This window comes from Lycium barbarum, chromosome 4, assembly GCF_019175385.1.
Source record: "Lycium barbarum isolate Lr01 chromosome 4, ASM1917538v2, whole genome shotgun sequence".
Taxonomy (NCBI): Eukaryota; Viridiplantae; Streptophyta; class Magnoliopsida; order Solanales; family Solanaceae; genus Lycium; species Lycium barbarum.
The window spans coordinates 1,962,099-2,034,187 of NC_083340.1; the positions used below are offsets into that span (position 1 = coordinate 1,962,099).

The window sequence follows — 72,089 nt, forward strand, 5'->3', positions numbered from 1 at the left end:
TAGTACTTCTTCATTGCAAATAATATGCATGTCCAAACGCCCCTACTTAATCTTTAAACATTATCTTCTCTCATAATTAACATAAATATAAAGAAGACTTAACTTGGTAACAAACCATTTTTCTACGGATCACTGAGCATTGTTGTGGGATCGACCTTTCACCCTTGATCTAGGTTTCAGGCTAGAGCCTAAAGAATGGAGTGCTCCCTTTAATGGGTCTTTACACGAACCAAATCCGAATTAGACAAGACACAAAACAACTACGAATACCAAGACGTATCTGGAAACATCTTGCTAAGTGTTCAATCTGTCATTCACCCACACATCATGTGACAAACAGTTGATAGAAAAATCACTTACTGATTATTTTGTCTCATGACATTATTTTCTCCTATAAATTATGACAGCTCTTTCAAAGAGATGTGATGAGTGAACATGACCTAAGGGGTGATCTACACCTTTCAACACTGCTTATTGAGACTAATCTCTATCATAAGTAACATGTGATCCTCCACGTCTTTCATTAATGAATACAACCCATGTGAAAATGCATTTATGTGTCACTGTAAGCTCAATAATTGCTATTAACTCAACCTATATGTAGTTATAGAATTTTAATTCTGTACTCTATATTTTAATTTTAAATCTTGAATTCGCCTCTTGAATATTACATACTCGTACACTTACGATATGGTTCTGCTCTGTGCACAAACTAAAGGAAAAAAGAAAAAGAAGAGGCGTAGCACAAAACTAGATTGTCCAATCCAAGAATCATTAAGAATGTAGGCCCATATTAAAATCTAGTGATGTTTCAATTGCCTTGTATTCAACATGCATGACCCAGTGATGGTTTAATATCCAGCTGTCCAAAAGCCTAAGAGCATAGGCCCAGGCCCATATTAGATTTTCTTACATTCTATTATACCAATGTTTTGACTCTATAGGCCCATAAAAGCAAGCATCTTGAGTTAGAAGGGAAAAGGCAAAAAGAGATCCAAGCTAAAGGGTGTTTCTCATCAAGCCCAAGTATAGTTAATGTAACCAAAAAATGGGACTTCCCTCTTTCAAAGATAACGGAAGAGTCCGAGGGGACAACCCGACTGCAAGATGTCACAACTTGAATCATAATGTCACGACTTGTGGCTACTACTGTGCAATTAAGTCATTTCTATTATCTACTTACCGAGTGGAAGAAAAAAAAGGTTGATGAAACAAAAGCATTCCAGGGACACACTATCAAGATTAATCTTTCCAGCCTTCCTTACTAGACCGTCGTGAGGAGATGCTTTTAGAAGAGAGGGACGGAGTGACTGGCATAGATGGTGCTTTGGGTGCCTCCTCGTCATCCCAATTGTCATCCCAGTTATTGTCCCATCCATCAGTTGAGAGCGTCTCTATCTTTCCGCCACTGGAAACTGGTAACCCCGTGTCAAGTTTTTGATACTTGTGGTCACCACTGCTTACTAGAAGCCTCCGCTTGATGTAGATCAAGACTGTAACCACGAATGCAATTGCAACCAAACACATTATTCCAAAGGACGGAAAAGCATAATTGAACCGAGATGTTTTATCAGCATTGTCAATTAGACCCCTGAAATCAAGAGAACATTGTCCGTCCCCAGCCTTAAGAATGATGAAGAAGTCATATCCTGAATTCCTTATAGAAACCTTCATCTGCATCAGGAGCAAGCATCACAGCAACAGGTTAAAAAATAGTAAAACACTTGCAAAATTAAGCCCTTAAATATTTAATCTTTGCCAGAATACTTCAAAAATCACCATTCCGTTTCCTTAAGACTATTTCAATAAATAATAAACCCAGTAATATCACTTGACCTGAAGGAAACAAGACAAAATGCTGCAGAAATTTAGCAGCATTCAAAGTTCAAACAATTCCCTTTTTAGTGGTCAATTCTCCTTATGGGATACGTACATACATTTAAATGCCTAACCTATTATCAGGCATCAAAGAATGGTGGTTTATTTGCACCGAAACAGGATATATCCATGTGACATGGCTAGTGACCAATATACACGAACTGTCTAGAATGCTCCCTTTTTTCGACAACTTTGAAAGTAATGCAAAACAGAAGTAACTTGTCAGGAAATGTTTCATCTCATAATAATTAAGGAGATTCAGCCAATTATCTCTTACTTATATAACTCATGTATAAGAAAGCAAAAACGAAAAGGATGTCTTGAACTTTGGCTTATGATTCACTATCTTTTTTCCTCCTCCACTGATTGTTATCTTCCTATAATTCAATTTTTGGCTATATGCATCAATTATTCCCTTTTTTTTTTTTTGATGACATGGGAACCCGCAGCTGCTACCCTTCAGGTGCGCACAGGGTAAACTCAGCTCCTGTGTAATAGCTCGCAAACCACACAGGAGAGGTATGTAACTCGCACTAGGCAAGCCTATTAACAAGGTGCTGCTCCAGTTTTCCTCCTGCGGATAAATAATACACTCATATAGACACTCTTCTCCTTTGTTCAGATCAGCGGATCAGCCTTCATAGTTTTTGCCCTTTTAGAACAACTGACATCATACCACATCATTGTTCATCAGCAATGTTGCCGCAGAAGTCAACAAGTTTGCCAATAAAACAGCTCATTAACCTCTTAATCACTCCTTAGAGTGAAACAAGAAGCCGTTACCACTCCTGGACTTCTCTATCATATCAAAATGTGATATACCCGAGAAATAATGACTGAAAAAAATGTATTTGTTATGGCTTACAGCTGTAAATTATATATCTGTCTTCAACGAGATCCCTCCATGCAAACCACGCAAAGATTAACCACAGCAAGTACGTTAAAGAGCAGTGCACCAAACTCGTAAGCTGTAGCTACCATAGGCTAAAACTTAGATAAACCGTCAAAGGTCTCTAACATATCCCAGACATACTTCCAACTTAAAATTGCTAACAGACTACCAATATATGATCATATTGACAAATTCTGAACCATCATCAAATTCATATTGGTTATACATAATTAACATCATAACATAGTTGAATTGACCGATCTGCTCAATTTCCAAATCGGGCCGGGGGGTGTCCCTCCACAGTAGCTGTAGTTAACTCCGCCATCTTTTTCTACTTAAACGAAAGACAGCACTTGATGGAAGTGGTAAGCCATAGCTAGAATTACTGCCACTACTATTTTGAGAGGAAAGGGGCAAATAAGCAAGCATATTATTTTCCTTATGACAAATTGACAACTCATGATTATACTATGGGCAAATCATCTTGAGGACATCAACACTGTAGAAAGAAATATTTCCTGAAATCTCTCTGCTTTTGGGGCATTTAAGCTTAATGGGGTTTTAAGAAGGGAAAGTTTACATTCAAGAGAGCCACCTATACATCAGAGATAACCATTTAAAGAGACTGGTAATTCTTTTCCATTTATAGAGATAGCTAGAACCTCCATTTCCTCACTTAGGTCTACGTTCCTTCCACAAGTGGGTGCTAGAAAAAGTAAGGAATTGATTAAAGTTCTAAAATGAGATAAGACAAATCATGATTATACTATGAGAAAATCCATATTGAGAACATTAACACTGAGGAAAGAGATATTTCGTAAAACTTCTCCGCTTTTGGGGTATTTAAGCTCAATGGGATTTTAAGAAGGGAAGGTTAACTTTCGAGGTGGCCACCAGTTTGTCAGATTTAATTTGAGCATGTTAGCTCTAAGATACTGCTAGTAAAATATTGTTACCTTCTTGTTTTCCTTTCCTTGGAGTTCAATCTGGTTTTGCTCCAGTTTTACAAACTTGGGAGCCATAATAGAAATCCTGGCAGTGTCTTTTCCCTTGTTCTGAACCAAAAGTGAAAGATCTGGAGCATCTGCAAGGGAAACCAACAGGTTATACTTCAGTCTCCAACTGGAATGGCTTAACATAAGGAGAAAAGGAGAAAAATGAATGATCCATCTGATTACAAGATAAACACTTCCACCTGGAGAATATCCTACTTATGGTCCTGTGTTTCCCCTATAATGCAATATACTGACAGGAATACTTTGATCCATTCGCTAAAGACATGTATCACGAGCACACATCTTACAGATGAAGCAGCACCTATTTTATTTTGGAGGGGCCTAGTTAAATGTTAATGTCATACATGAGTTAATGCAATGATTTCCACAGCATGAATAAATGTCAATGCATGAAAGTCCACTTAACTCTACCTATGTTGACAGAGGATTCCCATGGCCAACCCCAGCTTTTTTGGAATTGAAGCAAGGAGGAGTAATGGATGTAGGTAGGATGGAGACTAGTCAATATTCTAACTATTCTTTTGAGATGGCGGAAGAAAGCAGCGCCTAGGGTGACCTTGTCCGTTGAGGCAAAGTTGACAAACTGATTAAACTCCACTTAGTTTTTTATTTCTGTAATAACTCCTGCACATCTCAGAAGGTTCTCAAGCTAGACATGAAGCTGTAATTCAGAGAAGGGTAATGTTCCATTGCCCTCTCCAAAACTGCTAACGGCCATGGAAGTGGTCTATCATTACAATCTCTAAATGTAGATACTGAAACAAGACTTCTACAATAACTGATCATACTGACTAACAGCAGCAAAACAATCTTTTGGATAGGAAGGTACATGGAGAAAATAATATTTATAGTTTCCATTTGAAGATTATTGCACAAAAGTGAGTTTTAAAGACACATATATGCAGGCAGCAAAAAAATAAGAAAGAAATTTCAAAATACACTTGAAGGTGTAAATAAAATGTACAATGCCAGCTCAACAAAAGAACTTAAAGGCTACCTCCAGCATATGAGCACTTTCTCATTTTGAGTCATTTATGGAGCATTTCTAAGAACAGTTCTTTTTAAGTTAATACGAAGATTCAAATTCATGTTTAATGACATATAAAAGGATAAATTTGAATCAATCAATCTGATATGGGAAAACACGGCAAAAGTACTTATTGCCAAATATTACAGACAATTTGCAACTTTGTTGATAAAAATAGAGTTAATGGTCAAAAACAAACCTGAACGTCACTTTTTTCGCGAGTATCACGCTCCAACTATCAGTTGTTCCCTTTTCCTACCTAAACTATCACCATCTACTCACCTAGGTGTGTTTTAATACATAGATGGTGATACTTCAGGTAGGAAAAGGAAACAACTGATAGTTGGAGCGTGATACTCGCGAAAAAAGTGACGTTGTTCAGGTTTGTTTTTGACCATTATCTCATAAAAATATGAAAGGAAGCAACTATATTTATAAATGCAAAATGTGAAGAATTACGCATACATACCATTGCCGGGAACTCTTAGACATGCAACCACTGCTTTTTCCTCTATCGTGCAACTATAAGACGAATCACATTCTTCACCATGAAAATTCTCCTTTCTTGTAGACAACACCTCCTCTCTAGACTGAATTTCGTCAGGCAAAATCTTTTCCTTCTCCCCTTGCTTCTCGGTACTACTATTGTTTGCTTTCTCTTGTTTTTCACCTTCTTTTACATCCTCTTTCCCGTCATCTTTCTCGGAACCTTTCCCTTTTTTCTCGCCACCCTTTTTCGCACTGCTATCGTCTAGCTTGTTCTGATCCCCAACATTTGCTAACTCACCGGTACTTTCACTATTATTATTATTATTCATTGTCCTTCTATCCCTAGCTTTCACCAACTTCATTTGATTACTCGAACTATCATTATCCAAATGAACATCTTTTTTTCTATTCATAATTACCGGATCTAATTTCTCAGTCACACTGCTATTATTACTACTCAAAATCACTGCATCTGTACCTGCATTTTCAGCTCCATTGATCTAACATCCAAAATAACAATCAATAAGACACTTAAATCAATAGTATATCACATTCACTCACAGTTAAATAGCATCAATTTGAAACTTAAAAAGAAAGAAAGAAAGAAAACAAAAGGAACACCAGATTTTCAGCGAAATTTTCAAAAATATACAGCTTTTGAAATTATTTACTCCACGTAGGCCAATATACAATATTGTATACAACATTATACCGGGGGGAAAGCATTATACATAATGTGTCAATCTTGTATAATAGTGTATACAAGGTGTTTACACACGAAGTATGGGCTACCTTGCGTAAATATTTTCAAAAATAGACAGAGAGCGTAATTTTCCCTTTTTTTCTATTCTTAATTATCGGATCTAATTTCTCAATCACACTGCTATTATTACTACTCAAAATCACTGCTATTTCTCAAGCACACTGCCATATAATACACTTAAACTAATAGTATATCTCATTAATTCACAGTTAAGTAACATCAATTTGTTCTTAAACTTAAAACATAAAAAAAAAAAAACAAGTAAATCTCTAGCTATTAATTACCTCTAAATCAGTAGCAGCCACGTAAGCAATGAGTAAAGCTATAATCACTCCACGAGTATAAGTTATATGCATCTTTTTACCCTACAAAAAAAAAAAAAGGTTAAATGTACTGGACAAATATCAACAGATTTATATATTTAAAACTTGGAAAAAAGGTTAAGCAGAATCGAAAGCACTTACTTTTATGATTAGAAATCTAGGGTTTTAATTTCAACATTTTTCAAGGGACTAAGGAGCAGGTACCCTTGGGTTGAAATTTTGAATTGTTTGCACTTATACTATTTTTTGACTTTTTAATGTTTTAACAAAAGTTTGGTTTATTTGGGGGAAAAGTCTAATTTATTGGGTCAAAAACAGGTCAATTGATTATGGGGCTCAAATTTTAGAAGTTCATTTGAAAGGAAAATAAGGAAAGAATAGGTAAAAACATATCCTCACCAGGTGTTTACGTCAAAACCAATGGATGCATGTTCGTGAATATACAGTAGTTATTCACTTCATTAGATAACTTAACTATGATAAATTGTATTGATTTAATGTAAATACTCAGTGTAGGTAAGTTTTTACCGAAAGAATGAGAGTTTAGGGGGGGGGGGGGGGGGGGGGGAATTTTAAACTACATAAGATAGGAGAAGAATTAACAAATTCTACAACTAACATGTATATTCTTATTTTACATTCTATTTCGTGTAAATATGTAGCTAACCGCATAAATTTATGCGGATATTATTTAATATTGCCAGCCAAATGCTATATTAATTAGGTATAAATTATTATGTTTTCTTTTACGGCCAACCACATATTGCATTGGTTATGTGTCGATTATTTCTTATTATTATCCAATACTGTATAATTTCATGCGAAATTTTATGTTAAAATCAATTATGCTAAATTGCTAATACGATCATAAAATGACCCATAGAGAGCCGATCATGTGCAACACAAAAAAGCCATCAAGATCTTGGAGCATTGTTTTGACTTGAACAAAAAGCTTAGAATATGCTTAGCTTCCTAAATAGGCCTGCGGAACACCCAAACTACATACATACGACACGAGTCTAATAACTTACCTAAATAACTATAGTTTTTAAACTTCTAATAAATCGTAGCTACTGTTTTTGTAAATACAATTTGTAGCTATGTTTACCTATTTCGCGTGTATTCGGGTGGATTCAAATACACAATTCCAAAATACAGTCAGCCAAACATATAGATCAGTCAAATAATAAATACATCAAATATTCTACTTTGCCAAAATACAGTTAGCCAAATACATATATATATATATATATATATATATATAGATCAGTATACAGTCAAATGCATCTAATTTACCCGAAAATACAGTCAACCAAATACATATACCTTTGTAGCTACAAGCTGTAAATACAAATATCTTATAGCTACGGTTGTAATAAAAGTTAAGTATAGCTATCATACTTAAATAATTTTATATTTTAGTTACACCATGTAAAAATTCCATTTAAATTCTCGCAAAAGTTACACCATTAGCATAAAAAAATTCAGCCAAAATTGCACAGTTTGTGGAAAAAATCATTTTTCGCTGTTCTAAATTTTCTAGGGCAATTTGCACGATTGTCCTTCGTTGGGGGTGGTCTTTAATTTTTGCCCCTCAAATTGTTGGTCTTTAATTGTTGCCTTTCGCCTAAAATACCTCGAGGTTTTGGGTTCGAACCCCAGCTTCGTCATAAAAATAAATAAAAAATTCGCAAGGCAAGCCTTTGCAAAAAGTCTACCTTATGCGACAGACTTTGCCTTAAGGCATAACTAAAAGTGTGTCGGATATGACAGGCTTTGCCTTATAAGGCAAACTTTTAGTTATGCCTAAGGCGGACTTTTTGCAAAGCCTTGTCTTGCGATTTTTCTTTTTTTTACTAAGTGGGGGTTCGAACCCAGAATTTCAGGTATTTTAGCCACCTTTTTAAGCGAGGGGAAAAAAATTAAAGACCAGCAATTTGAGGGGAAAAAATTAAAGACCACCCCAAAACAAGGACAATTGGCAACAAAAATAAAAAATAAAAATTCTAATGTATATATTTGTGGATTGTGGTTGAATATTTGCAGCAATTTGCACGACTACCCTTCGTTGGGGGTGGTCTTTAATTTTTGGCCCTCAAATAGCCGGTCTTTAATTTTTGCTCTTCACTTAAAATACTCCGAGATTCTGGGATCAAACCCCAGCTTAGTCATAAGAATAAATAAAAAATTCGCAAGGCAATACTTTGCCTTAAAATATAACTAAAGACTTTGCCTCAAGACTTTACTTGGGCTCAATAAAGGATGAGATCAACTTGGGCTCTTTCCTTATTGAAAGACTTGAGGCCCGTTTTGGCATGACTCAAAATTTGCAAACTGAAGCCTCTGCAAATACAAGTTTAGGGCTTGTTTGTTCATAAATATAAAAAAAAAAATCACTTTTTTTGGAATTTTGGAATGGGAGGTGTGTTTAGTCATAGTTTTTGAAATTGTAGTTTTTGTTGAAATGAAGTTGTAAAAAAGTGAAAAAAGTGATTTTTTTTTAAAAGCAAGTATTTTTTTTTTGTTTTTGGAATTCCGAAATACAACTTCAAGTTGTATTCGGAATTCCAATGGCCAAATGCTGAAAAGTAAAAAGGGGGAATAAATTTTCGGAATAAAGTGAATAATTCTTATGGCCAAACGCCCACTTAACAATTGGCCTTGTCCACAACTCCTATTATTTATGGCATGAACGAACTCATAGTATGAGTCTAGCTATGAGTATCTACATGAAATAAATTGCATTTTATTAAGCTAACATCATATTTTAGACCGCATGTTATGTTTCTCATACGAGTCTTGCATAGTTTTGGAATTCTCACAAAAATTACACACTAGTGAAATTTTCCAGACAGAGAAGAGAAAAGAAACTTTTTTACTTCTCTAAATTTTCTAATACATATGTTTAACGATTGTACCTTGAACATTTGAACTCACTATTTGCACAACCAAGAGTCACTGGGCTCTTGCTATGTGCAAAAGGCCTATGCATGAAGCCCAGTTATATTGTTTCAACAAGGACGCACTTCAAATGGGCTGGTCTTTAAGTTTTGCGTTTCAGAATCAAATTTATGCCTAGCGGGGCATAAGTTCAGTTATATTGTCTTAACAAGGACGCATGAGATCAAATTGCACGGTTCGTCCTTCAAATGGACTGGTCTTTAATTTTTGACCTTCAAATGGGCTGGTCTTTAAGTTTTGCGTTTCAAAATCAAATTTATGCCTAGCGGGGCATAAGTTCAGTTATATTGTCTCAACAAGGACGCATGAGATCAAATTGCACGGTTCGTCCTTCAAATGGACTGGTCTTTAATTTTTGACCTTCAAATGGGCTGGTCTTTAAGTTTTGCGTTTCAACATCAAATTTATGCTTAGTGGGCATAAGTTCTTTAACGGCGCTCGATTTTAAAGGGCAAAAATTAAAGACCAGCACAAAACAGGGACAGGGTGAAAATGACCCATTGGAAAACTTGAGGCCTGTTTTGGCACGGCTTAGTATGTGCAAACGTATAGCCATTGCAAATACAAGTTTGACAAGTTGGGCATGAAACATCTCCTAGTAATCAGTATGGCTCTAGCTATGAGTATCTGCAAATGTTGAACATCAAGTAAAATATCTAAATACTAACTTCCTCTCATGTTAAATGGAAATTAAAGGATATCTAAATGTAAATGCGTGACAAATTGGTCTTTTGTTAAACCCCAATTAGAATTAGAATTGGAACGGGTGTTTTATTGACCCTCTTCCTAATCGGCCTAAGGAAAATTCAGAACCCAATTACCACATGATATTTTTGATTTTCTACTTTACTATCAGTACTCATTTTTACCTAATTAATCTGGATTCATGCCGGAGAGTTTCATCATTTTAGAGGTAAAGCCAACATGATATTCAAATTAGCTAAACACTTGTTCTATTGTTTTCGTTTTTCTTTTCCATCAAGTTCACGGGGCATTAGGAGAGATACAACTATATTACAGTAGATAAGATGTTACTGAAAATTTGAATTTGTGATACTGTGATTTAAATTGTAGCCAATAAACAAAGCCAAATAGTCACTTCTTGACAGATAAAAATTAGTTGAACTCTTAATAATTTTTTGCCAATTCTAATAAAGTATATTGATATTAGTAGGTTAGGCGTCAAAACATACCAAATTTTAATTATTTTTCTATTTTGAATTCAATAATCAATTCTTACGTTAGACTAAAAAGACAATATTTTCAATAATCAGCACAAAAAGAGATTGAAATTTGTTGTTCGTTTTCTATTGGACTGTTCTATACTAATTGCCCCTTCTAACCTAAAATTTTTGTAGATATCATGTCGCATTCTCCATTTTTAGGACTTAATTAGTTCAGTATATAAAGTTGAATTCAGCTTACCCTAGTCTTAGGGTTCATATTTCACAGAATGTGGTTAGGCTTTAATACTGCTAACGGATAATGACCTCGACTCTTTGATTTTGATTGTGCCTATCACAACATATTTATTAGATACAAATAAATCAAGTACTTTTTAGTACTATAAGGTCTAACATTGTAATTCCCAACTCTCAAGGGTTGAAGTTCGACGCTGAGCTTTTTAATTGGTTGTCAAGTTATAACAGGATTGAGCAATATTCAACAATTTTGTCCTTCTGATTCGCACTAAAATAGCTTGATTAGTAATCATTGATTTGTTTGTTCATTTCTCGGTTTGAGCTTTCGGGGACAAAAGGCGGAACGATCCCTCAATGTACTTACTATATAGCTCAGGAATGAAAACGTCATCTAGATGTTCCCTGTTGCTCTGATCTCCCCTATGCCTAGGATGTTGTTTGGGCCAATAGTCGTAAATTAGTTATTGTTTTCATTTGATTGTTAATCTTCCTTGTTGCTACTGATACCGACAAGACCCAGTCAGATAACAATTGTATTGAAAGGACTCTTAGATAGTATCAACATATCCAATTCTTTAAGTTCTAGATACAACTCAATAAAATGAATTGGGCCTCGTCTGTTTACGCAAAATTTTAAAAATGATTTGTTTTTTTTTTAAACGAATATTGGACCACTTAGGTATTTACCCTGAGCAATTTTTTTGTAATAATAAAAGAACCTCAAAAAAAGAATAAGTACAAGTAAGGGGAGCTAGGTCTTACCTTACATAAAAAACTTCCTCCCAAATTTTTCTCCATCTATTTTTCTCCTCTATCGCCATGGCAAAACTTTTCTCAGAATAGTTTTGCCATACCGACAATCACAGCTTGATCTTCCTCCCAAATTCTCATATCTTCGTCAGATCCATAAGCCCAAGCGTACACAATGAAGTAGAAGAAATTTCCAACACTCAACAAACAAACAACCCAATAAATAGGTGCAGGAGTCAAAGGGAAGATTTAATTGTGGAATAAATGATGGTCGGTGGCCAGTCCACAATGGAGGCTGGCCAACCCTCACTAACTACGACTGTTCCAAAAATCAATCCTAATCCATTACAATATTCAGATCTGTTCAAACCAAAAACCTTGAATGATTCATTACATAGTCAGATCCAATCACTGCCCCAAATTCCAATGAAACCAGTAACTTTCGTACACGGGGTACCATACATTAAATACACTGAAGCAGAAGTTGATCAGATGAATATCATTGAAAATCTTTAGTATGTTGTGGTAGGAAAGTTCTCATATGGCCAACCAGATATTGAACAACTTCGTTTGATAATCCCTGCACAATGTGGAATAAAAGGTGAATGTAGAACAAGTTTTCTAAGAAACCGCCATGTGCTTATCAGATTAAGTCTTTTTGAAGACTTTGTGAATTTCACATCAAAGCCTGTATACTACATTCAAGATAGAGAGGGATACTCGTACCAAATGAGACCACTGATCTATGATTCGAACTTCAAGGTTGATGAAGAAACATCAAAGACAATGGCATGGATTTCCTTCCCAAAGTTATTGCCTACATACTTTGTGAAGGAAACTCTTTTTTCAATTGCATCTACAGTGGGTATTCCTATACAATTGGATATGGCTACGATCAACAAGACTAGAACTATTTGTGCTAGGGTCAAGGTTTTAGTAGATTTGTTAGCGGATTTACCCAAAACAGTGAGGATGGATATTGAAAATGAAAAAATAGGAGCAATAAGGACTGTTAATGTTCAGATTCATTATGGTTACCTTCCTAAGGATTGCAAGGAATGTAAATTACAGGGACATGATGAGTATGATTGTAGAATTATAAATCCATAGCTTGCTCAGTATGACAATGAAAGGGAGGAAATGCCAAAGGAGAATGGCAAGACAAAACCTCAGAAAAGCTCTGATGAAGTGCACAATAGTAAGGAAAGCAATAAAGATCTCCAAGAGGATAAAGAAACTGAAGCAAAAAAGGCCAAGAGATTACAAGTAGAGGAGCGACATAATAAAAAGCAGGATAATGACAAAGGCAAACAAAAGCAAGAGGATGGAAACCAACAAGGATATGAAGGGAAATACAATTATGGGAAATACAATTATAGAGGATACAATAATTTGTACAATTATTCTGCTAGAGTGTTGGCAGGAGGAAGAGTGTTAGGAAATTCGGGAAATTGGAATCCCATCAAAGACAACAGAAACTTCAATGCTGAGAAGGGAAGTGCAAATCATAGCAAACAGAAAGAGACAACAGTCACTGCTACATGCAACAAATTTAACACTTTGGTGGACTTGGAGGAGGAACAAGAAAATCAAAATGAAACACAAGAAGGAAGCACACATAGTAGCAATCCTGTTAAAGAGACAGCTAGGCCATGGGTGGATGCTGCCTTTGGGAAACAAACAGAAAATAACAAAGCTATGAAGGAGCAGGGAAAGATAGATAGCAGACAAGAGCAAGATAATAAGAAGGAGAAAGGGGTAGGGGATAATCAGTCAGAGGAGATAGCCATACAATATCCAGAAAGAACAATTATAGATATCGTGGAAAATGATAACAAAAAAGAAGATGATAACAAACAGATTCCTGAAGGCCAAGACGTACTTCAACCCATAGAAGTACATGACAGTGTTAATTCAAGCTCATATCAGCAAGTGGAATCAGCTAGACAACAAGTGGATCAAATGAAGGACTTACCTGAAGAGCCACCTGATGCAAACAATATGGGTGAAGGAGATACAACATCATCTGCAAATAAGGAACAAAATAATAAAGCCAGGACACAAAATAATGAAAGGGAAACACGAGCAAGGGATCAGAGAGATCAAAATAGCAAAGATACAGACATAGAAAAGCAGGCAATTTCAGGAAATCATAAGTCTCAACTGGTAGCCAAAGATCATGAAAACACAGCACAAGAAGAAGTGAATCAGAATAAAATAGATATTGGAGATGAGGAAGCAGGTGAAACTATTAGTTCTGATTTAATGGAGGGCAACAATAAAGGAGATATTTCCCCTAAACACTTGACAAAAACTAAAAAGGGTCACAAGGCAAGAGATAAAAGTGTTCCTCCCAAGACAGTGGGAGGAGTACAAACAAGGATGGCCTATTCTAAAGGAGTTTCTCAATGAATAGCTCATTAATATGGAATATAAGGTCTGTAAACACTCAACAGGCCTTTGAGAGGGTAGTACTATTGCATAGACAGAAACATTTTAATTATGTTGCCTTACTGGAGCCTTTCCAGCATGTTAGACATATTGACATGTACAAATTGTGGTTAAATATGGGGACATCATGGCATAATGTGAATGGGAAGAATTGGATTTTTGTGGATGCAGAAATTCAAGTAGAAATAATGAGAGATACAGAACACTGTTATCTTGTAGCTTTACTCATTTGGGTGATGGGCAAGAGTTGGTGCTTACAGTTGTTTATGTGAGTACTGATAGAAGTGGGAGAATAGCTCTATGGGAGGATCTATATGACATGTCTTCACACATCACCATCCCATGGCTTGTGGGTGGGGATTTTAATGTCATTACAGATGACATTGAGAAATTTGGGGGTCTTCCTGTACAGTTTGCAGAAACAGAGGACTTTAGACAATGTATAGACATTTGCCAACTGATGGATCTTGGTTTTACTGGAAGTATGTTCACATGGTGGAATGGGAGATCTGATGAGGCTTGTATATTTAAAAGATTGGACAGATGTTTGGGAAATCAGGCTCTGCAGAATTGTTTTCCTAATTTTGAGGGAGAGCATCTCATTAAACAAGGTTCTGACCACTTCCCTTAGCTGGTAAATATGAGAGCAGACAGTAGACCAATTAGGAAATATTTCAGGTTTCTTAATTTTTGGGTGGAGCATGAATCTTTTCTAGATGTAATCAAAGAAAATTGAGTGGAATCTTATGGCTCAGACCCCTTCTTTAACTTTCATAATAAGTTAAAAAAGGTGGGAAGAGCTCTCTCTAAGTGGAGTAAGGACACTTATGGTGATATCTTCAAGAAAATTGCAACTCTGGAGGAAGTGGTGCAGGTGCATGAGCAGGAATTTGAACAGAATCCTACAGGGCTTAACAGGGAAAGGCTACAAAGGGTACAAGCTGATCTGATCAGGTTTTATGCTATTGAAGAAAAAATTTGGAGACAAAAAGCAGGGATGCAGTGGTTTCAGGATGGAGATAGGAACACAAAATTCTTTCATGCTCATGTCAATGGAAAGAGAAGAAAGCTGCAGTTACAGAGAATTCAAGATCATACAGGTATATGGCTGGACACTGAAGAAGAGATTGCGCAGGAAGCAATCAGATTTTTCTCAGACCAATTCAAAGAGGAAAATATCCCTACAGATTTCTCTATGCTTGATAAGATTCCTAAAATGGTTACAGAAGAACAAAATCAACAGCTCTATGAAATGTCAGATGAAGCAGAGGTGAAAAGAGCAGTTTTTGGTTTAAATGGAGACAGTGCAGGGGGTCTGATGGTTTCACAGGAAGATTTTTCCAAGCTTGTTGGGAAATTATTGCAAATGACTTGGTGAACATGGTGAGATCTTTCTTCTGTGGGCATGAACTCCCAAGGTATGTAACTTGTACCAATTTGGTTTTGATACCAAAGAAGAAAGAAATTAATACATTTTCTGATATGAAGCCAATCAGCTTGAGTAACATCACTAGCAAAGTTATCTCAAGAATCATTCATGAAAGGTTGATATATCTGCTGCCTGAGATCATTTCACCTCAGCAATCAGGATTTGTTAAAGGCAGGAGTATTGTAGAAAACATTCTGTTGGCTCAGGAAATTGTACATGATATTAGGATTAGAGAAAAGCCTGCAAATGTTGTCATTAAGCTTGACATGGCAAAGGCTTATGATAGGGTATCATGGTTATTTCTAACTAAAATCCTGAGGAGAATGGGGTTTGGTGAATTTACTATTGATCTGGTGTTTAGAGTTATCTCAAATAATTGGTATTCCATTCTGATTAATGGGCAACCTCATGGATTTTTCAAATCATCTAGAGGAGTAAAGCAAGGAGATCCACTGTCTCCTACTTTATTCATTTTGGCTGCAGAATGTTTGTCTAGGGCTCTCAATGCAATGCATACTGAGGCTGATTACAAGCAATATGGGATGCCAAAATGGAGTCTATATGTCAATCATTTGTCATATGCAGATGATACTATCATTTTCACCTCTGCTAATGAACAGTCTGTGAGATTAGTGATGAAGACTTTGAGTAATTATGAGAAGGTGAGTGGTCAGAAGATCAACAAACAGAAAAATGTTGTTTATATGCATCATTTGACATCTCATAACATTAAGGAGTTGGTATTTTCTGTCACTCAGATTCCTGAAAAGGATTTTCCATTCACATATTTGGGTGTACCAATTTACTATGGGAGAAGAATGAACATTCACTACAATGAGATAATAGAAAAGATTCATAATAGACTGAGCTCATGGACTGGTAAGTTGTTATCTATTGGAGGAAGGACAACACTGATTAAACATGTTTTACATAGCATGCCTATACACCTACTATCCGCTTGTGACCCTCCTAGTGGTATACTTGCTCAGATTCATAGATTGTTTGCTAAGTTCTTTTGGAGCAACTCTGTGGGAAACTCAAGTAAGCACTGGGCAACTTGGACAACCTTATGTCATCCACAAGAAGAAGGTGGCATGGGGTTCAGAAGCCTACAAAATATATCTAAAGCCCTCTTTGCTAAACTGTGGTGGAACATGAGAACCAAACAATCCTTATGGAGAACTTTCATGAGTAATAAGTACTTAAAGAAGTTTCATGCTGTGATAGCCCCTAGCGGATCAGGTACTTATGTGTGGAAGAAGATGATTAAACACCGAGATGAGATGGAACATGAGATATGGTGGAAGCTTCAACAAGGTAATTCTTATTTTTGGTTTGATAATTGGACAGGACTGGGAGCCCTATACCATATTACTCCACCAGATTTTGAGTGTGATCCCACAATCATCCTTGTAAAAGAAACTGCAGAAGTGGGGCAATGGGATGAACAGTTGCTAAGAAGAATCCTTCCTGAGGATCTAGCAGACCATATTGTGCAGCACATTAATCCACCAAATGAAAATGGCCAAGCAGATAAGGCTTTCTGGAAGTTAGATTCGAGGGGGAAATTCACAGTTGGGTCTGCATTTCAATTGCTCAGACAAAGAAAAGACCCCAGTAATATGTATAAGCAGATGTGGATTAAAGGACTACCAATAAATATATCTTTTTTTATTTGGAGATTTTGGAAGTTCAAGCTACCACTGGATGATAAGTTGAAGAAATGGGGACACCAATTCCCTTCCAGATGCTATTGTTGTCAACATCCAGAAGTGGAAGATACCTCTCATGTCTTTTTACACTCACCAACAGCTCAAGCCATCTGGAAGTATTTTTGTGGACCAGTGGGAATAAATATTGAGAATTTGCAAGTTACCCAAATAATTAACAGATGGTGGGATATGCCTAGTAGACTACATGTCAAATGCATCAACCAAGCTGTCCTTTCTATTATTATTTGGGAACTCTGGAAGAGGAGAAACACTATGAGACATGAAGGGAAGGTGTCAATCACAAAACTCATTTACCAGGTGATGCATACTTTGATTCAATTCATGAAGGTGAGGAGGAAATTTTTTAGATATGCACCATATAATTGGAGTGTGATTGTTGAGTCATTACAGAGATATTCTCCAAAGATAAGAGTAACACCAGTGACTTGGAGAACTCCAGATATTAGATGGATAAAAGTCAATACTGATGGAGCCTCAAGAGGAAACCCGGGTAGGAGTTCATGGGCCTTTTGTGTAAGGGACGAAAGGGGAGATATGATACAAGCACATGCCAGAGAAATAGAGGATCTTCAAAGCACCAACACCGAGGCAGAGGCCCTGGCCATTTTACAGGCTCTCATGTATCTAAAAGACAATCAGTGGGATCAAATAATGGTAGAGAAAGATTCACTTTTGCTGAAGAACATTATTCAAAGGACATGGGAAATTCCTTGGCAAATCATTACTATGGTGGAAGAAATTTGGAGAATAATTGAGGAAAAAGTGGTGGTGATAGAGCATATTTATAGGGAAGGAAACAAATTAGCAGATCACTTGACCAATTTAGCTTTGGACACAGGGGACATACAATTCAATTCCTTTCATGACATGAAGAGCCACTGTAAAAGAATTGTGAACAGTGACAAATTACAGCTGCCCTATCTAAGAATCAGATCATGTCAAGGAGACTGAATATAAGGGAAAGATGGGAGAAAAGGAGGTCTTCACACTCAAATCCTTTAGGAGGAGAATGTGAAGGATTTGGTTTACACTAATTGTTTGCTAATGGTTGCAGGTACACAAACTAACATAAATAGAGGATTTTTAATTCAACGGGTACCACAGAACAACCACACCGAAGGAATACCAACAAGCAGCGAAACACAGTGTAATCAGGGTACAGGAGAAAAAAAAAAGAATACAGATGCATAGCAAATATGATCAAGATCCAACTCAGGAAAGCCTCAAAGGGGATTTTAATTAATATAAGGTTGATCGATGTTCAATTCGTGGTATTAGCACCAAGTTGTGCTCAATCGAATGGACAAAAGTCAATTCTATATGGTTTAAATCACAAAGAGGAAGATACATATTTGATCAACCAAGCTTTTCAATCGAAACATAGGGAAGACAGAACAATGGAGATTACAAAACAAGCAAGAATCAAATGCAGAGATACAGAGAAGGTAAATATAGCAAAGAGAGAGGAAGGGACATACCAGATCGAATAGGAGAAAGGCAACAACAAGCTCAGTGTTCATACAGCAATCTCAGCATCACAAACGAGCTGGAATCGAAACAACAACTTCAGGAGCTGTGGTGCAGATGAATTGACCGAGGTGGAACTCAAACAACAACAAAAATCGAAAATAAGCAAGAGCAATTATGAGCAGCTTAACAGTCATACAAGAAGAAGAAAGGACTAAGGAGGAGCAGAAGATTACCGATCTAGAGGAATAAGAGATTGGAGCCGGAGAGCAGTCATGGACAATGGTGGAACTTTTGGGACAATGCAGTATTATAGAGAAAGAACTCTGAGTTACCACAAGAAGCAGTGAAGTTCTGCTTTTCTTCCACTAAAAAGTGAGTGACAAAAAGGAAAAAAGAGAGCAATGTCATAGACTCACAATGTTTTTCTCCCCTGGGCACTGGGGAAATATACTATAGTAATAAAAGATTGAAGAGGAATATATTGTGCAGGATGGGGTTGAGACATAAGACAACAATGATGAATGTGGCACTGCTTTTGGAGTATATTTGTGTCAAAATTATGATGTCCCAATTGAAGAGACATATAATACTTATGGCAAATCCCAGAAGGGTTGTGATGCATCCATATTATTGGATAAGAGTAGTGCATTCAAAAGTGAGAAGGATGCTGGACCAAACAAGAATTCTTTGAGGGGAATTAGAAAGCTAATCAAGATTTCTCATAGGAAAAAAAAAAAGAAAAAAAAAGAGGCAATTTCTATTTTTGTTTGCTTTCTTTTTCTGTTTTTTGTTTTTTCAGTTGGATTGGGTCTGTTTTGGGCCTGTCCGATTTTATTTGTTTGGACTTTGATTTTATTAAATAAAAAGCCCACACGGGCAAAGCAAATTTAATTAAAAAAAAAAAAGGTCTTACCTTACAAATAATAAAAATGACTTGTTCGTTAAGTTGTTCTTTACAAATATCAAAACGCTGAATAGTTAACACACGTTGAACCAATGATAAAGTCAAGATTTTGCAGAGGGTATTCAAGGTTTAATATAAATATATAAGAAATAATATTTAACCTAGACATTTTGGAACACTTAGAAAAGTTCAAAAGAACTACGATTGTTAAAAGCGTTTTCTTCTGCACTAAATAACTTTTCATCCAAAACACTTCTCCCATAATAAATTCTGAAATATTGCCCCAATATCTCCTTGGTAACTGCCTTGATTACATATCTTAACAAAACATGTGTCCCATGCATTCATAATGACTGAAGGGAGAATAATTAGTTCAAACAATTAATACAAAGTGAGTAAGCACTAAAATAGTTATTAAAATAGTATTAATTATTGAATGAGGTTCAATAATAATTTTGGTAGGCAGAAAAAGTCTAAAAACTGATAAGAGATCAAACTAAACAAGGTCGGTATCTATCTAAACGTCTATATAGAAACTGATAAAATTTTGTCAAACCGACTATCATGGCCTTGCTCCAAATTATGTCTTTTTAACATATATTTCAAAATGGACAACTCATCTTCTACATGAAATTAGTGACCCCCTTGATTAGACATTATATTCACCCATTTTCTTACTTCAATCCAAAGATCCACACATTATTGCCTTTATATTCCAACTTCTAATGAATCAAAATTAGGACTATCAAAATTAAGGATACAATTAAAACAATTTCCATGCTACTCCTATAACGTAGCTAGGCCTTATGTCTTTTTAACATATATTCCAAAATGGACAACTCATCTTCTACATGAAATTAATGACCCCCTTGATTAGACATTATATTCACCCATTTTCTTACTTCAATCCAAAGACCCACACATTATTGCCTTTATATTCCAACTTCTAATGAATCAAAATTAGGACTATCAAAATTAAGGATACAATTAAAACAATTTCCATGCTACTCCTATAACGTAGCTAGGCCAAACCCTAATCAGATATATGCGTTACTACTTACTAGGCATATCTAACAAAAGAGAAATCTCTACCCTGACCATGTTTAGTTATATTTCATGCTCTACATGGACTCTAATTTTTTTTTATTCAAGTGTTACTTAACAATGATTGAAGTTTGAAGTAAATAATGGCACAATTTACTAATTTTTCGATTCCCAAAGGTCAAATATATCACCATAGATTTTAGATTCTAGGACACGATAACTTATTGGGTTTAGAATAGATTATTGAAACTTAATTAATCAAATCTTTTACCACAAATATAAATTTTGAGCCAAAATTATTGAATTCTCCCGAACACGTAACTAATAATGTAGATCCGCCCCTGACCGTCCATAACTTTCCGCAAAAAGATAAACTAGAACGTTCTTATTATCCAATATATTTATAAATAAATAAAAAGGCAAGAGTAGAAAGAAATATTGCATGAGATTCTCCTTTGAAGTTTATAAGATAATCTTCGAAGAATTAGGGTGTGAATTGTGATTGTCTCTGCTGCCCTGATTATAGAAATAGTAATATTTGTCCTCCTATGACGTTTATACTAACCAAAATGAATGTAAACTTTTACCACTTAATTGTGATTAAACGAAATGTGTTCTTAGATTTATTTGTATGTTTTGTAATTTTAAGTTAATTAGTGTAACATACATATCGAATACGAGTAATTAGTAATCTTCACAGCGGCGAAGCTACTATGAAGCTTATGGGTTCGGTAGAATTTAATATGTTTGGCTCAAAACTTGTATTATGCTTAAATCTTTATCTTTTCTAGAATCTATATAACACATAAACTCAAAATCCTATCTTGATTCTTCATATACATATTATAACAACTTGCCAGGCCAATGCAATGTGACCTTATAGGATTTGATGTTCTTTTTCAGGAAAATATAATACTCCATTAAGCAAGAAAAACATATGGGAGACCAGGTCATGACAGCTGTTGCATGCCCATATGCATCATACTGAAAAAACAACCTCTAAGATTTCGATAAGAGGGGACCATATCTTGATAAAATTATGAACCCCTCGTCTTTTATTCTTTTATATATATCTTGTTCCAAGTCTTGATAATCAATACATTATTTGAAATATATTAATTTATGATTAAGTGGACTTTTTCTAACAATTCTTTAAAAAGGAATTAAATAATGCAAAAGACAAGTGAATTCTCTAGGAGTCAAGCTCCCTCTTCCAATTGTAACAAGTATAGCTAGGACACGTTAGCTAAAAATTAATTACTACGTAACAAATATTACTGAATTATTGCTTCAATCATTGAAGATTCCACTATAGTTTCAATTTACAGGTGTCCCTTGTTTCATTAAAAAAAATAAAAATTCAATGCAGCAATAGTCGGTAACAAGGTGTGTTGTGTTATTAAAACATGTTGGTGTGTAGATGGAATTAAATATAAATTATTCTCTGGATGCAAATTTCAATCAATTTATTTCTTTTATCAAGAATCATGAGTATATTCTCTTTGTGAAAAATGACTAAATGGGCATTGAAATAATCTTTAGCATGTTTAGATTAATATCACTAACCAATATACAGCTCTTAACTTTATTACATAAAAGTTTGAAATGTAAAATAGCAATTGGAATTACTAACTTTATACTCTCTCCGTTTTAATTTATGTGAACTCATTTGACTAAACACGGAGTTTAAGAAAGAAGAGAAGACTTTTAAACTTGTGATCCTAAATGAGTCATATACATTTTGTGTGATTATAAATCATTGCATAAAGGTAAAATATTTTCAAATATAAAAAATGATCATTCTTTTTTACACGAACTAATAAAAAAAATAAAAAATTACATACCGTTTAAATAATTCAGTTTTCCATATAGACACGAACATCTCCTATGAAATAATCAGGGAGTCAGAATAGCGTCTTTCAAACATATGATAAGATCATGAAAAGTAAATCTTCTTTCTCTTTGTTAAAATATTTTCTTGGTGGTTCAAACCATACACTAATCGACACGTATTGATATTTTTCAGATAAGCATACATTGTGATGACGTGTCTGTCAAATAGGTGGGGTCGACAATTCTTGTGGGACCTACAGTCGTCACAGTCGGTGTCAACACAGTAATTAATTAGATGAGTTGCTTAGGTACGACTCAGTCTACCCATATGCTGCCAAAAAATAACTTTTTGCAAATGTCAGGCATATTTAATTAAGTTGAACCCAGAAGTCAAATTCATTTTTATTTCTTATCATAAAATTATACTACTTGTAATAGTCACTACTTTATTGAAAATAATTTCAATTACACTTGACGAATCAGTAATTTAGGACGAGTGGATGTGCTAAATCCTTTTTAGTTGATAATATGACTTTTACGGCTGGCCACAACTCGAAATAGGAAGATGAGAGAAAGATAATCAGGGGGAGATATACCTCTCTGGAAACGAATTCACTTAAATCTATTATTTTTAATGCGGAGTTATAAATATTTATGAAAACTCGTTAAAACTTCAACAGAGTTAGATCTAGACTCGTAAATTTGAAAAAAAAAAATATAAATTTAATGTTGAGAACCTTAAAGGAATATAACCAATACTTATTCTACAAAAGACTTACACCAGTACCATTAGATATTAAGCATGAAGGGTTTTACCGCCATTGTTGAAATATATGTGTTTGCATGATTGCTTTTTTCATTTTAGCCATATATTCAATTTGTTTTATTTTTCTCTCTATTTTTTTGGACCAAGCAACCTAGGGAGTCAATTTCAGTCATTATTAGTACCATTAATCTCTAATTTGGATAACAGTTATTGCTTTCAATGAATCGAAATAAAGAAAATGAAAGACAAATCCCGAGTCAAATTCTCTGATGAAAAAGGTTGGACTATATAGACAACTTGCCAGAAATAGTAGAGTCGTGTGTTTTATAAACTTCTAAAGCGAACAAATTAGAAAGATTGAGAGAGAGTTGTAAACTAATCAAAGTACTCCATAAGTTTCTAACATATTGGTATTTATTTCATTCGAATTTGTTATTAAGAAAGTAGCAATATAGAGTATGCAAGCAGTAATTTTAAATTCAGAGGTTAATCGTATTCTGATAACTTTATATAAGACAAAGTTTAGTTTATTAGCCAAACAATAGCCATGCTCAATCAAAAAAGACAACACAAGAATATGTAGAAGGAATAAGGAAAATTAAAGAATTCCAACATAATAACGAACACACACACACACACAAAAAAAAAATGTTTGGTTGGAGTTTGGAGAAAACTGATTTATGCATAACTAGCACAATGTTTGATTGATTACAAGAGAGAGAAAAAAGAATCATTGAGGATAATATTTGGTTGCCGATATTAAATATTGCACAGATTAAAACATACTAGAATATAAACATTATGTATGTGGATAAAAAAATAAAAAATGTATGTGGATAGACTGTAATATTAATATCACCATCAAGCGTTATAGATCCCTCACTCCATCGTTCATTTTTTTGTGCGGAGTGCCTTTCAAATGCACTGATCTTTAATATTTACCCCTCAAATTGTTGGTCTTTAATTTTTGTCCTTCGCCTAAAATTTCTAGGTTCCTGGTTCGAACCCCCACTCGATCAAAATTAAAAAAATCGCCAAATAGAACTTGGATTAAGGCAGAATTCTGCCTGAAGGTAAAATTTTACCTTAAGGTGGAGTTTAAAACTCTGCCTGAATTATGCCTGCAGGCCGAACTTTGACCCAAATAGGCCTAAGTTTTCTATAAAACTCTGCCTTGCGAATTTTTTTTTTAACTCAATCGAGGTTCAAACCTCAAAACCTCATGTTATTAGGCGAAGGGCTAAAATTAAAGACCACCCAAAAATAAGGGCATTCCTACTAATTGCCCTCCATCGTTTATCAATATTTCGGGTCCAAGCCCAGCACTTCCCTCTTCAATTAGTGGGTTTTATGCTTACGCGATATAAATTCAAATTAATCAAATATCCAAACAAATAACACCGAATGATAAACAAAAAACACGACTATCGGAAAATAGCTTTACTCCCCACAAAAAAAAGGTAAACGTACATCCTATCGTCCCTTGAACCACTTGTGAGATTGCAATGAGCATGTTGTTGTTGCTGCTATTCAACACATAAATAATATCTGCATGGTAATATCCTCATAACTAATAACCTAACGATCCCTAAAGTGAAAAAAAGATCAAAGAATGTGAAATTGTGGGCCTAGAGATACCATCTCCGAAAGATACGAAGAGTACGATTTTGGATTGACTTTTGGAAGATGAGTTAGGTCGGCATCACATGCAAAAGCTTTTTTTGGGCCGTAGAAGGCATGGGTGGAGTGGGCCCATTCCTACACGAGTCATGTTCTAAAGGCCCCTTCATCATCATTTCGTCTTTATTCAAAGCTAACCTTTTTGTATTTAATATTATTTGGGTCCACAAACTGTTTGATTGTTAAAACTTTTACAACGATCACCACTCACGTCTTTTTTTTTCTCCATTCCATCATCTATCTAGTCTAGAGAAGAAGAATTGGTTTAAACAATTATTAAGAGATCGAGTGAGATTTGTCTATTCGTAATTAGAGATTTCGAGTAAATCCAATTCTTGCAATTGAAAATTTTTGAACAAACGCTTCTTTATTGAATGGATCGAACATTGTGAGAATTTAAATGAATCGGGATAGTGAGTTTTGAATATCAAATGGTTAAATTTAAGGATAACAAAGGTGTATATATATTTATTTAAACCCTCCTATCTAAGGGGACAATCTTAGAAGTTTTAAAAACTGTTACGGATTAAGTTATTGACCGGATTTATTTTCGAGGATTATTCAAATTGACATTTATAAGCCAAAGCTGTCAAACGAATTACAATGAAAGAAGTGTTTATTAGAGATTCTAGATCTGGCCATACTACTTTTTCCTTATTGAATGGCTATCGATCCTAAATTTAATAATATGAAAAGATGAACCACATATTTTTTACGAAAGTCATATAACCAAGAGAATGGTGAAACAGGTTACACATAATCTCAAATGAAACATAGATTAAAGAACAACTAGTCTATCTTTAGCTCCACTTTAGAATAGATCTTTAGCATTAGGTCGTTTTGATATTTGTTTGGCTAACTTTGTGCATGTGATTGAATGGTTCTTTTGTCACTCCTTTCTTTTGTATGAATGGTTTCAAATCCCTTCATGATATGCCAATTCGTAGACCTAACATGACAATTAATATTAATAAAAAAAGAACAAATGTGACTGTTGACCTTTTTCGTAATGACGCAATTCAAGTAACTAGGTATGAGCAGTGGAGAGGTTTCCAAGTTTGGTGGAGTTTTGAAATTAAAGTGTTTAGCATATGGCTTGTCCTTTTACCATATTTAGCTAATCACCGGCATTAGTTGTTTACAACTTTCTTTTGAGATTTTTTCCTTTAATTAGTAAGAAAAGCAAATAATTTCAAACCTCTCCATTGTAAAGGTCTTCTTTTTATAATCTTCTCAAACCAGAAGCAAAAATTATTCAAGACTATATAAAGTGATCAATTTTCCATCCCCAGCTATGCGAGAACTCAAAAGTAAATTAGATAGGATCTGGTAGGATTCCATATAAAGTTCAAATCGTGAATTCACCTCTGCCCATTATTCACCTCTCCTACCCTCCACTATTCATTGGCTCGTCCCAACCTAAATACAATCGAATCTCTTTATAATAGTCATGCTCTGTAATAACATTTCACTATAATAACCATGTTTTCTGTGGAATTGATCTTTCATGTTATGTTATACTCCCTCCATTCCATATTAAGTGACCTTTTAGACTTTTTATTTTGTTTCAAAATAAGTGACACTTTAGGATTTCAAGAAGAAATTAATCCTATTCTTCCAAACTTACTCTTATTTATAATAAAAAATCATTAAATAACTTTTCTTTTTCTAAGCATTAATTAGGGGTAAGTTAGTAAAATACTCATAATTTTCTAGGAGTAAGTAATTTCTTAAAGGGTGTGCATGAGCTAAAAGAGTCACTTATTATGGAATGGAGGGAATATTATTATATGGTCATTGCAATATACTTCGTTATAACAACTAAAAATATTGGAACAAACTACATTGTTATACAGAGGTTTGACTGTACATTAAAATATGTGTGTCCCTTATATACAACCAATATGAGAACTGAAGTGTGAAGTTTTTAAATGAACAAAAAGAAAAGGAAGAAAGAAAGGAGTGGAAGCAAACTTCCCCTGCCCAAAAAAATAGGAAGAGAGAAATAAATGAATAAGTGAAGGCGTGGCATAGAAATTAAATGGAGAAGAGCTGTAGGTTGAAAATAGAAACAGAAGGATCTCTTTCTCTCTCTTTCGCTCAACCGTATTGAATGCTACAATAAATCCATAAAGTTACTTTTTGATCTCTCAACAGTTAAGTATACAAAGAGAGTGACCATTCTGTGTGTTTTAGGTCCACACGGTGATTGCCTTTGCCTTAGTCAAAATTACCCTCTTCACAAAGTGAAATACCCCCCCCCCCCCCCCCCCCGTTGATATTTTTCTCAGGTACATTGGTACAATGACACCACTTACACTTTTTTCATGTCTAAAAAGTGAAAACACGACATAGTAAAACGTGTAATCCGCCTTTAGTTCTGATTTAAAACAATAGCTTAAAAGAATGCAACAATTACATACAACCTTTCCATACAACTAGTGGAAAAGATGGTATTACCGACAAAACCGTTTCACGAAGACAAAGTGAAAACATTTCTCGGAATTTATAGTTTCACTATGTGTATTATTGTGTTACTTCTTTAATATGTGAACTCATGCCACGAGTCAAATATGAACATTAAGGTTCTTTTTGTTGCTAGTATAAGGCTAGTTGATCGTACGTAACATATTCCAATACTCTTGATTCACGAAGAGACATAGTCCCTACATTATGTTGATTATGCGATCGAAACTACACTTAGCCCTTACTTTCCAATTTATTTTCATCTCAAATCCTCCACCACCCCCCCCCCCCCCCACACACACACACACAAAAAAAAAAAAAAAAAGATAAATTAAAAACTGTTCTAGTAAATGTCAGTTGTTTGAATAAAAACATGGAACCACGTCACAATTACTGCAAGGTTAAGATAGAGATTGCCAAAATCTTGCTAGATAAGAGTAAAAAGTTGAATCATAAATGCCAACTTTTCAATAGGAAAAAAAAAGAGAAGAAGTTATGGGGCCTTACCATTAATCAAAAAGATCTTTTTCTCAGCAGCTATAAATACAGCAAAGAGGAAACCAAAACTTAAGACAAACACCAGTGACATCAAAACTCAAAAATCTTTACTTCTCAACTGCCCCCTTCTTTCCCATTTTTCACTTACAAACAACAAACACAATAACTACATCTTTCTCTCAACCATTTCTCTGCATTTTTTACTTCTCTGTTTTTAGCTGAAATTTTCACAACTCAATCATAGATAACAAAATCATCAAAGATTTGACTTTTCCGAACTCTGTTTGTAACTCACCAGCGGCTCGGTTTTCTCCATTGATCCTCATATTTTTCTCTGGATCAGTGGTTTTCTTGGAACAATTCTTCTTTGAACCTCAGGGAAAAGGGGCAAACTTTTTTAGCACCCCTGTTTTCTCCTCTGTTTTTTCTCACCTTTTTCTCTAATTTTGTGAAGTTATAAATGGACAAAATCCAAGAAGACAACACTATGTCTTGCATATTTGATGAGGGTGCTCAAATTCGTTCATCCTTATCTCAACTAATTTTAACAAGTGGTACAAACACATTGGATTCAATCTTTTCTAATTGCCAAGAAACGAATCAAATTACTAGCCCTGTTTTTGAGCCTTTAGGTTCTTCAGTCTACCTCAGACAAAGAGATTTGCTAAACAAATTTTGTCAAGAAAACATAGCAAATATCCGAATACCAACAACTTCAACAACTACCCCTTTTCAAAACTCTTTGTATACACAAAGTTATAATACACAGAGTTATAAGTTTCCAGAGAAGAAAAAACTATACAGGGGAGTGAGACAGAGGCATTGGGGAAAATGGGTTGCTGAAATAAGACTTCCACAAAATAGAATGAGAGTTTGGTTGGGTACTTATGACACTGCTGAAGCTGCTGCTTATGCCTATGACAGAGCAGCCTATAAGCTTCGTGGCGAATATGCACGTTTGAATTTTCCTAATCTTCGCGATCCGAGCAAGTTGGGATTTGGAGATAGTGAGAAAATGATTGCTGTGAAGAATGCTGTGGATGCTAAGATTCAAGCAATTTGTCAAAAGGTGAAAGCTAAAAAGGGTGCCAAGAAAAAGAGAGAAAATGAGAGTAAAGTTAAAGAAACTGTGGATTCATCATCTTCTACTACTACTAGTGCTACTTCTTTGGTTGGTGATGTGATTTCACCAAGTGTTTCTGAAGATGGATTGTGGAAAAGTGAGAATTCGGATTGTTCTGTTTTTGGTGATTGCTTGAAGGAGCCATTAATGGAATCTGAGTTTGATAGTTGTTCACTTGCAAGAATGCCTTCGTTTGATCCTGACTTGATATGGGAAGTTCTTGCTAATTAGGACTCCCTGGGTCGTCATGGTTAATTAGGAGTTGTTTTTGGGACTTAGTGGTACCATCTTATGTTTTGGAAAATGTAAATGGTTAATTTTGAAGATTAGCTATCTATTTTATGACTACCTTTGTCAAAGTTTAGCAGTGATGGATGTCTTGAGTTTGTGTCTTGTGTTTCCTTATGGGATGAATGGACATATTTGAGCTCTATTTACTCCCAAGTATCTGTATGACTGTATCAAATATGTGGGGTTTTGTTATTTCAATAAAATTAGTGATATTTAAACTATTTTGTAGCTTGGCATCTATTTGTTTCAAATTTTATTTTGGGATGGTGATGTGAATAGGGAGAGAATAAGGGGAAAAAGAACTTCATGCATACAAAACTGTACTTAAGTGATGCAATGAAAAGTTACAACTCATACTAAGTTTAAAGTAGGAAAGCAAGATATTTCACAGAAAGAGTAATACTTCTAATGTGATGGTGATCTGGTCAAATCTCAGCAGAGATTATAAAATTAGATGATTTCGTCTCATCTGCTCAAGCTTTTGATGAGTAGAGCTATCGAATGTTGCTGATGAAAAATTCTAGGTGAACGTAAGTTATGTACACCAAAATTTTAAAGAAGTATGACGATTTGGTTTTCATTTGGATTCTCAAATCAAGTTGAGAAACAGCAGAAAGAAAATCTTGAGGAAAATAAGTGTGAAAAGGAGCAGTGCCACATATCTAGATTGCCATACCGTGTAGCATGTGAAGATGTGATGCACAAAGCTAGTTGACTATTTGAGATTTGGGAAGGCCACATGTGAACCGCAGAGCTCACTGCCAAGTCACTGTGGTCCAGCCCTGATGCTTCAACGCTCACCTACATTCTCTTTTCTGTTCTTTTCTTTTTTTTGAAAAAAAAAAAAAACTTTGACGTGTGTTCGGATTAACTTATACGCACCTCTATTAATTTCATCGGTACCAACAACCTCTCACCAATATAGGCGTTGAATAACTTTGCCCATCAAAACTTGAATCGATAGGAAAAAAATCGCTCGATATTGAGATTTGAACCTGAAATCTCATGATTTTCCCTCACTTAGGTTGTACGTTGGATTTTCTTTTATACAACCTCAAACCCTCCCCCCTCCCCCCTCCCCCCTCCCGAGGTTATGTTTCTCTTGAAAATCCTCCCTCCATACTTAGATCAGAGATGAAATTTAAGGAAAAAGACTCCTATCATATGATAAGAACTCATTAAGAGTATAATGAAAAGTTTAAAAACTAAATAGTTTTCGCATACAATTTGTGTACCTTTTTTAACAAATTAATAAGAGAAGAGTGTTCATGAAAAAGGAACAGTAACTCAATTTTTTTTTCTTTATCTATTTGAAAAGATATTCCTATGCATATTTTACTATGGCTTAGTATGTCAACAAATTTGAAGTAAATTGAAACGGTCACCAAAACTGGTGAGAATCAATATGGTACACAGTAAGATCAAAGCAGGCGATAGTGATGTCTCAGTAATGCTTGCCTGACACCTTTGGAACCGTATCAAATACAAAGAACTAAGGCCCACCGACATTCTTACAAACCACAAATACACAATAGTCAACAAAATCTTTTGAGTTTTGATAATGTTGGTTTGAAGTATTGAACCAGTTATATATAATCTCTGTTCATTATTTCATTAAATGAATAAAACTTACATTGTATATTCTTGACAGACAAACGTAGTATTAAAAGCTAATCCGTTTGTTTTAGTAAAGATTTGTCAACTGCAAGGAAAATTTGATTGCGGAGGCTACACGTCTTAAGAGCGCAAGTACAGATTAACATTTAATACATCCCCACATATCAGGAGGGATCATATTACAAGCTTATCAACCAACTAGGCATAAACTAAGAAACCAAGGACAAAAACAGAGTAACTTGACACATAATTACAATCACAAGCAGGGTAATAAATAACATCACATGTATATAGGGGATTTATAAGAACACTACCAGCTAATTGAGTTCCTTGACTGCTGAACTTTTGCGTTATAAGAAGTCTCTATCTCCTCCTGCATGGATATTAGTTGCATCAGTCCAAGGCCGATCTAAGATTTAAGTTATATGGGCTCAATTCTTGAACTCATTATATTTTTAAAGTTATGGATTCGTATCAACTAGTATTTGTTACAATTTTAGCAAATTATTACGCACAAATTTATGCTCCACGTGGAAAGTATTGGGTTCATCCTAATAATCTGTGGCGGAACTAGAATTTTTACTAAGGGGTGTCAAAATATTAAAAAGTAGATATACGACGAAATTAAGGGGGTTCAACACATGGTATATACATAAAAAAGTTCTTTTTACGTACAGTGTAATTTTGCGGCGAAGGGGTGTAATGCATGTGGTTCCGCCACAGCATCCTATGTAAAGCGATGCCAATTATAAAATAAAGGCAAATGCATGGTTGTAACATATTTTAGATGCCCAAATTTCTGCTGAGTATGATTAACCACTATTAAAAGGACAGGCATGGCAAGGATGCCTCCTGGACATAGCTCGTCTCATACAGAAGTCTAAAGTTCCAGCATGGCAAGAAATACAAGGATGATTTATTTAAAGTAGTTGAGATGTACCTTGCAAGACTTTAGCAGAGGTTGCAAGAAGGATTCCCTAAAGTATCTAACACTGTCTCCAAGAGAGGTTCCATCCCATTCTGTCATAAAGTGATTCATCAAAAAGTAAAACCATAAATTTAAGATCAGTTAGACTAGGGAAACAATAAAGAAATACATTGAGATCCTACGTGAAATAAAAGAATACAATTACAGAGACCTCAAAATGTAGATAGTTAATAGTTCTGCTAGAGTGAAGTTCATGAGTTAAGATAGCTGAATGAGCCCCAGCTTTAGCTTAATGGAATATCAATTAAGAAACTCAATTAAACTATTGATTGCCATTTCCAACACCACTTGACAACTGATAGAAAGAATATAAAAAAATAAATAGCCAAAAGCCCAAAACTACAAGTAAAATGAAAAAGAGAATTCAGCATACCATTATCCCCTTCTCCTCTAAAACCTCCAGTATTGAGTTCCCCAAGAAGCTGCAATACAGTCAAATCAGTGTCAACAAGAGGGAAAAGAGAAAGTAGCTTGAATAAGAGAAGTGTCTCTGCGTATTATTTTTTTTGTTAAAAAAAAAAAAAAAAAAAAAAAAAAAAAAAAAAAAAAGCATGAAAATGATAATGGTTAACTTATCCCATAGGTGCACAAATCATGCTGTAACTGAATGATGGATAGGATCGGTAACCGCATTATGGCATATTCAGAGGTATCTATTGAAACTGGAAAAGAATAATAGTCTGGTCTTGAGTACGCGGGATAGAAATTCCTTTGATCAGGTTCAGTACCCTTTTGCTCTAAGAACTACAACCTTGACTAATTGAACATTTGGAAAAATGCCAATCTGGCGAAGCAGCAGTTGATTATGAGGAAACTTTTTGCTTCTGAATTAAATATTTGGTAAAGGAAGACTTGGGAAAAGACAAGCTTAACTACTTTGATTTTGAAAAATTCAGTTTGATAATCATACATGATGACAAATACATATTTCTCTATTGTCTTCTAAATGACATTACAAAACTTAATTTTACCTCTCACAAGTAACAGATAAAACAAGAATCTTCAAGCAATTGAAATCAAATCAGTGATATCTTGAAAATGCTTAAGGCAAATTCTTTGAGGATTGTTCACCTGGGAAAGGGTTGGAACAGCAGAAGGATCAAATTCCTCACAGTTCTTGGGATTTATAGGAACACAAACATGGCCTGGCAAAAAGAACAGTAAATTCTGTTAAAATATACAGACCATAGATGAAAGCATATCCAATGATAAGAAGCTGTAACAATTCAAGTATCTTTGCCTTTCCGGTGCTTTGAGGTTCAAGCATCATATAAGGAGCAAACCTGTTTTGGGGTGCACACAGAAAGGAGCCTTTAATAAGTGATTCATGTGCTTTGAGACCTGAGACGTTAAAGAAGCAAATCTTCAGTTGGAATTTACGCATCAAAACATGTAAGGAACATAACCAAGAACTATTGTATTTCTTCTCCATGCTTGTTATTCCTATGGGTTTTAAAAGGAATTAAATGTTTACACTCCATAAAAGCAGAACTGAGGCTCCAAAAAGGTGGAAAACTGGAAATAGCACGAACCTCCATATCAAGTCTTGGATAGGTAAAAGAAAACACAATTTCTTCGATGCATCTACGCACACCTTGGCCCTGGAAAATGAAAAATGGAACCATGGGTAATGGAAACTGACAAGGAACTTTTTCAAATTTGACATATAAGTAATCACGTGGTTCACTCAATTCGCAAAAGGACGTGATACATCTTGAGTTCTGGAGCAATGACACACAATACAAGAATCAATGGATTCAAGACTAATAATTAAGGCAGACCCGAGTCATACAATTAAAAGGACAGTTTAAAACTTTAATCCGGAGTACAAGTTAAAATAAGATTGCTACCTTCTGTTTACCAGATTGCAATAGATGTTTTAGTTGATCCCAGCGAGCAACATTAATTTCTTCTTTTGAGCGCTTGTTAGACAACCACTTTCCCCGGAGCTCAGACGTAACAGCTGCAAAATCACCTCAGCATCACTAAAAACTCAATAAGATGAAAAAGATATAGAACAAGTAATAAAAGGTAAACTTGCATACACTCATCAGGTATCATTTCCAGAATCTTCTCAAACCTCTCCTCATTCAAGAACAATTTTTGACTTGATAGCAGTCTGTTCTCAAAGTAATCTTTCAAGACTTCAGTATAAGATCTCCTGCAGGGGTAGAATTCAACTAAGAATACAACCTAAACCTAAACAAAGAGAAATTAAATGGATAAAATCTTACACGAGGAACGGATGAAGAGCGGGACCGACTAGAGAAACTTTTTTACTGCTATTCTCATTGCCCTGAACAGTAAACACAATATTTCCTGTTAGAACCTCACGCTATCATAATTTCCACTAGCAGGCATGTAAAGCATCTCTAAGTACCTTGTAGACACGAAAATATTCAACAATTGCGGCCCTCTGTTCATTGGTCAACCTGATTATGATGATGGTTACAAGAACATTATGAAAATAATAGAAATATTAAAACGATGATCATATCAGTAAATAGAATTAACAGCAATTGTAGAATACACGTCTGGAGCAGTACCTTCTCGCTTTTCCGTCGCAAACCCAACAATGGACACCACGCCTACCACTGTATACCCACAGGATGTGGTTGAACCCAAAGTCATCTGTTAACCAACAAAATGAGAGCGTATTCAACATTCATTTGTAGAAGTATCCAATATAAGTTCAAAGATAAAAAATGATTCATGGGGAAACGAGCAGCTTTTTACAAGTCACAAAGACTATACCTCTGAGAGAAGTATCAATGACCTTGATGGCAATTGTCATCAGCGGCCAGCACTCTAAACAAACATCAGCTCCTGAACAGCAATATCTGACATCATCATAATCTGATATATCCTGCAGTAAAATATGTATACGACAAATGTTCAGAAGCAACATGGATTGGCAGATTTTCTGCAGAAACATTGATATTTTCAGTCTCAATGACTTACAATATCAAAAACCAGCTCTCTTTCAACAGGCGTGAAAATATTGTCACCAACTTGTGAATAGGCATGCCTTTTTGCAGGCTGCAGCAAAGAAAAAAGCAATTATAAGTCCCAAATAAAAGGTAAAAATATATCTATCCTCTGCAAACAACTTACTGATTCACAAACACAAACCTGTCTCCCCCGGGAAGAAAGAAGACAAACAAATTGGGGTACCTTAATCTAAGCAGAAGCATCGAAATGACTAACCATATGATTAACCCAATGTATAGCCATTATGCGTGTTTCAGCTAAAAAGAAACTCCTTTTTTTCTTTCGAAGTGAACTAACAAGCAGTTACAGTATAAAGAACCCTTATTAGAACCTCATACACATTAAAGCAACAAATGCAGCAGATTAACTATAAGTAGCTTTTACCCGAATCATCTTGTTCATAGCAACTACTACTAAGTTTCAATGCAGGGAGAACAACAGTGGCTGAGATCTTACATCTACACTGTAGACAGGTCCAATGTCTATTTTGAAAGGACACTTCTCTTTGATAGCATTTTCCAGCTCAGATGCAGTATTAAATGATTGAAATCGCAGGTAAATGTCATTATCCAATGTGAAAGAGAACTCCCTTCGGCCAAAGTATGAGTGATCACAACCTGGATGCTTTCCATCTGGAGAACCCATAATAGTACAGTGTTAGAGAAGAAATATGGGATGAGAAATTGCATATTGAGGAACTGCTTTTACCATTGCCATAAGACAGCCACTTGAACATATCAACATAAGGGAAAAACTTTCCTGCAAACAGAGAAGACTTAGCTTGAGATATCAATCCATAAATGGCTGTGGAGACCAAATGAAAATTACTAGAGTGTGACATAATTTCTTCTTAGAGGAAGAGGGATTGAGGGAGGTAAAAATTAGCCACAACATAGCTCCATCACATCAATTTCAAATTCCTAACACTATTGCTTTCAAGGCAGAGAAAGTGCTACTGCATCCTTCAGAGTATATTGATACTAAAAGAACATTTTTCATGTGATCATACTTAACATAATTCAATTCAGAAGTTCCAACTTGAAGAGACATATAAACAATTATTTTTCTTGATAATCGAGAAATCGCTGAAGCCCAATAACACACGGTTCAAAACTCGATGGATGATGAACTCGCTTCTCTACTCCCCTTAAATACTAGGCTTTGTCTGCGGAACGATTCGAACCCATGACATGCGCCTAACCCACATTGCGCTCTTACCACTAGACCGAAGCCCTGGGAACAGGCATATAAACAATCCTAAAACAAGCATTCAGGTAGCAGCTGTTTGTTTCATCAACATCCCGTAAACAACTACCAAGTTATATTCTAGTTCTATTCTGTTAAATGGACATCCGAGAAGTCAAGTCACTTACGCCTCGATTACGAGATAGTCAGGATCCAACCATATGTACCCGTTCTGCTCTACTCAAACCCATTTTAATCCATATCAAATGTCTGTCTAAAGCAAATTAAAGTTCTCTCAAGCAATAGGTTTTACAAATCTCAGCCTTATCCCTATGTGATGTACATATGCCAAATAGTAAAGGAAATTCCTAACAAATATATGTGAGTGTACAATGTGTCTTATCAATTCATCCGAACAATAGCTTTGGCTCAATCATTTTATGCGTTGAAAGAATCCACTAAATAAGTACAAATAATATATGTTGAACACGGTAAATCAAATGATTGTTGTTAGAATTTCGAGCTCCAACTCATAAAGTTAAAACGGAATTTTACTGTTAGAGTGGGTTAAAGTCCCACATTGGTTGGGGAATGGACCGGTGGTTTGCTTATATGGACTTAGGCAACCCTGCCCTCATGAGCTAGCTTTTGGGGTTGAGTTAAGCCCAGCTGTCATATCTTTGCATTTACAAAAATATACTACCCAGCAAAATTTATTATACCTACATAGCCATATTTTCAGTTTACATTCGGACAACCAACTTTTTTTGTTTCTGCAACAGTGGTTATACGACATTATACACTTAATGTAAATAATGTTGTCACCTTGTATAAAAGTGTATAATAGTGTATAAGGAAAAACTGGGCTAATCCGGGTTAATATTCTTTCCCAGCAGACATAGAGCATAATTTTCCCAAAATCCTGGATCCTCATCTGTTTACAAATGAACAAGTTAAAATGCAACAAAACTAAGAATTACCATAATAAGCTTTTAGATAATCAGCGTTGAATCCATCTGGAACGGCATTCTCTAACCTCCTTTGCTCATTTTCATCTCCATCTATTAACATTTCATCTCTCCCATTCTCAACTTCTTCTCTTGTCATTTTCCAAAAATTACTTATCCAAAATTACAGCAAATATACACACGGCACTGGAAAAAAAAAATCAAAATAAAATCTTCAGCAGAGTAAAACCCTAGGTTTAAGGAAAACGATTGTAAACGCCTGGAAGCTATAATAATAATTTTCAAGTAAGCTGACAGAACACATGATATAATGTTACGGATAAAAGAACTTGCGATGTACTTGAATAGCCGACTGGAAGACATGTAATTCACTTATTAATTTGAAGGAACAAACAAATTTAGTTAATGAAAAAATGATACATGAAGAAAGAAAAATGTGAGAATACTTTAAATGCTGAAAATCAATGTTATTATAATCAAAATGATTAGACATCATCAGAACACATTTATATAACTATTTCAGATCCACCTACACCAATAATCTACTAACAATTGGTTGTTGCAAAGTAAACCCTAAGCGATTGTAAACACCTGGAAGTTCTAGTAAAGCTCATAGAACACATGATATAATGTTAAGATCAATAGTACTCACGATGTACTTGAATTACAGGCTGAAGGCGTATATATGTTTAAAAATTCGACTAACTAAGTACAAATAATGAAGTTTGAACACACTAAATTAAATGGAGCATCCGCATATGTGTACAAAAGTAATTTAGATCTTGTTCAGCAGAGTAAACCCTAGATTATACTAATAATGATCAAGTAAGTTCACAGAGGAAAGGATGTAATGTTACGGTATAATAGAATTCACGATGTAGTTAAATTACCGGCTGAATGAAGCGAAGGATTGCACGGAGAGGAGAGTGGAAACGGCGGGGAAAATGGATGCTTGGCGGGAAAAGGGGGTATTTATTGAACCGCTTATTGGGCCGTGGTATGTGGTTTTAGGCCTGATTCAAATCTGCAAAATTGCTAAAAGGCGGAAAATAGCTATCAAAAATTAGAGATTATTTTAAGTGAAATTTATATAAACAACTATCTTTTAATAGCTTCTAACAATTTATAATTACTTTTTCTATATTTACAAACTGTATCTAATTTTTGTTGTATTAAGTTGTATTTCGCGTTTTTTAAATACACGGAAATACAAAATCAGGCAGTTCGCGTTTTTGAAATACAAAACCCGGCAGAGAAAAAATAGGCCGCATTTGTGGAACATATTCTCTTCTTTCATTTTAAATGGTAAGTCAAATTAAATCAACTATGTATCACGTATAACGGCTGAAGTTCCCTAACAACTCACGTTTTTCTCTCCAAATTACTTCATTCCAAACTTTTAGAAATACATAAGTACTGTATTTCTTTGTTTTGAAATACAGTGAAATACAAATGTCCCATCGGAACATTCACTATATTTATACCAAAAAAAGATGAATACATTGAAATGCAGCGAAATATAAAAATCATTAAAATAAAGTGGAGTGAAAACAGGCTTTATATTTGGAACATTCACTATATTTACACCAAAAAAAGATGAATAAATTGAAATACAACAAAATACAAAAATCTTGAAAACAAAGTGGAGTAAAAATAGGCTCTATATTTGGAACATTCACTGTATTTACACAAAAAAAAAAAAATATAGACAGATTGAAATACAGCGAAATACAATTCAAAGAAACTATTAACATTGTAATAAACACATGTTTTAGCTCTCCATTCTCTCATATTCGACATCTCTATTTCCTTTGTCATCCAAAACAGAAATTCATTAACAACATTGTTTCTCCACGACTTTCATTTTTTCTCTTTGCCTTCACTAACTTTATCAATTCTCTCAATATGAGTCATGTACCCACTTAAAAACGACATTTAGTTGCCTAACTCTTCATACAAAATCCATTAAGACTCTTCCATGAAGATGTATTTCTGTTTCTCCATTAGTTGTCCAGATCTTGATCGTATTTGATCCCTTCTCGGATAAATATTAATTTCACAAACAAAACAAAATTGTGCATATTTGAGAACGTGGGGGGGTGGGGTGGAGGGGGGAGGATAAAGTGGTGGTGCTAACAGTGGCGTTGGTTGTGGGAATGGAGGAGAGAGGGAAAGGATAAGTGGGGGGAAAGAGAGGAGAGGCCGGAGAAAGAGAAAAGAAGGGAGAGAGGCGGCACTGAGAGGAAGGAGAGGAGAGAAGAGAGAATTTTTTTAAGGTTTGGAGAAGATGAAAAATCTTAAATATGTAGTGAGGGAGAATAGAGAGAGGTATATGTATTCTGAAAGTTACTAGACCAGTTATAGAATGTAATTTTGAAAAAATAAAGCTATGAAAATTAAATAAAAAATAAGGTAGTTATTATTCATAAATAAGTCTTAGAGGTAGCTATGACAAGTAATTTTTTCTTATTTTAAAGGACACGTTACACATTTGGCCAATTGACAAAAATAATTATATTCGTTAGTTAAATATATATATATATATATATATATATGTGTGTGTGTGTGTGTGTGTGTGTGTATAAATATACACTATTATGTATCAAAAATATATATTTTGTATATGATATATTAATATTAAAAAATCACATTTACAAGCTATTAATTTGGATGACGGCTATTTATGTCAATTTCTCTATTTTAAAAGTTACTGTCATTTTCTATGTCTCAATTTATGTGGTACCTTTCGATTTTGAGAATGCAAATATAAGACTCTTCTGATTTTGAGAGTGCAAATATAGGTCTTGAGAAATTACCCTTATTGACAATGTTAGATTCGGGTATAATATATGTTCATATATTGTTTAATGAGATAAAATATTAGATATCGTCGAATGTTCGTAAAATCTATAAAATTTTAGACAGTGGTTAACGTTTTCTTATTAGATTGTCAATTTGCTCAAAGTGGATCTTTACATAGTGATCTAACAAGTTCATAAATTATGAAAAATAAATAAAAAGAGAATCGTTTATTTAAAAAAAAAAAAAGGGGGGGGGGGCGGGGGGGGGGGGGGGTGCAACTAGTGAAAATTTCGCACTGGTTGTGTGGTGTAATTTGAATTGGTTATAGGTGGGCCGTGGCAACACATGTACATGCTAGACGTTTGGGCCATGATTCAGAAGTCCAATTAGTTCTAAAGGATGATGGGCCTGTCACTGGCCTATTCTAAATAGAAAAATTTACTTGTCATAACTAACTGTAAGAATTATTTATGAATAATAACTACCTTATTTTTTATTTAATTTTCGTAACTTTATTTTTCTAAAATTACATTTCATAACTGGTTCAGTAACATTTAAAATACATGTACCTCTCTATTTTTCCTCACTACACATTTAAGATTTATCATCTTCTCTAAACCTTAAAAAAAAATTCCCTCTCCTCTCTCTCCTTCCCCTCACTGCCGCCTCTCTCCCTTCCTTACTCTATCTCCAGCCTCTCTTCTCCTTCCCCTCACTTACCCCTCCCTCTCTTCTCTATCTCCACCACCCACGCCGCCGTCAACACCACCACCACTATTAATACCATCTCCATCTCCAAACTCGAAAAAAACCTTAAGGTTCTAGTTCTTCAGATCTGAACTCCATATGCTTGTTCCATCACCTACCCTAGATCTCATTTTCTCTTAAAAATCAGAAGAATCCTACAGTAGTAACAACAACCATGGTCGATGACAGAGTGAAGCTTTATTAAAAAGAGTCATGGTTAACGATGGAGTGAAGGTCGACAATGTAGTGAAGCCATGGTCGACGACAGAGTGAAAAAAAGAGCTCTAACAACAATGAAGGACGACAAAGTGAAGCTTTATTAACTAGTCCAATTGAAAATCTTTATCTCCGGATAACGTCCTTTTTGTAGCAATCTGAGACGACACATTTATTTCCCATGAGAACACCATTGATGAGAGTTGTGGAGCTTCATGCCCACCAAGTGTTTGATAAAATGTTCCAGTAAATTTCAGTGTATATTTCAGTGTATTAACAAATAGTATATTTAATTTTCAGTATATTTCAGTACATTATTTCGTGTATTTCAATGTATTTATCTTTTTTTGGTGTAAATATAGTGAATGTTCCAAATATAAAGTCTATTTTTACTACACTTTGTTTTCACGACTTTTGTGTTTCGTTGTATTTCAATGTATTTCTGCATTTTGTATTTCTAATTTATGAAACAGTTTCTGATATATTTCATTGTATATACGCATACTACAACTTTATATTTCTTAAAAAATTAACCATATTTCATTATATCTCAGTGTTTTTTTTTTTTTTTTTTTTTGGTATTTAGAAGTTTTTAGATCTTTAGTGGTTTTTTAATTCAAATTTTTTTGATTGTGATAAAAGTTAAGAGAGATTCGTAAGCTTTTATGGAAGAACAACCGTTATACGTGATTTATAGGAAGTTTTAAATTGAATCCCATAATTTTTTTATAAAAAAAAGCGTTCCATAAATATGGCCTGATTTTACTGTTCAGTGATTTGTGTGAAATGTGGTTGATTTAATTTGACTTACTATTTAAAAAGGAAAAGAATATTATGTTCCAAAAATATAGCCTATTTTTTCTCTCGGATTTTTTTTTAAAAAATATGTTCAAAAAATAGAGCCTAAGTTTACTCTAACGTGTTTTGTATTTCTCTATATTTCGGTGTATTTTGCTATATTTCACTGTATTTTAAAAATACGAGATACAACTGAAATACAGCCAAAAACAGCTACGAAAACTTATAGTTATAACTAGTTAGAAGCTATTAAAAGGTAGTTATTTGTGTAAGTTTTACTTTTAAATAACTGCTTAAATTCTTTATTGGAATTTTTATTTGGTGTAACTTCTTCTAAGAGGTAATTATTGATAATAACTATCTTTTAATTTATTTATATTTAGTAGCTACAGTGATTTTGTAAATTACCATTCGTAGCTACACCAAAATACATAAAGTGACTGAAATGGTTATTGGGCGAGGCTTTCACCCTGCCTGCCCATGTTTGAACCCAGCCAATAACATTTATTTTCTTAAATATTCTTCCTAACTTTTCTCCTCGTATTTGAGGGAGTTTTAATGATTGACAGTTTTTTTGAAAAGATTTGGAAATTTGGGGAAAGTAATTGGAAAAAATCTTTAAGAAAGAGCAAGGTAATTAGAAAATTTAAAGCTATTTTCAGTGGAGATTTTATTTGAGAGATTCGGGTTAAGTAATTGGATAAAATCTTCAAGAGAGAGAGGGAATTAAAAAATTTAACCTATTTTAAGGGAAGACTTTTTTGGTAATTAAATACAAAAATTTATAGCCTAAAATATGAGTATTGGCTATAGGGCTCCAATTTCTTTAAGTAGGTTTATTTTATGCCATTCAATATACCTAAGTTATCATACAGTGCCAAATTCCTTTTTAAAGGTAAATCTTTGTCAATATAGGAATAGGAGAGTATACTTACAGCACGCCTATATAAACTTCACCTAATTCCATGATTCAAAGTACAGAATACAAACTCCTAACTAGATTCCATATTCTTTCAAAGCTATGGCGGACTGGGCAGATTTGTCCATCGATCTCCTTGCTTTGTACCTCGTGGCGAACCGCCGCTACAAAGAAATATTTCGATGTGTTTTCGCCACAAGTTCCGTTGCTTATGCTGGCGGATAAAGATGATGATTATCGAGAATTTTACTCTCTTTCCAAGAAGAAAGTTTCGCGCTTATTTCTCCTTGAAGCTAGAGGGCGAGAGTGTTTTCCATCAATGGGATGGCTCTGCACCTTGACATCTACCGGTGAGATGAACTTGTTGCATCCTTTCTTTCGCATCAATATACAACTAGATCTGGAACGTCCTGGAGAGAGTTGCCTTATCTGCTAGTCCTTCTCTTACATCAGATTATGTACTTGTGATTGACTATTATGGACAGTGACAGAGCTAGGATTTTCGCTAAGGGGGTTCAAAATATAAAAAAATAAACATACAAAGAAGTCTAAGAGGGTTCAACATCTACTATATATACATAAAAAATAATTTTAACCTTATAAAAATAATATTTTTTCCACCGAGAGGGTTCGGATGAACACCCTCGGCTTTATGTGGCTCCGCCACTGATTATGTACGTACTAATCGCTTGGGTTTTTGGCGACCTGGAGACCTCAGCTGGTCTTATATCAACATCAACAATAAAGGTGCAATCGCGGGTCAATTCTTTTGCGTGACATGGTGTGGCGAAGTAAAGGTTTTTGACGTTTCTTCCAGTATTTCCGAACCACCTATTGTACATGCACGCTTGCTTGTTTGCCTGAACGATGATATATTTAATACAACGGGATTGTCAGTTCACTTCTATCTAGTCGAGTTACCCGGTGCACTATTACTTATTAGCCGATTTTCTGATGGCGAAAGTTTGTTAGAAACCTGTGAGTTTAAAGTCTTTGAGTTAGATGTAATCAATTGCGAATTGAAAGAGATCAACACCTTGGGAGATTCAGAGCCCGTTTGGATTGGCTTATAAGTTGCTTATAAGCTGTTTTCAGTTTTTTTATTGTTCGGCTGGTCAGCTTAAAGTCATTTTGTGCTTAAAATAAGCTCAAAAAAAAAAATTAGACTACCCCAACTTATTTTTTTTAGCTTATAAGCTGCAAACAGCTTATATGCATAAGCCCATCCAAACAGGCTCTCAACAATTTTTGTGGGCCTTAGTACCGCAATTTCCATTACCTCATCTCAATTTACAGGAGTCAAGCCTAATGACATATATTTTGATTGGACGGAGTGCTTTGAAGACGAAGGTGGTGGTGGAAAAGATATGGGTTCATATAATCTTGAAGATGGAAAAATTGAATATTTTTATCCTGGATTGTCACTAAGTCCTATTTCCCCGCCAAATTTCGTCACACCATCCTTCTAATAATGTGATTGCAGTCATGAAACTGTCAATAATGTAATTGAAGTCATGAGTTAATTTCTCTTCTAGATGGTCGCAATCTCTGTTCGGTTTGGTGATTTTTTTTCCATTATCAGTTTGAATTTAAGTTTATCTATTAATTTTCCTTCATTGTAATCTTTATATGATGAATACTTTTCCCTTTCTTTAGATGACTGAATCTTGTGATATTCAAACTTGCAAATATTAAGTCTTTATTTTGAATCATCTCCTACATTCTATCCCTTTCAACACGTATCTAGCTATGTACTCACTCCGTCTTTATTTATGTGGCACATTTGGAATTTCAAGAATCAACAAAGTTTTTTGCCGAAATTTCTTTATATGTCATTTAAATATTTTAATTGTTAATTATTGTGATTTATAGTACTTTTTACGTAGTTCCCAAATATATAACTTTTATCTCAAAAAACTTAAAGTTTCTATATCCAAATTCATGGTTAAAATTTAAAAGTTTGAATCTCGAAATTCTAATTGTGTCACATAAATTGTAATAGAGGGAGTATACATTAATGGTGCAATTTTTTGTAACTTAAATTGCTTGATACCAAATCAGTGTTGTCAATGGCTAATTTAAGTTTGGGAGGGCGCTTCAAGGCACTAAGGAGTGCACAGTCATTATAAGTGTTAATGTCAAGGAAACCATTATGAATTTGTTACGTTTTTCTTAAGTTACGAAATATTTATATTTTCTCCTTCATTGTACCTTTAATTTTTTTTTTTTTAAAAAAAGGCCACACATAAATTAAATTGTTAGTGACTTATAGTCTGAGGATGTAGCAGGTCTGATGACTGATGAGGGCTTCAATTGTAAAAAAGCAGTAGTTATGGCTACTGGTGCACAGAGTCTTTTCCCACATTAGAAGGACAATCATCACCCCCACACTCTTTTCCCACTTAAGAAGGACCATTATCTACGTATGTACCTGTAAGTATTTTGCTTGATAATTTCATATCCTGATACATGCGAGGGTTGACTGAGTTGATTGGTTGAGTGGTTTTTCATATAGGAGATCTGGGATAGATTCTCCTCACCAGCAGTCGCGGTTTAAATCTCATGTGTGATTTGCGAGCTATTGCACAATGAGCAGATTACCTAGTGCGCACCCGAAGGGTAGCGGCTGTACGTTTCCCGGGATTTCCAAAAAATAAAAATAAATCATATCCTGATGTTATGGTGTCTGTGATCAAAAGATAACATAATTGCATCAGTTACATTAGCAAGGTGATCGATCAATAAGAATCCTCCCTCCGTCCAGTTTTTGACCCTCATACTCCGAACCCGTTCACATAAATTGGGACAGAGAGATTCCCGTATATGTTATCTGCTATTCAGTTTAGCCCTCTTGTTGCAGTAATGAATTTTTTTATTGACTCGGTTGCTTTCATTAACCCACTGAAACTTATTGATAAGTAATCTTATTAACTGCACCAAGGAGGAACTATACAACAACAACATATCCAATGTAATTTCAGGTATGGAGTCTGGGGAGAGTGGGGTGTACACAGACCTTAACCCTACCTTATGAGATAGAGAGGCAAAGGAGGAACTATCTAGGTACGAAATTACTCGGATCAATGAACTCCAAATTCTCTATCATTTGCAAAACACACTTTGCACTAAGAAACTTATCCATTTTCCTAATTAAAAAAACACATTGCATAACATTTTCAGTGAAAAAACATTTTCCTTCATACCAAACAGACCCTTAGGGTTTAAGGTTTATATCTTTTAAAATAAATTCTCTTCTTTTTTGTTTTTCCTTTCTTGTTTGGTTCGGATACTAATAAATTTATGATTTTTAATTCATTTATGCAGGGTTTGGTGACTAGCAGCATGGCTTATGAGAAGGAAGAATGTGAAGGTCCTAATTTTGATTAGGGAATATATGACAATAAATAAGAAGCTAATCAGCCACGGCTATGGGTGTCAAATGGATGGATTGGATTAAATTTGGACAGGTCAAAAAAGTTATTTGGGCCAAAATGAGCTAAAAGACGGGTCACAATTCAAGCTGCCCAATGTTTACTAAGTTTAATTTCTATATTTTATAATTTTTTAATTACCTATAAAAAAATTCTATATCTTTATTATGGCTATATATAACACATCAAACAGAAAAAATTATTTTCTTTGAAATATTTTGACAAGAATTCTCATATGACATTTTGGTCTACTTATCAACTGATTTTTTAATGATTTAATTAGGATGAATCAAAATGGGTTGAGTCAAATAAATTGACCTACCCAAATTGAGTAGGTTTGGCGGATGATATTTTCATGAATTTATGATAGAATCGCCTACTACTGACTCACTAATTCAGGAAGAGTATCTAGATAATGACGCTTAAGTATTAGAGACTTAATGATGGTAGAAAAGACTTCTTCCCTCAAATTTAAAATAATTGAGATTTTAAATTTGGACAAGTAAATAAAGGAATTCACTAATTTTTAAAAGTTAAGAGGGTTTTTTACTAAAATAACTTTAATTATGATTTTTTTCTTTTTTTTTACGTTGACATAATTATTATGGGGATATGGGAATGTGTGAAGGAAAAATTTGGAAAAGAGAACTAAGTACTTTCTTAATTTTGTAAAACATCAATTATTTTGAACCAACTTTTAAAGGCCAAAACCTCAATTAGTTTAGATCGGAGAGAGTAGTGAAAAGAGTGATCACAAGTAAATACTAGTATGTTACATGAAGAGACTGGCGCACTTAACCAGTTAGTCTAACTCATGGAATCATGATTTAGAAATGGGAAAAAGGTCAAATTTATCCTTTATGATTTATAGTTTAAATTTGCCTGATTTTAAAATTTGGGATCAAATTTACCCTCCCTGTTAGAGTTTGGAATCAAATTTGCCCTTCTCGTTAGGATACTTGATAAATTTGTCCTTATATGGATGAAATTAGCCATAACATTAAAAAATTAGCCACGTCAAATTCACATAGGCTCCACGTAGGAGGCTGACTTTTTCGCGATTTCTTGATTGCTTTCATGATCAAATAATAAGTCACATACTCTTAATTCTTTGTCCCTTTCCAAATTGTGATCTTCTTCCCCATTTTGTAATCTTTTATGGGTCCTCTGTTCGACTCTATTTTTCTAAAGTCGCAACAAACGGGTAAAATCTTTCTTCTTAAACGATTTTTTTGAGGATTTTAGAGAATCCATGTGTTTTCCTTCACACTGAAACTTTGGTGGTGGTTTCAAAGGTTTGATTTTTCCACTATCAAAGAGCTCATCATCAGCTGCTGAGAAAGAAATTCTCTCCAATTGCCCACTGAAATCGAAAGCAAAATCATTAGCTTCCTATGGGGAATTGTTAGTTTCTTTCTCTTAGGGATTTCATGCCAATTGAATTCATCGTAGTAAAAGTGGAGAAATACGAGCGGGACTAGCGGGTGCACTGTAAAATAACGTGGCAGGACATGGTATGGATTCCGACGTGGAGCTTACGTAACTAATTTTTTTTGTGTTGTAGAGTTTAAGTCAAGCTTCCATTCATATAAGGACAAATTTATCAAGTATCCATAAATTTAGAGGGTCAAATTTACCCTCTAAGTATGGTTTATAGTTTAAATTTGCCCTCTGTCAAAGTTTGGGATCAAAGTTGCCCTCCCTGTTAGGATACTTGATAAATTTGTCCTGATTATGGATGTAAGTATAACTAGGACTCCTTATCAGTTCACATAGGCGCCATGTGTATAAATAAATTTATGTTCCCTTTAAATTTTAGTGTAAAAATCATATTAATTAAATTTTGTCATGTATTTTCTTTTTTCATTATAAAAAAAAATACAATACCTAATCTTCTTCTCCATCAAACCACCACTTCCCCTTCTTCTTCTTCGCCACTATCATCACCGTCCACCGCCCTCCACCATCGGTTAATGTACTAAAAATAACACATTATTTTCCAACTTTTTACCTTATTTCGGCTTGCTTCAAGGCATCGACTTCCTGAACACGAGCCATCAAAACCTGGGCATCCCTTATTTGTTCATCTTTGGACAGGATCGTTTCCTGAGCTATCCTATTCTAAAAAAATAGCAGTGGCGACCATCAGTCAGAAAATGACATGCCACTTAAATAGACCAGAAATGGCATTATAACCATAGCCTTCTTATGCTACAACAAATGAAGAAGCTCCAACGCAAAATAAAATTTTAAAAATTAAAAATAGAATACCACGGCTCCCGTACTTTTTGAGTAAACATTTCACAAATTGAACACACAAAAGAAAAAGAAAAAAGTTTGCAAGATATATGGGTTATTTTTAGAAAATTAACCGATGGTGGAGGGCGGTGGACGGTGATGATAGTGGTGGAGAAGAAGATGGAGAAGTGGTGATTTAATGGAGAAGAAGATTAGATATTGTATTTTTTTTATAATAAAAAAAGAAAATACATGATAAAATTTAATTAGTATGATTTTTACACTAAGATTTAAAGGAAAAATAAATTTATTTATACACATGGCGCCTATGTGGACTGATAAGGAGTTTTAGTCATACTTCCATTCATAGTCAGGGTAAATTTATCAAGTATCCTAATGGCGAGAACAAATTTGATTTCAACCTTTGACGGAGAAAAAATTTAAATTATAAATCATACTTGAAGGGTAAATTTGACCTTTTGCGCTAATGGGATGGACAAATTTGATCTTAAACTTTAACGGGGTACAAATTTAAACTATAAACTATATAAATTTGATCCATTTAGAAATAATTGGAGCCTATATTGCGTTCTCTCGGTGCTAACTAAAGTACCACATGAGCCGTCAAGTACTATATTTTCCCCGACCAAAGCAACAATTTCCAAAACAGAGTGAAGGGCCCTAGCAAATACTTAACTAATAGTACAACTTACTCTAGATTATTACTTCTGCACACCATTTCTTTAAAAGGTAAATTAATAAGAAAGAGAAGCAGCTTAGCAGTAATGTACCAGCATCTTTTAAACGGTCAAAAGTAGAGGGGAGAGGATCTGAGTGGAGAACTACAGAATTTGATAAATTGTGGTACGTCTATCGAAGAGGGTCAACTCCTAAATCTATACCAGGTTACTGCATCGGAAACTATTCAACGATACTGTCACAGCTCGCACCTGAGCCTGGACGTAACAAGGCACCCGGTGCCTGACTACATGTGACCAAGCGAACCAACTGACTGGCTGAATCAACATGTGCTATCATGACATACTGAATAAAAAGGGCAGTCTGGTGCACTAAGTTCCCGCTATGCGCTGGGTCCGGGGAAGGGCCAGACCACAAGGGTCTATTATACGCAGCCTTATCTTGCATTTCTGCAAGAGGCTGTTTCCATGGCTCGAACCCGTGAACTCTCTTGGTCACATGGCAGCAACTTTACCAGTTACGCCAAGACATACTGAATGCGGAACTAAAATAACTAATGTTGATATACTGAATTTTTCTCACTTGATCAACTACAATAAGAACAGGCATGTCCTTCACAAGTGAGAATTCTTCCCTTGAGCAGACTACCACCCCAACAGGATAAGTATCCCAAAATTTAATTCATAGAATTGTAAACAAATTCAGTCAATAAAGGATGTAGCTTACAGAAACGGAAAAGTAGCTTACAGAAAAGGAAAAAAAGATAGTAACAGAAACGTAGTTGAACTGGAATCACTACCACATAGGGTGGCTATTATAGTATACAGTATAATCAATGTACACAAATTAGCGAATGAACAAAGAAGTACTTAATTACAATATCAAAATACAGTATAATTTCTTTTCCATGACAGCAGCTTATTCATAAAATTGAACGAAATAAAGGAACAACTATTGTATGCTCACAGGCATCTTTAGTCCTCTAGGTGAAGAGGGAGAAATTGCAGTAACCAGCATGAACGTCAGGTTAATCAATGAGCTAACTTTTAGCATTTATTAAAACTTTTCTTTTTTATCGATTTAGCAATTGACATGCTTTAATTCGTAAGAAAAATCACTAAAATAACATGTAGTAATTAGTTAGTGCATCCGAATAAACAAAGATCTTGAATAACTTTACCTTCTTTTGTGGTTTCACAAGCGTCAAAACAATTTCAGCGGTTGTACTAGCAGCTGCAATGACATCAGCAGCTCCACCAGTAACTGGTCCTTCGGGAAGAACGCGTGTATGTCCAACTACTTCAACAAATCCATCAAAGTGACATCCCATATCACTGCATCAAAAAAAGAATTACATGTTAGTCACAAACACAGTTTCTCTCATTCACAAATACATGTTTGTCTATCAGAAACAGCCTTTCTATCTCCCAAGGTAGGGGGAAAGGTCTGGGTATGTTGTTGTTGTTGTACAGTACAATTAAAAGGGTCAAGGAAAATCCTTCCATTGCATTGACTAGTTAGACCCTAAAATAAGAAATTGACCTTGGGAAAATTATTTATATAACTTGAAGTTCCTGCTATTAGCATTCAAGTGCCAGAATAGTGCAGATATATGCTGAAAGAATAGTTCTATTTTTTTTTTCTAAATTAAACTAGCATCCGAATCATGATAGTCAATGAAAATCACCTAAATGTGAAGTAAACAATTACTTACACTTCAATTTATCTTCAAGTGAAGTCTCATCTCTAGACAGCGAAGAGAAATGGCACAGGGTGTTGTTAACTGAAATACATGTTAGAAACGCAACACCTGCCTCAATATTCTTCTTCACATTCTTGTACATATTTCCAGTTTGCCTGCACCGTGATTCATTCACCAATCGGTACACTTATTATTATTCCTAACATACAATACAAGCGCAGTTAAATGTGTTGAAAGTATAAAAAACTGAAGAAGTGCATACTCTTTGATAAAGTTTTCACAGAGATCAACTATGTTTGCTTTTGGCTTGGACTCGGACAACACTACCTCCGCATAATTTCAATTAAAAGAGTGTAAATAGTTTAGAAAATTACTAAAAGCATCAAAGGAAAGAAGTCAAGGGTGACTTACCATTAAAACTATGCAGAAGGGCGGAGAAGCATACTAATGGAAAGGCCTTCGTGACACAAGATTCAGAATGGCCATCAAAGACACAAGATTAATGGCAAGAAAAATAAATTAAAATAAAGAAATATATTTAGAGTAACACAATATCTAATTAGGAAAAGAAAATTATATACCTGGTAAAAGAAATTGGTTATCAAGATCCAATTTCTTGAGTAAGAGACTATCTTTTTTACAGAAAACTACCCCCAATGGCAGCATGCAGAACTGCAAAACGAAATAAGAAAGAATTCAAAGATATGAAAAAAGAAAGAAAATACTAATGTCTTACGGGTTTGTTTAATGATAAATATAAAAGAGCTTGTGATTATCCAGGTGAGCTTGAGTTTCAGCCCTATTTTGGCAACCGACACCGCTTGACCGAAAATATTTTTTATTTAGATATACAAAAATAATCTTGTGAATCAAAAAATATACTGGTTATATGTAAATAAAATGACACTACTCTCCGTCCGCGCGCTGGTTTAAGCCTTTAATTTTACTCTATGTTACTCGGACTCTTCACTTTCCGTGCCGCACCCGTGTCGACACTACATGGGTATGGGTGTGGTGTGGGATCCGTACCCGATCTGGTCAACAGATTTTGGATTCTTTGACCAAAACTAAAGCTAAGGTGAAATTGAAGAAAATGGAATACCTTGTATATAAAAATTTCTATGTCACTCTGTTTCCTTTTATCTCCTTTGGGGATTCTCCTCTTGATCAATATTTTTTCCTCAAGTTCTCCACATAATATTCCATAATTTAGGTTTTATATAACTCTATTTTTAGATATTTGAATTTTTTTAGCCGAATCCCCACACTCGTATCCATAACTGGATCCGTATCCCTGAATCTTAAAATTTAGATCATGAAGGATCCGACATCTAGATCCGCACCCGTATCGACACCCGCACCCGAGTCCGAGTAACTTAGGTTTTACTATCGAGGTCAAGTGTTCCAATCTGGTTAGCCCTAATGACTTTTAAAAAAAAAAATAGCATTGTTCAGAAAATTTACTAAAGTCAAGTCTTGATCATTTGACGCCTACCCAAAAAATAAAGTTTCTAAACCAAGTAAACCAACATTCATCAAATTCATATTGCTGCCAAAAATAAGTTATTGCCTTTGATGAGCTTATAAGTAGTTGTTTTATGACTTAAAAAAATTATTTAGTAATATTTTCGATGAGTGTATTATAGATACGTTTCAAAAATAGAAGCTCATCGAGAAGAGTTGTAATTGTATACTTGAATTCTGTTTTTCTAAATTATGATGTCATTATAGTGATTTATAAGTTATTGTCTTTGCTGAGCTTCGGAGTAGTTAGTTTGTGACTTGTCAAAATTATTTAGTAATATTTGTAATGAGTTTATTATGGATACGTTTCAAAAAAAAAAAAAACTCATCGAAGAGAGTTGTAGTTTAACACCTTAATTGTATTTTTCTAAATTACGTTGTCGTTATAGTGACTTATTCATTTGTTCACTTTAGAATGGCTCAAGAGGGAGACTAGTGAAGCCTTCGCTTTAAGCCCATAAAAATTTTAGGCTCCAATTTTTTTAATTAATTGTCAATTTCATGATTTGAGCTTCGCTTAAACAATATTGTAGTTTGTAAAAATATAAAAAATAAAAAATAAAAATAAAAACTGTCTACTTTTATTGCAAAAATATTTTAGAATTTTGCATTAGACTACTCACATTTTCATATTAGTAAATAAATTTTATACAACAATATCCTACAGATTGTATTGCTAACACATGGTTAACATCTTGTTAACTTGAATTAATACTTACTAATATAAATGATAGCAATAATATTACTAAGTGAAATTATAGACTTTATGTTGTTAAGGATATAAACTATAAACAAAAGTATGAAAAACGTATAGGCCTCTCATTAAAGGTACCCTTTTTTTTTTAATTAAAATTCTTTAAATATCGACACTGCTTACAAAAAAATCTATGTACGCCACTGCTCGTGGGTATGTTGCATATGTCGTGCTTGATAGTGCTTTTGCAAAGCTGATAACGTAGGGAATTTTTCTTGTTGCATACCAAACAGAAGATGTTAGTTGGTGAGGGTGCGTTGATAATAAGTACTGCTTTTTCATTTTCGGTAAGAGCATCAAAATCCACATCCATATAATTCTTATTTTTTTGTTTTATCGAAAGGTTTTTTGAATGACGAGGAAGACGATGCAGAATTAACAACAGACTGATATGGGTGAGAGAGAGAGAATGAATTGTTCACCAAGCGGTTTTTAATAGCACTACTTATTATTCCCACCTCAACCCCCATTGCCAAAATATACCCCTATACGTTTAAATATGCCCCTTCCTTTTACTTTCCGTCTAAAAATACCCCTATCGTTGTATCGCCAAAACATGTGTGCACCACTTAAAACAACAACAACAACATACACATGAAATCTTATAAAATAGGGTCTAGGAGGGTTGAGAGGTTGGGATGTAGAGAGGTTGTTTCCGGTAGATCCTCGGCACAAGAACAATTTATTCAAAGCAATATAAAATGTCATGGCAAAATATTATATAAAGCATGATTTAAATGTCCAAAAAATTGCCGAGGGTAGCTGCCACAAATTAATACGACAATACAAGTACAAGAAACAACAGATATGAGCAGAAATCAAATGACATGAAACTACAAAAATAATACCTACAACTACTAGTATGAAAGGATAAGTAGGACAATGTTCAATTATACTAACCTTTTATCTTAATCTGTGTTTTCCATAACCTCCTATCTAAGGTCATGTTCTCGATAAGCTAGACGTGCGTCATGTCTTTTCTAGTCACCTCTCCCCAATAATTCTTCGACCTACCTCTACCTCTCCTAAAACCGTCCATAGTTAATTAGATAATTATTTTATCTCAATTTTACTTCAATTTGATTTAATTTAAAGATTGATTGGATTTTGTAAAGATTGATTGTAATTTTTAAACAATTTGATTATTCTAGCAACATTTTTGTTACAACTGAAATAAAAAATGCTACATTTTTTTTTCACAGAAAAAAAAATGCACAAAGGCCTTTTGAAGAGCAAGAATTTCTAGACAGCATCAAACTCTGTGCACCTGACAAGCTCCAGGCCCAGATGGTTTTAGCATGGGATTCTACATACATTGCTGGGATGTCATTAAAACAGATATCATGCTTGCCATTCAGAATTTCCATAACCAAGAGTTCTTTGAAAAAAGTCTAAATGCCACCTACATTGCTTTAATCCCAAAAAAGAATGATGCTAAGGAGTTGAGAGATTACAGATCTATCAGTCTAATTGGTAGTGTTTACAAGATTTTCTCCAAACTCCTAACAGAGAGGCTCAAAACAATTATGCACAATCTGGTGGATTCACATCAAATGGCCTTCATCAAAGGAAGACAAATAATGGATGCCGCCCTCATAGCTAATAAACGTCTGGATTCTAGATTAAAGGAGGGAAAACCAGGAATTCTTTGCAAGCTTGACATAGAAAAGGCTTTTGACCATGTTAATTGGGGCTTTCTACTAAATACTTTGAGGAAAATGGGTTTTGGCACCAAATGGATCAACTGGATCAGGTTTTGCATGTCTACAGTTAGGTTCTCAATATTAATCAATGGCTCACCCGAGGGTTTCTTTCCTCCCCATAGAGGTCTGAGGCAAGGAGATCCACTATCTCCCTTCCTTTTTGTATTAGCTATGGAAGGGCTAAACAACATGTTATTAACAGCTCAAAGAAACAATTGGCTCAGAGGTTTCGATGTCAACAACAGACGAAGAGAGAACATGCAAATCACTCACTTACTATATGCAGATGATGCCATCATTCTATGTGATGCAGAAGAAGATCTAATAATAATGCTGAGAACTATTCTGGTTCTTTTTGAAGGAGTTTCTAGGCTACACATCAACTGGAGGAAGAGTGTCGTGTATCCCATTAATGAGCCCCAACAGTTTCAACATTGTGCTGAGATTTTGGGAGGGGAGATGGGTACACTGCCTACTGTTTATCTTGGTATGGCACTTGGGACAAATAGCAGATCTCAAGACATATGGAATGGGTTACTGGAGAAATGTGAGAAAAGACTCTCTAGATGGAAGAGTCAATATCTTTCTTTGGGTGGCAGACTAGTCCTTATCAATAGTGTTTTGGATGCCCTCCCAACATATATGATGTCACTCTTTCCGATCCCTGCAAAGGTGGAAAAGAGAATTGATGCACTGAGAAAAAACTTTTTATGGCAAGGGAACAAGGTGAAGAAGGGTTTCAACCTAGTCAAATGGAAAATTCTCACCCTCAGTAAGAAGCAAGGAGGTTTAGGCATCAGGAATCTCAGAAAACAAAATCAAAGTTTGCTCATGAAATGGCTATGGAGATACTCAAATGAAGACCAATCCCTATGGAAGAATGTAATCCGAAGTAAATATAATCAGGAAGGCCCATGGAAGACAAAGAAGGTGAATGCAGTGTATGGGGTTAGTGTTTGGAAGACCATCAGAAACCTTTGGCAAGTTTTCAGTCACAGAATAAGCTTCAAGGTTGGTGATGGGCAAAAAATCTCTTTTTGGAAAATAGATGGCTAGGAAATGCCACCTTACAGTCTCTATTTCGTGATATTTATATCTTAAATCAGCAGAAAAAGGCTAACATCAGGGAAGTGTAGGGAAATCATGGCTGGGATTTAAGCTACAGAAGACCTTTGAATGATTGGAAGATAGACAGATATGCAGAATTCCTCAACACTATAGCTCAATTCACTAGAATTACTCAGATCCAAGACAGAATCTAGTGGAGTGGCCACAGTCTTGGAGTTTTCTCAGTAAAAATAGCATACCACATGCTAAATTTTGTTAACAATTTGAATTCTCAATAGCCATGGAGACAAATATGGAAGGCTAACATTCCATACAAGGTGACCTGTTTTGTCTGGTTAGTAGTAAGGCAGAAATGCTTGACACAGGACAAGTTGCAGAAACGGGGAATGCAACTATGTTCCATCTGCTCACTTTGTGGGAGAACTGCAAAAACAAATACTCATCTGTTTATGCATTGTAGAGTGACTACACAACTATGGGATATTTTTCTTGCTATGATAGGCTTGGATTGGACAATGACAATTAACTCACTGAATTTGCTCTCCAATTGGAACAGAAGAGGGGGATCAAAGGAGCAAAAGAGAAGATGGAGTTTAATCCCTGGCTGCATTTGGTGTATTGTTTGGAAGGAAAGGAGTTCAAGATGTTTTGAAAACAAAAGCAATCCAATTCAAAAGATGAAACTCAGTTGCATTGTGCTTTTTTATTTTTGGTGTAAACAAAAGTACGTAGAAGACACGGAGTCTCTACTATGAGTTTTAGAGTCTCTTTAGCCTAGTAGACAGTTTTTTTTCTAGCTTACTAGTCTTCATGTTTCTTTCCCTCTGTAATTATGGCTTAACGGCCCTTTTTGTGAATCAATACAAACTTGTTACCATTAAAAAAAAAAACTACATTTTAAATCCAATTTAGCCACTTTTAAATTCAAAAACCCCGTTATCTCTGTTTAAATATGGAAAACTGACACCGGGAATCAACATTAACAAACATATGGCATAAAGAGCCATAGTTAAAAATTGGCAGCAGATAGCTGATCCCACGTTTTTGGTCTATAGTTGTATATTCGATAACCGGTAAAGATTCTCTCTTTTGAAAATCCTTCACTCTTCCAAATTTATATCCCCAAATTTGTCAAATTTCAAGAACAACAAGAAATACATCCACACCACTCAATTCACAAAAGAATGTGATAGATCTTGAATTCTGGAGCAAGGACACACAATACAAGAATCTCAATGGGTTCAAGACTAATAATTAAGGCAGACTCGAGTCATGCAATTAAAAGGACACTTTAAAACTTTAATATCCGAGAGTATAAGTTAATATAAGATTGCGACCTTCTGTTTACTTGATAGCAATAGATGTTTTAGTTGATCCCAGCGAGCAACATTAATTTCTTTCCTTTGAACGATTGTTAGACAATCACTTTCCCAGAAGCCCAGATGTAACAGCTGAAAAATCACCTCAGTATCACTAAAAACTCTCCTCATTCAATAACAAAATTTGACTTGATAGTAAAGGAACAATATCAACATCTTAAAGTTCATATCTGAACAATATCAACAATTGATTACAGATCTGATTTTATTTTGTAAATATCTCATTTGTTGATTGTAATCTGTTTGTATCAGGAATGTATATGTAATTTATTATCTTTCCGTTTTCCTTATCTGTAATGTTACGGCTAGCCTAATATAACTTACGATGTGATTCAATCACTCAAGGGTTGCACGGAGAGGAAACTAGAAATGACAAGAAAGGGGATTTGGGGATACTGAAGAATTTGGCTTGGCCCGGGGGGAGGGGGGGGGGGGGGAAGGTGAATTTGTTGAAACACTTGTTGTATTTACTTTTGGGATGGATTCATATCCAGGAAATTGGACTACATAGTTGTAAACTTAGCCCAGTAGTATTTACGGATGATTTGCAGCTTTACCCACTTTTAAGACTTTTTTTGCGCGGATTTTCCTTCAGTCGTGGTCTTTAATTTTTGTCCCTCAAATTCCTAGTCTTTAATATTTACTCCTACTTCCCATTTAATGAAAATTAGTGGGCCAAAATACCCTTATTCGTTGGTCTATCAACCCAGAGATTCTGAGTTCAAACCCTAGTAGAATAATAAAAAATAAAAAATAAAAATCACAAGGCAATATTTTCATAAAAATTATGTCTATTCAGAAAAAGTTACATAGACACTATGCCTTATCTGACATAATTCTATATGACAACTAAATTTCTACAGAATTATGCCGCAAGGCATAGTTTGCTATGAAATCTTGTCTTGCGAAATTTTTATTTTTTTCACTGTGTTAGGGTTTAAATCCAGAATTTTAGAGATATTTTCGATCTTTTTTTTATTACTTAAATGCTGAAGGGCAAAAATTAAATACCAGAAATTTGCGGGACAATTAAAGACCACCCCAAGATAGAGACACTTGTGCGAATTGCCCCTTTTAAGAACCATTCAATTGGAACCTTCATTAATCTCATACAAATGCAGCACTAATGACATACTAATCAAAACATGGTTGAGATCACAAATTTCAATAATCTATATCTGTTGGGAATAAAAATAGACCGCAAGAATAATATTCCCGGTATTAGTGATAAACGCGGAACACTAACTTATGGTTAAATCAGCAAGAATAAAATGCAGCAATAATGACACCAAGATTTTACGTGGAAACCCTTCTGAATAAGGGAAAAACCACGATCACGAGGAGCAGCTGATATCACTATAGCAAGGAATTTTACACCGTGTAGTAACGAGTATAAATACTCCTAAGACCACTACACCCTCAAAAGAAGAACACTTTTGATTTTTCCCACCTCACTACAATATCGCTCACACTCTATTTTTTCTTCACAGACTATTTTCTTAGAATCTATGGAATACCTCACTTTGCTCTCACTTAGATGTATTGTCTGAGATTTTGGTGTGTCTACAAATGATAGAAGGCTTTCCTATTTATAGGGATGAAATGAACCTATTGATGTTATTTGTGACTCAAGCAAGCACTTGACAATTTGCCAAATACAAGGAAGATGTTTTCTTCCTTAAAACAAGGGAAATGTTTTCTTCCTTGTTTTCTTCCTTAAAAATGAGGGAGATGTTTTCTTCCTCAAATTATGGGATTGACCCAACAAATCTCCCCCTCCAGTCCCATACACCTGAAGGAGGGTACACTGGCTTTTAGTTTGAGTGTATGCCGACAAGTTCTTTGCACAATTCGAACTTCTCTCTCGGTACCACCTTGATCAGCATGTCTGATGGATTCTCCTTTGTGTTGATCTTCACTAGTCTCAACAGTTGTTGATCAATCGTCTCACGTATCCAGTGATACCGAACATCAATATGTTTTTTACGGGAATGGTACATGGAGTTCTTGCTCAAGTCTAGAGCACTCTGACTGTCACAATGTATCTTGTACTCTTTCTGCTGGATCCCAAGTTCTTGGAGATAGCGCTTTAGCCACAACAGTTCTTTACCAGCTTCAGCGACAACAATGTATTCTGCTTCTGTTGTAGATAAAGCGACACACTTCTGCAATCTTGATTGCCAAGAAACAGCTCCCCCTGAAAAAATGTAGATATATCCTGAAGTAGATTTTCTACTATCAATATCTCCGGCCATATCAGCATCTGTATAGCCTTCCAAGACTGGATCAGCTCCACCGTAGCAAATACATAACTTCGTGGTACCCTTCAAGTATCTGAGAATCCATTTGACTGCCTCCCAATGCTCCTTCCCGGGGTTAGAGAGAAAACGACTCACTGTACCCACTGCATGAGCGATATCTGGCCGTGTGCATACCATGGCATACATCAGACTTCCAATTGCTGAAGAATAGGGTACCGCTGATATCTCCCCGATATCTTCCTTGGATGTGGGACATGTTCTTTTGCTCAACTTGAAGTGATTCGCAAGTGGAACACTAACTGGTTTGGTATTATTCATGTTGGATCTCCCAAGTACCCGATTAATGTACTTCTCTTGAGATAGCCATAACTTGAGAATCTTCCTGTCTCGAGTGATCTGCATCCCAAGAATCTGTTGATCCGGTCCTAAGTCTTTCATATCAAAAGACTTAGAGAGTTCTTTCTTTAGTTGGTTTATCTTCATTTGATCTTTCCCAACGATCAACATGTCGTCTACATATAGTAGAAGAGCAATGAAGGTACCGTCTGGAAGTCTCTTGATGTATACACACTCATCCGCAGTAGTCTTCTTATAGCCTTGACTCTTCATGCATGAGTTAAACTTCTTATTCCACTGCCTTGGTGCCTGCTTCAAACCATACAAGCTTTTAGATAGCTTGCACACGAGATTATCACTTGAAACCTCAAAACCTTCTGGCTGCTGCATATAGATTTCTTCTTTCAAATCTCCGTGAAGAAATGTTGTCTTCACATCCATCTGTTCAAGCTCCAAGTTCATACTTGCTGCTAAGCCAAGTATAACTCGGATTGAGGTCATCTTAACAATTGGTGCAAAGATCTCATCAAAGTCAATTCCTTTCTTCTGTTGGAACCCTTTGACAACTAACCGAGCTTTGTGTTTCACCACTTGTCCGCTTGCATCCTTCTTTAACTTGAACACCCATTTGTTTCTCAGTGCCTTCTTCCCTTTAGGAAGTTCTACGATCTCATAAGTTTGATTTTTTTGCAGAGATTCTAACTCATCCTGCATTGTTATCAGCCATTTTTCTTTATCCTTATGAGACATAGCTTCTTGAAAACTCTCTGGTTCTCCATCTTCAGTAATCAAAAGGTATTCAGATGATGAGTACCTTTTTGATGGTATATGGCCTCATTCAGATCAACGAGCAGTTGGAACCATCTGAGAAGAACTACCATCATCTGTGTCGTGTGATGGTTCTGGTGAGGTGGGTTGTGGCTCCCCTTGCTCAGCACTCTCTTCTGTCTCCTCATCTTCTTTTGCTTTTGAGTTTTCTTCTGGCACTTCATCATTATTTCTCAAGAACAATTCTGGTGCTTCATTTGAAACTTGAGCACCCTCATTTGACTTCTGAGACATCGTGGATTTTTCAGTGTCTTCTATTGTCAAGTTTTCGTGAAACACAACGTCCCTGCTTCTGATCACTTTTTTCTCCTTAGGATCCCATAATGTCACGACCCAACCCCGTAGGCCGTGACTAGTGTCCGTGCTGGACACCCAAACGTACCCAATAACCCAAACCAGCAGACTAGCAGATTATATAAATATAAAAGTCAGTCGACGTTACTAGTGTCACAGAGGAACATATATAGCACATGGAAGCCGATAAGGCTATCACAAATCATAGCAACCCAAAACATATACAGAACCCACATGTATGTCTACAGACCTCTACAGAACATAACAGAATCATAAGACGGGACAGGGCCCCGTCGTACCCCTGAATAGCGTACATATATACAACAGCAGCAGACTGTACCAAAGTATAGGCTCTGGACAAAAGAGCGCTCCAGAATAGCAGAATAGGTGTCCTAGGCAGGTGGGCCAGCAAATCTGTAGTCTGTACCTGCACGGCATGAAAAGGCAGCCCCCGAAGAAAGGGGGTCAGTACGAAATATGTACTGAGTATGTAAAGCACGGAACGTAGTAAACAAAGTCATAATCGAAGCAGAAGATACAGAAAATGGACTGAATATCCAGATTAGCAAAATGCTGATCATATAGTATAAATAGTATTCGCTGAAAACATATGTCGTACCTGGTCCCATTACGGAACAAGATCATAACCGAAACAGAACTTACAGAGAAGTGAGTGTAACGTCCGAAGTATCAAATGCATATTTTCAAAACATGAGGAGTGTGTACAGAAACATATACCATATCATATCCGACCCCTGCCAAGGGACTCGGCAAACAGAACGTGGCCACCCCCCGACGCTGGTGCCACAACACATAAGGAGCAGAATAAGGGATAACCCCGTAACATAACATATCATATCAGATGGCCATATCAGATCATATCATATTAGAATGTGTGTACATGGCACAGCATACTCCACAACCCATGTACATATATACCTGCCCCCTCACATCGAGGCACGGCGAACAATGCAGTGAAATACGCTTGACAACATATCCTGGCCCGGACTCAGTGTGGGAAACATTGAGGCATCCACGAATGGAGTAGTGAGAAACTAAATGCAATAAAAATACCATATATATTTCCAGAGACTCAATGAAGCATATCGAATGACAGATCAAATCAATGAAATCGAACGGAGTCATAGTAAGTGAAATTCGAATGTCAAAATGGGTTACGGAAGCATAATCTTTCTGAGATCGTTCCCAAGTTTCAAAACAATTCATAAGGCTTAATGAAATATTAAAACAATTTTTATTTAGTAGTTAAAAGAGTAGTTAGAATATTTCTTAAAAAAAATGCTCGAAGACAAGTCATAAACACAAAACGGTAAAATCGGAAATAGTGGGCCCACCTCGGGACAAACGAAGCGGTGGGCTCAAATTACGTATTTTAAGCTTATAAAGTCACCTACAGAGGTTCTGGGGACATTCCAAAATTTTCTAGACAATTTGCGGAAGTTTGCACAATTCTTTCAATAAAGCATACTTATAGGGTTCAATTCCATTGAATGAAAAAGGGGTATTTTCAAATGCGGATTCCGATGAGCAGAACGCTTTCCGAGGCTCAAATCCGATCCTAGTACACCTAGGGCATGCCAAAAGAAGAATCGGGATAGCTTTACATACCTTATATGCTCTTTACGCCTTTCCAAATTCAATTCCCGTTTCGCCCAAAATCTATAAATGGTCACATTTACCAAATGTTAGCCATAAGACTTTAGGACTTAAATCTTGAATCAACACTTTTCTACAGAAATTTGGGCAGCATTTCACCTATACATATAGCATCCCCGAGAATTCAACTCGGCCAAAACAATCAACAACAACCCAACAACAACACCAACAACAACAATAATCACTATAACACAATATAACATAACTAGTCATCTTTCCCACATAATGTCATAACCTTCATTCCAACTTCATATTTTCCAAATCAATATCAACATTCTCGTATTCATCACTAATCAAGATCATTACAACACAATTCGGAAGCATTTCATATCATTTCCACAAAATATACAAACTTTCTACCAAAGTCACAATTCATCCAAAACTTCTAATATTCAACCTACATATCCATAACATATTTCCATCATCCAATTTCATCAACCATAATCATAATTCACATCTTAACAACTTCATTTCCATAATATCACAAAATCATTCTAAAGTGACATAATCTTCTACATTCCAACTTCAACCAAAATTCATTCAACTTTCATTCCCAATATAATTTTCACCATAACCACAACTAGAATACAACATGAAATTCAACTCATATATGTATACAACATATATACACTCATGGCTACATATATATATACATACCCACTTTGCAAACTTCCTTATTTCCATAATTTCTACTCATTTCCACATACCACAACATAAACAAACCTTCATAACATAAGAAAAGGAATTGATTCTTACCTTTTTCTACAAACTCCTTCACTTGAACAAGTTGTCAACTTGAAGAAATAAGTGCTCCTTCTTCCAAAACAATTACACCAAGTTGTAAAAGACTCTTAAATTAGTAGGAATACCACAAGAAAATAATTTTTGAAGCAAGATTTGGAGGGTTGAATTTTCTATGGCCAAACCCGAAATGGTCCTTTTTTTTGCTCTTGTTTTGTTTGTTCTTTCTCCTTCTAAGTTTCTTGAATCATCTAAGGGATAATGATCCCTTTATAATTAATTTGCCACATGGAAATTAATTAATTTGGTGGGCTTGGACCAGGTATGGCCGGCCACCCTCTCACCTTGGGCCTAAATTTTTCTTTTCATTTTTTTGGGGCAACTCGGTTGGTCCCGAGTTGGGCCAAGCCCACTGACTTTTCGACCTTAAAACGTCCATATCTCCTTGTACCGATGTCACCTTGGAACCCACGACCTATGGATGGAAAGCTAATTCAATTATCTACAACTTCTATTTCTTGGTATTTTTCCAAATTCCAAACTTATAATACCGTTTTTGCCCCTCCAAGTCAGGTCATCCGAAAACGTTTTCTTAAAAATATTCGTTTGGAGGGCTTCCACTTTGATTTGGCCCAAGGGTACTTCATGAGTTGTATTTAACTTTACATATGTGATTCATATGACTTTTCAGATGTTCCAAAAAAATCTCGGTGTGTGGGCCCCACCCCATCAGATACTCCGAGGTTCAAAAATACGGGATGTAACACATAACCTGTATCCAAACTCTTCATTTCCGTAGCCAATGAAAATGCATGGGATAGTTCTCGCATCAATCTTCTGTCTGTGCTCTTTGGATACATGTGCATATGATGAACACCCAAATACTCTAAGATGTGAGTATGTAGGATCCTTACCTGTCCATAGCTTCTCTGGAACTTCAAAGTTGAGTGGTACTGAAGGTGATCGGTTGATGAGATAACATGCGGTATTGACTGCTTCTCCCCAAAATGGCTTTGGAAGTTTAGCCATGTTCAGCATGCTCCGGACACGCTCTATGATAGTCCGGTTCATTCTTTCAGCAACGCCATTGTACTGAGGGGTGCGTGGTACTGACTTCTCATGTCGAATGCCATATGCTCTGCAATATACATCGAACGCCTTGGAAGTATACTCGCCTTCATTATCAGATCAGAGACATTTCAGCTTCTTTCCTGTTTCACGTTCCACCAAGACGTGAAATGACTTGAAGCACTCGAACACCTAGTCCTTCGTCTTCAGGAAATACACCCACACTTTCCGAGAAGCATCATCGATAAAAGTAAGAAAATATCTGCTTCCACCGAGTGATTCAACCTCCATAGGACCGTAGACATCAGAGTGTACCAAACTTAACAACTCTGATCTTTTTATTGAAGTGAAATTAAATGACACTCTGTGTTGCTTACCGAATAGACAATGATTGCAAGGACACAGTGCAGCGTTCTTGTCAACATTTATAAGATTCTTCTTCATCAAGGTAGTCAACCCTTTCTCGCTCATGTGGCCGAGTCTCTGGTGCCATAAATCCTGAGAAGCCTCCTCTGCAATGTTGAGGCTGTCTGTACAAATTCTCAAATGTGTTTTGTACAATGTGCCACAAATATGTCCTCGAGCGATTGTCAAAACGCCCTTTGACATTTTCCATGTGCCTCTGCTAAAATGGTTTTCATACCCTTGTTTGTCAAGAGATACCACTGACAAGAGATTGAGCCGAAGATCTGGCACATGTCTGACATCTCTCAAAGTGATTGTGCTCCCGGTACCTATCTTTATTTGTACATCACCAATTCCGGCTATTCTAGAGGAACTGGAATTTCCCATCTTCACCGCTCCAAAGTCTCCAGCTTTGTATGTTGTGAAGTAGTGCCTGTGGGGATTTACATGGTAGGATGTTGCAGTATCTACCACCCATTCCGTGTCTTTTCTTAAGACGTGAAGGCATGTCTCATCATGGGTAGTACAGTACGCTACGTCACCTGAGATTGTGATGAGCGCTTCACCACCCTTGTTCTTCGGTTGAGAACTGCTCTTGCCTTGATCCTCTAGCCATTTGTAGCAATTCTTCTTCATGTGACCCTCTATACCGCAATGGTGGCACGTATAAAAAGGTTTCCGACCATCCGATGATCTCCCCCGACTTTTGCCTCTACTTTGCCATTTTCCTCTACTGTTTCTTTGTTGTTTTCCTTGTGTTCTTCCTCGATTCTCCGTCACAAGGGCATGAGTCTGATCTGTGCTCATGTCTTTCCTTCTTGCCTCTTCATTGAACAATGCATCCTTGACCACAGACATGGTAAGTTTGCCATCTGGGACTGAGTTCCTGAGAGTAACAACTAGTGTTTCCCAACTATCAGGAAGGGAACTAAGAAGTAGTAGAGATTGCATTTCGTCTCCAAGTGGCATTTCTACACAAGATAATTGATTTACCAGACTCTGGAACTCACTGGTATGTTCGGCAACAGAAGTTCCACTTTTGAGCTTCATATTGACAAGGCGTCTCATCAGAAGGGCCTTGTTCCGAGTGGTCTTGGCCCGGTACATGTCTTCCAACTTCTTCCAAAGGGCATAAGCGTCGATTTCTTGTGCAACGTGGTGGAAGACACTATGGTCAATCCATAGTCGGATTTGACCAATAGTTTTTCTATTAATTTTCTTCCACTCTATTGACTTGGGTGGGTCAGGATTAATACCCTTCAGCTCTATTGGATCAAAGAGGTCTTTACAACTGAGGAAATCTTCCATCTGAGGTTTCCACAGCGTGTAGTTGGTAGCCGTGAGCATAATCATAGCTCCAGAAGATGAAGTTGACTCGTCAATGGTCATTTTTTCACCTTCTGAATAATTTTCAAAAAAAAAATTGAGGGACCAAATTGCAATTTTTCAAAATTACAAAACTGACCGGTGACGTGGCAGCTGATGCAGGAGCACCAAGGTAATTCTTTTCTAATGTGGAAGTTCAGACTATGCTGTAACCACAGAGCATACTCAGACAGAACCTTGGCTCTGATACCACTTGTTGGGAATAAAAATAGACCGCAAGAATAATATTCCCGGTATTAGTGATAAACGCGGAACACTAACTTATGGTTAAATTAGCAAAAATAAAATGCAGCAATAATGACACCAAGATTTTACGTGGAAACCCTTCTGAATAAGGGAAAAACCACGATTAAGAGGAGTAGTTGATATCACTATAGCAAGGAATTTTACACCGTATAGTAACGAGTACAAATACTCCTAAGACCACTACACCCTCAAAAGAAGAACACTCTTTTGATTTTTCCCACCTCACTACAATAATATCTATCTATATTATTTTAAAAGCATAAATATAAATGTTGATTGATTAAAGTATCTTTCAAATATTGAACGACTTTTATACTTTTAATAATCTCTAATCCTATTTATGTTGGACGTACTTCTTAAACCTAAAACTATAAACCTAAGTCACGTTAGTATTGAATTATACGCGGCCAAGAAGTCTTTTCGTGATAGAATTCGTGTAGCCACCAAGTTTCAAAATGGTTAGGAGAAACACCTGGTAAGAATAGCCAGTGAAAAAAAATACACCAAACACATGGTAAGAATAGCCAGTGAAAAAAATTTACGAGTTTTGCTCTAGAACTGTACGGATCCACCTTCTTATTCTTGGCTTGCAGCAGGATCCCATCTAATGGAATTGGAAAAACCGAGTCAACATGTTAAAAGTAAAAATTGTTTGATATATTGATAGTGTGCCTGCATAGGCTTTTCATTTTAAGTTGATTATGTTCAGTGTTCTATTAAATACCATCAGAAACTGATTTTCTTTGTTTTTTCTTATTTTAAGTTTCTATTAATTTTTCTTTAGCTCTTTTTCTAAATGGTTATTGTGTTGTGTTTTTAGAAATCACTTTGATTCTTGTAGGGAGTGTCTCCTCCTTTATTTTAGAACTGAATTATTACTTAAAACAGATGATAAATGAATTAATTCAGTCCTAACGCTAAGAATGACAATTATTTAGTTTTGCATTGTTAATTAGACAATGAAAATACATAACTTAATTTTATTTTTTCCTTTGTCATTTGTCATGTAATTAATACTTACTAGCCATACTTATTTTAATTATGCCTTATCAATTAGCAATATTTAATTTATCCTATTTTATTATCTTTTTTATTTTATTTTATTACAATGTCATCGCTCATTTCACATTTTTTTTAAGAAACACCATAATTATTTAGTTGTATCTTACTTGGACTAAAGATATATTTAAAGTAAAAGTTATATTTTGTATTAATATTTTTCCGGATTTTTCGATTTTCTCGGTTATACATTTTTATACAAAGTAGATATGTTTTTATATAGGTAAATACATTAGTTATAAAAATATATAAATATTCTATTGAATGTATAAGGTAAATAAACACTGTTACAAAAAAAATATATAGTTATACTAATGTAAATTGAAAATATAACCTCATGGGTGCAAAATGTTGTTGGATGGCATATTTTGAAGATTTCCCTAAAACAAATTCACAAGAACAAGATATATATGAGAAATACTAGCAAACTATGCCCGTGTGATGCACGGGGCCCAACATGATTAATTTAGTTACTCACTTTAGTTAATCTTTATGGTTTGTATATTTTGCAAATGATACTGCGATTCTCCTTAGTGAGTCTCTATATTTTTTTTCCTTTCCTCTTATTTTTCTCCTTAATTTCTCAATTGTTGGTAAAATTTGTCTTATTTTGGTTATGTTAGCCTCTTTTTATATTTAGTAAGTTGACAATTCAAATATCCTACATGTCAAGTTTAGAATCGCGAGATTCAAAGGATATTTTATTATATTATACACATTTTTAATTTAGAACCACAAGATTCAAAAGTCTATCTTTATTTCTTAAACTCCGTGTCTACGACAATTGAGACACTGCGGACACGTGCAGACTTAAAAAGTAAACATGGGGACTTAAAATCAAACACACAAGAGGTAGTATTAATGTTAAAGTTCTGAAATGTGCATATGTTAGTCCCGGCTTAGAGTACAATTTCAGTTGCTTTTTGCACAACTTATTGTTGTTGTGTTCGTCCACCTTGGGCGTTTGTCGTTAAATAAAAAAATTATCTTATTTTGGTTATGTACGCTTCTTTTTATATTTAGTAAGTTGACAATTCAAATATCCTACATGTCAAGTTTATAATCACAAGATTCAAAGGATATTTTATTATATTATACACATTTTTAATTTAGAACCACGAGATTTGAAAGTCTATCTTTATTTCTGAAACGCCGTGTCTAGTCAAACCTAGACACTTAAATTGAGACAGAGGGAGTATATGCCAAATGAAGGAAATGAAAGGACAATTAAGACACTGCGGACCCGTGGGGACATAAAAAGTAAACACACAAGAGGTAGAATTAATGTTCAACTTCTGAAATGTACCCATGTTAGTTCTTGCGTAGAGTGCAATTTCAGTTGCTTTTTGTACAACTTATTGTTGTTGTGTTCGTGCACTTTTACTTGTTCACTTTTGACTTTTCACGTTCTTGCTGAATATTTAGTCCTCCTTAGCCACTTATATATATTAGAAAAAAATATATAGAATAGAAAAATAGACATATATTTTTAGTAATGTAGCCAAGTAATATGGGACGAAGGGAGTACTTCATTTATTAATTCTTAAAGAATGTGAAAAGTCGAATATAGTAATGTGGCCAAGTAATATGGGACGAAGGGAGTACTTTATTTATTAATTAATTCGTAAAGAATGTGAAAAGTCAAGTATAGTAATGTGGCCAAATAATATGGGACGAAGGGAGTACTTTATTTATTAATTCTTAAAGATCGTGAAAAGTAATGTAGCCAAGTAATATGGAACGGAGGGAGTACTTCATTTATTAATTCTTAAAGACCGTGAAAAGTAATGTAGCCAAGTAATATGGAACGGAGGGAGTACTTCATTTATTAATTCTTAAAGACCGTGAAAAGTCTAAAGTGAACATGTAAAAGTGCATATAGGAAATAAATATGTGTCGGAGAATTAAAATTGAAGTGCATACATGTATACATGAGAAGAAAATAAATATTCAGCAAGAACGTGAAAAGTCAAAAGCAAACAAGTAAAAGTGCAAGGAGGAAATAAATATGTGTCAACGAGTTAAAATTGAAGTGCATACGTCTATACATGAGAAGAGAATCAATATTCAGTACTATAACATATATCTACGTGAGATTTATTAATTCTTAAAGAGTGTGAAAAGTCAAAAGTGAACAAGTAAAAGTGCACGGAGGAAATAAATAAGTGTATACGTGTATAATGAGAAGAGAATAAATATGAAGTACTATGACATATGTCCACGTGGGATAAAAAAGTAGTTGGTTAAAGTGTACAAGTTATACAACTTTTAGTATAAGCATTCATTCTGTGTACAATTTATAAAGCTTTTGGTACCAGATTTTAAAGCTATATTAGTCCTCCCACCACACTTATATATAATAATATAAATATACTAGCAATACATCGCACGGGCCGAACATGTCTATTCACTTTAATTAGCCAGTCTTTAAGGTTTGTATTTTGAAAATAACTTTTAAAAATATTCTAATTGTTATTATATATAGTAACATATAAAAAATGTATTTTATGTACTATTACTTTAGTTATAATTAAGAAATGGAGTTCAAAAATTAAAAACATATGATGGAATTAAGTCTTTGAGATGGAAAGAGTCGGACTTTTTTCTCATTGTTGAAAGTTGTTCATCGATGTGAAAAAAAAAATTAGTAAGAATATGAGGGAAAATTAATATTTTGATCCTAGATTTTTTCTTTTAAAATTTTTAATATCTTATATGTATACAGACAGGTTGATATCCTTTTCAATTAACTAATTGTTCAGATCCAAACATAAGAACCATTATTGTATATATTGGATTTTTTCAAAGCAAAACTAATAAAATATTTTTTTAAAATTAATTAAAAATATATTATGATTTTTTATATTAACAATTATAAATAAAAAAATTGTTACAAAGAAATCAAAATTAGAAAGAAATATGTTATATCGTAAATCATCAAATTTTAATTCCGAAATGAAAATATAAAGTAATACATTTTATAACCGTAAAGAAACAATAATCAGAGACTGCAAAGGAGAGTAAAATAAGTAAAGTATTGACAAAGAACGAAAATGGGAATAAAAGTCACTCCTTCCCTTCACTTTTATTTGTCCACGTTAACATATCAAGAAAAAGAAATTTGAAATTTTCTTCTTCTTATTTTACCCTTCACATTAATTACTCATTTTCAAATATTTTTTGAGGCCATTGAGACTATACACCAATAAATATGGATATTATGATAAAATATATACTTCATTTATTAATTCTTAAAGAACGTGAAAAGTCAAAAGTGGACAAGTTATGTATAGGAGAATTAAAATTGAAGTACATACGTGTATACATCAGAAGAGAATAAATACTCAGTACTATGACATATGTCCAAGTGGGATAAAAAGTAGTTGGTTAAAGTGTATAATTTATATAACTTTTGGTACAAATTTGCATTGCTATTGTTTGTCCTCTCTTCACGTTTAAAGTATTGACAAAGAAAAAAAACGGGGATAAAAGTCACTCCCTCCGTTTACTTTTACTTGTCCACGTTAACATATCAAGAGAAAGAAATTCTTGTTCTCATTATTGATTTTACCCTTCACATTAATTACTCATTTTCAAATCATTTTCGAAGGCTATTGAGACTTACACCAATAAATATGAATATTATGGTAAAATATATACTCCCTCCGTCTCATATTACTTGTCACTTTTTCTTTTGCACGCCCTTTAAGAAATCATAAATAAAAGATATATTTTACTATCTTAACCCTATCTCTCTCCAATAAATACATTTTAATCAAAATTGACTATTTTCAAGAACATTTATTACTAAGGGTAAGATGGGAAATATTTAATTAATTTTATCTTGATTTTGTAAATGAACAAGTAATTTGGACATATATTTTTAGTAATGTTGAGTACTTCATTTATGAACAAGTAAAAGTGCATGGAGGAAACAAATATGTGTCGGGAAATTAAATTTGAAGTGCATACGTGTATACATGAGGAGAGAATAAATATTCAGTACTATGAAACATATGTCCACGTGGGATAAAAAAGTAGTTTAGTAATGTGGCCAAGTAATATGGGACGGAGGGAGTACTTCATTTATTAATTCTTAAAGAACTTGAAAAGTCAAAAGTCAACAAGTATAAGTGCACGGAAGAAATAAATGTGTCGGAGAATTAAATTTGAAGTGCATACGTGTATACATGAGAAGATAAATATTCAGTACTATGACAGATGTCCACGTGGGATAAAAAAGTAGTTGGTTAAAATATACAATTTATATAGCTTGTGGTACAAATTTGTATTGATGTGTTAGTCCTCTCTTCACACTTGTATATATTAGAGAAAAAAATATATAATAGAAAAATAGACATATATTTTTAGTAATGTGACCAAGTAATATGAGACAAAGGGAGTACTTCATTTATTAATTCTTAAATAACGTGAAAAGTCAAGTATAGTAATGTGGCCAAGTAATGTGGAACGAAAGGAATACTTCATTTTTTAATTCTTAAAGAATGTGAAAAGTCAAGTAATGTGGCCAAGTAATATGGGAAGGAGGGAATACTTCGTTTATTAAATTTTAAAGAACGTGAGAGTCAAAAGTGAACAAGTAAAAGTGCACGGAGGAAATAAATTTGTGTAGGGGAATTAAAATTGAACTGCATACATGAAAAGAGAATAAATATTCAGCAAGAACGTGAAAAGTAAAAAACGAACAAGTAAAAGAGCACGGAGGAAATAAATGTGTCGGAGAATTAAAATTGAAGTGCATACGTCTATACATGAGAAGGGAATAAATATTAAGTACCATGACATATGTCCACGTGGGATAAAAAAGTAGTTAGATAAAGTGTATAAGTT

General features: G+C 34.9%; 3 protein-coding genes and 1 long non-coding RNA gene across 4 annotated transcripts; 1 reads left to right on the plus strand and 3 right to left on the minus strand.

The window, feature by feature from the left end:
- Nucleotides 1-993: 993 nt before the first annotated feature.
- LOC132634799 (uncharacterized) lies at nucleotides 994-6,688 on the minus strand. The gene is made up of 5 exons (XM_060350884.1): nucleotides 6,530-6,688; nucleotides 6,350-6,430; nucleotides 5,283-5,802; nucleotides 3,727-3,854; nucleotides 994-1,674 (listed from the first exon to the last, which is right to left on the minus strand). Exons 2-5 carry the CDS (start codon nucleotides 6,419-6,421, stop codon nucleotides 1,243-1,245), a joined length of 1,152 nt encoding a protein of 383 aa, XP_060206867.1. The 5' UTR covers nucleotides 6,422-6,430; nucleotides 6,530-6,688; the 3' UTR covers nucleotides 994-1,242.
- Nucleotides 6,689-27,842: 21,154 nt separating this feature from the next.
- On the plus strand, nucleotides 27,843-29,429 carry LOC132634800 (ethylene-responsive transcription factor ERF061-like). The gene has a single exon (XM_060350885.1). The coding sequence runs from the start codon at nucleotides 28,255-28,257 to the stop codon at nucleotides 29,146-29,148; it is 894 nt and encodes a 297-aa protein (XP_060206868.1). The 5' UTR covers nucleotides 27,843-28,254; the 3' UTR covers nucleotides 29,149-29,429.
- Nucleotides 29,430-30,902: 1,473 nt separating this feature from the next.
- LOC132634801 (uncharacterized) lies at nucleotides 30,903-37,985 on the minus strand. The gene is made up of 17 exons (XM_060350886.1): nucleotides 37,848-37,985; nucleotides 36,970-37,143; nucleotides 35,513-35,563; nucleotides 35,261-35,436; nucleotides 34,775-34,852; nucleotides 34,568-34,679; nucleotides 34,360-34,444; nucleotides 34,194-34,245; nucleotides 34,048-34,109; nucleotides 33,859-33,974; nucleotides 33,664-33,776; nucleotides 33,346-33,414; nucleotides 33,097-33,154; nucleotides 32,885-32,958; nucleotides 32,187-32,235; nucleotides 31,766-31,845; nucleotides 30,903-31,198 (listed from the first exon to the last, which is right to left on the minus strand). The coding sequence occupies exons 2-17, from the start codon at nucleotides 37,094-37,096 to the stop codon at nucleotides 31,136-31,138; spliced, it is 1,365 nt and encodes a 454-aa protein (XP_060206869.1). The 5' UTR covers nucleotides 37,097-37,143; nucleotides 37,848-37,985; the 3' UTR covers nucleotides 30,903-31,135.
- An 11,608-nt stretch (nucleotides 37,986-49,593) lies between these two features.
- On the minus strand, nucleotides 49,594-51,211 carry LOC132638053 (uncharacterized). Its single transcript, XR_009581592.1, has 4 exons — nucleotides 51,091-51,211; nucleotides 50,772-50,966; nucleotides 50,522-50,664; nucleotides 49,594-50,141 (listed from the first exon to the last, which is right to left on the minus strand). It is a non-coding gene; the product is annotated as an uncharacterized LOC132638053 (long non-coding RNA).
- Nucleotides 51,212-72,089: the final 20,878 nt, after the last annotated feature.

What these genes read in the sequence shown, in the direction of transcription:
- LOC132634799 (XM_060350884.1), bottom strand. Translation starts at nt 6,421, where the DNA reads ATGCATATAACTTATACTCGTGGAGTGATTATAGCTTTACTCATTGCT. An exon ending in TGGCTGCTACTGATTTAGAG is followed by an intron (nt 5,803 to 6,349) that starts GTAATTAATAGC and finishes TTTGGATGTTAG; the next exon opens with ATCAATGGAGCTGAAAATGC. An exon ending in AAGGAAAGGAAAACAAGAAG is followed by an intron (nt 1,675 to 3,726) that starts GTAACAATATTT and finishes CTCCTGATGCAG; the next exon opens with ATGAAGGTTTCTATAAGGAA.
- LOC132634800 (XM_060350885.1), top strand. Translation starts at nt 28,255, where the DNA reads ATGGACAAAATCCAAGAAGACAACACTATGTCTTGCATATTTGATGAG.
- LOC132634801 (XM_060350886.1), bottom strand. Translation starts at nt 37,096, where the DNA reads ATGACAAGAGAAGAAGTTGAGAATGGGAGAGATGAAATGTTAATAGAT. An exon ending in GTGGCTGTCTTATGGCAATG is followed by an intron (nt 35,437 to 35,512) that starts GTAAAAGCAGTT and finishes TGGGTTCTCCAG; the next exon opens with ATGGAAAGCATCCAGGTTGT. An exon ending in TGCGACGGAAAAGCGAGAAG is followed by an intron (nt 34,246 to 34,359) that starts GTACTGCTCCAG and finishes CATCATAATCAG; the next exon opens with GTTGACCAATGAACAGAGGG.